This window comes from Alligator mississippiensis, unplaced genomic scaffold (genome assembly GCF_030867095.1).
Source record: "Alligator mississippiensis isolate rAllMis1 unplaced genomic scaffold, rAllMis1 scaffold_122, whole genome shotgun sequence".
NCBI classification, from domain to species: Eukaryota; Metazoa; Chordata; order Crocodylia; family Alligatoridae; genus Alligator; species Alligator mississippiensis.
Window position 1 is genome coordinate 1 of NW_026775321.1, and position 61,632 is coordinate 61,632.

General features: G+C 45.2%; 2 protein-coding genes and 1 long non-coding RNA gene across 5 annotated transcripts; 1 reads left to right on the forward strand and 2 right to left on the reverse strand.

Moving 5' to 3' along the window:
• Positions 1-1,424: 1,424 nt before the first annotated feature.
• On the reverse strand, positions 1,425-24,790 carry LOC132247117 (protein transport protein Sec23A-like). The gene is made up of 18 exons (XM_059720132.1): positions 24,693-24,790; positions 20,659-20,894; positions 19,379-19,436; positions 18,569-18,655; positions 17,591-17,827; positions 16,963-17,048; positions 16,455-16,599; positions 15,556-15,714; positions 14,407-14,522; positions 12,650-12,773; positions 11,519-11,599; positions 10,960-11,049; positions 10,350-10,456; positions 10,003-10,156; positions 6,804-6,881; positions 6,320-6,481; positions 5,432-5,518; positions 1,425-1,634 (listed from the first exon to the last, which is right to left on the reverse strand). The coding sequence occupies exons 2-18, from the start codon at positions 20,877-20,879 to the stop codon at positions 1,440-1,442; spliced, it is 2,187 nt and encodes a 728-aa protein (XP_059576115.1). The 5' UTR covers positions 20,880-20,894; positions 24,693-24,790; the 3' UTR covers positions 1,425-1,439.
• A 674-nt stretch (positions 24,791-25,464) lies between these two features.
• LOC132243225 (putative hydrolase RBBP9) lies at positions 25,465-30,954 on the forward strand. The gene is made up of 5 exons (XM_006259545.4): positions 25,465-25,738; positions 27,094-27,136; positions 27,906-28,011; positions 28,699-28,784; positions 29,066-30,954. Exons 1-5 carry the CDS (start codon positions 25,628-25,630, stop codon positions 29,290-29,292), a joined length of 573 nt encoding a protein of 190 aa, XP_006259607.1. The 5' UTR covers positions 25,465-25,627; the 3' UTR covers positions 29,293-30,954.
• Positions 30,955-36,599: 5,645 nt separating this feature from the next.
• On the reverse strand, positions 36,600-60,972 carry LOC132247116 (uncharacterized). 3 transcript variants are annotated; one of them, XR_009458462.1, is made up of 6 exons: positions 60,875-60,972; positions 54,577-59,211; positions 49,393-53,190; positions 46,964-47,399; positions 41,780-45,577; positions 36,600-36,686 (listed from the first exon to the last, which is right to left on the reverse strand). It is a non-coding gene; the product is annotated as an uncharacterized LOC132247116 (long non-coding RNA). The 3 variants fall into 3 exon arrangements; XR_009458463.1 differs by having other exon boundaries at positions 46,964-47,402; XR_009458461.1 differs by having other exon boundaries at positions 46,964-53,190.
• Positions 60,973-61,632: the final 660 nt, after the last annotated feature.

A 61,632-nucleotide genomic window follows, 5' to 3' on the forward strand; every position in this document is an offset into this window, starting at 1 on the left:
TCCATTTCAAAACAAAAACCAAAAAGGTTTCTTTGAGGGTGAGCATCCCTCTGCTGCACCAAGCGATGGTGGCTGAGATCTTCAGTACCACAGTGTTTTCACTTTGATGTTCCCACTAGGCTAGTGGTTTTCAACCTTTTCAGAGTCATGGCACCTCTCCACCACTTGTTTGAATGTGGCGACACCACTGGCTGAGAACTTCAATTTATTTCAGTGCTTTTCAACCAGGTGCTGCTGCTCCAGATAAAACTTCCCTGCATACCTGCTGCAAATCCAAACTGGGAAGGGCTGTTACATACACATGCTCCTCCTGCATTAGGGCTTTCTAATCAGCTTAAAACAGCAGCAGCTGCCTCATGGTGTAGCTCTTTCTGGTCTGGTGCCCCCTATGCATCTCATGAAAACAGGTTTACAGGACAACCGTCCTACTCACTTCTGTTTCTGCAAGAAGGAGCGTAGGAGGGGCTGGACTGGGAAGAGTTACAGCCAAGCCAGCTCCTGCCTGCAAAAGGCTAATAAAAGAGTCCTAATGGAGCAGGAGTGTGCGGGGGATAGTTTTACCTGGCTGCCACTGAGATGGCAGCCCCTGCATCAAAGCACTCCAAGTGAGAAGCACTGCACTAGGTGCCGAGAAGAATGCTCTGGAGACTCACAACCAGGAATATCCGCACCAGGACATTCAACACCATATCACTGATTTGGACCCTGGATAGTGACTACTATTTTCCTATTCCAGCAACAAATGAGTCAGTTGCAGATATTATACAATGAATACCTAACTAAAATGGGACTAACTAGGACCTGTCTAGTAACTTGAAAGAGAGCAATTATTTGTCACCTCTCAGAGGAGAAAAGACAAAGTCAAAAAGAAGAGCTACAGTGACACAGTCTTGACTGGTTCAGGAACCACATGAACAGTCAATGTTTATCAAAGAGTGACAGCTTCCTATACACACTCCAACTCATTGGTTAATATCTAAGCAGTCCAACGGGAAAATACGACTGGTGAGTCACATAGTGTTTCCTAACATATATACAATGCTTGCAGCAGAAGAAACATTTTCTGCAAAGAGCTGCAGGTAAGAAACTGAAGGGCCATTTGGACTCGGGCTGAGTGAAAAACAATGTCTTGATACATAATCAAATCATTTACCCACAAACCGCATGCACCTTTTTCCCCAAAAATAAGTTCTCCAAAATTGAGGTGCATGTCTTAAGCACAGAAGCCAATTTTCTTTTCCAGACTAGTATGAAGACGCTGTGTTGAAAACTGACTGTCAGCTTCTTTCTTAGTGAGCAAGCAGGAAAAGCACTGCCCAGTGTTAAGCTTTTCACAGCCACTCGCAGCTTAGTGGCTGAGGGAAAAGCTGGTAGCCATTTTGCAATGCAACCTTTCTATTAAAAAAGCAGCTCTAGGCCATGACTGGAATTTCCTTTATTCAAGCATACCAATCACTCACTGACAATTTCTGCCTTACCTGACTGCCTCCATGCTCTGTGTTAATATAACGTGGCATTGGGAACCGAGTCTGCAAGATTTCCTGGGCATCATCCAGAGGGGCTTGCAGCAAATGCTTGAAGTTTTCATATTCGGGCATGTCTTGGTAGCCAGCTTTCTGCCACTGTGCAATAGTCTATGCAGAAAAAAGAAGAGAAGGAATGTTCCATATTTCCTTGCACTTTATAACTGATGTGTTTTCATGTTAATACAGCAAAATGTTAGAAGTCACATTTCTACTGTTCTATCAATTACTAACTTGGGGCCAGATCCTACTCTACCTGTTAAGTGCTCAAGTAAAGTCCTATTCCACCCTGTGCAAAGCTCTAAAATCCACTAATGCATCTGTTTCTCTAACACATCATCACCTTTGCCTTTAAACAAAGTCACAAAAAACAGCAAGGAGGGGGAGGCATTACGTTTTTCAAGGACTCAGACAGGGTAAAATAGGATTGAACTGAGGTGCCTAAATCCAGTTAGGTACCTACTAGCTAAAGTAGGATCTGGCTCTTAGCATTTGCCTGATCCTCAGTTTAGATAAAGAATTTGCTGAAAAGAACAGACATTGAAAAGAGAGGTAACATGTTTCTGCAGTGGAAGTATATTTTAAACTGATGGTTTTCAATACATACAGAGATACAGAGAACACTTTTAAAACTGCCTAATTCTGAGTCCAACTAGGACTTAAAATACTATAGTGATAACTTCCTTTTAGTGTTCCACAATATATATATAGTTGAAAATTGCTCCATTCAATTTACAGATTGAATGCTTATCCCTTCCTTAATCCAATTTCACCAATAGATCTGACTGGCTTAAACTGCAACAATACAATGCAAGGCAATGCTTGCTTTAGGCCACAATGGAAAGCTCTCTCCTCCCACATAACTCCGTTGTATAACCTGTATTCATCTTAATGAGATCTGCATATATATATCTTCAGGAGAAAAAAACCAACCCTGTTAACAGCTGTTCTGTTTCACCCTAGAGGTTGCATGTCAGTAGTGGGTATGTAAATCTGGTGCATTAGACTGAAGTATTTTGATAGCCTTCAGGAAGTTAGCCACTATATACTCTGAGTGCAAGATCTGTTACATTCTGTTAGCCAAGAAATCCTTACAAAAAGAACACTCAAGGAATTAAACCCCAAATGCACACTGGATTAAAATGACAGTATAGTTATACACCTTATATATAAACCTTATAAGTATTTAAGCATACATCCAAAATGGATTCATTTAAAATGTCCTCGCTGCTGGAAAAAAATCATATAAACTGTCTGCTGATAGTGGATGATAGAGAGTGAAACGTGCCTGTCTGGTTTTACAGTCTAATTTGAGGGAGAGCTTTTCCAGTCACATTCAGGGTGTAGAACAACAGAATGATGCAAGCAAAGAACATAGTGGGAAGGTGAAAAGAGAAACAGGAGGCTTTCAGGAAAAGGAAAAAGGAATGAAAAAATGGACATTAAATTCTCTAGGAGAGTGCTATACCCATGGGCCATGGAAGAGAGGAAGGACAGGTGAACCAGCTTGTCTTTTTACATATACTGGAAGGGCTGGAACAAATCTAACAGACCTTTCCTTGAATAGCAGAGGTTGGGGCATGGAATATGTGCCAGTCTTCCTTCCCCGTCTGCCCAAAAAAAGGCAAACCAAGATGAAAGGGAGCCCAGTGAGGTGGAAGACAGCATAAAAAGGAGGAACTCTGTGCCACAGAGGTGCCAGGAATTCAGAGATGCAGCAAAATTTTTGGATGGTGATCTGAATGTGGAGGCCTACTAATGTCCTCCCAGCACCTGAATACTTAGAGGCCAAATCCTGTTCCGTCTATTAGGTGCTTAAGTGGACTTAGCTGCCACAATGCAATCCAATTCTATCCTTTTCAAGAACCAAAAAATACATTAGCTTGTCTACTGTAACATACCTTAAGATAACAAAATGCACCAACCCAAGTACCTTTTGTATTCACAGGTTTTCAGGGACCAAAGCACGGTGGGAATAGGATCACACATATGCCTACTAAGTGGAATAGAAACTGGCCTTTAACTTCTCTGCAGAACAAGAAGTGTCATCAGCGACTTGGACGAGGGGGTGGAAAGTACGCTGTCCAAGTTTGCTGATGACACTAAGATGTGGGGCGCGGTGGACACACTTGAAGGGAGAGAGAGGCTACAACTAGATTTAGACAGACTACAAAAGTGGGCAGATGAGAACAGGATGGGGTTCAATGTAGACAAATGCAGGGTGCTGCACCTTGGGAGAAGGAATCCACAGCATACATACAGGCTAGGGAGTTCCCCTCTTGAAAGCACAGAGGCAAAACGGGATCTTGGAGTCATTATTGACTCCAAGATGAACATGAGCCGCCAATGCCAGACTGCAGCCAGCAAGGCCAGCCATACCTTGTCATGCATCCAAAGGTGCATCTCAAGCCGGTCCAAAGAGGTGATACTCCCCCTCGATGCGACTTTGGTCAGGCCGCAATTGGAGTACTGCGTCCAGTACTGGGCGCCGCACTTCAAAAGGGACGTGGCCAGCCTGAAGAGGGTTCAGAGGAGGACCACCCGCTTGGTGAGAAGGCAGCAGGACAGACCCTATGAGGAGAGACTGAGGGACCTGAACCTGTTCAGCCTCAGCAAGAGGAGGCTGAGGGGGGACCTGGTGGCTGCCTACAAACTCATCAGGGGAGATCAACAGCAAATAGGTAGAGCCCTTTTCTCCCCAGCACCACCTGGGGTGATGAGGAACAATGGTAATAAGCTGATGGAGAATAGGTTTAGGTTAGAGATCAGAAGGCAATATTTTACAGTTAGGGTGGCCAAAATCTGGAACCAGCTTCCTAGGGAAGAGGTCCTCACCCCTACCTTGGGCAAATTCAAGAGGAGGTTGGACGATCACCTGTCTGGGGTCTTGTGAACCCAGCATTCATTCCTGCCTGTGGCAGGGGGTCAGGCTAGATGATCTGTTCAGGTCCCTCCTGACCCTAGCTACTATGAAACTATAAGAAGCAAGTAAGAGGGTATTCACTGTGAATACCCAGTATTCATATTTAAGTGAAAAAAATTGGCAAAATTTACCCCTAATCCTTGAAGGATGCTTGGAAGATATGCATTTTAGCACTCATTTCCAAATGCTGGCAGCAAGTCCAATTATGTTTCACTTGCATCAGTCAAGTTAGACATTAAATAAAGGCTACTGCTGCCTGTCACCTTCTTGTGTAGATTTGCATTTGCAGACTTTTTCACACACTGAATAGGGTCCTGTCCAGCATTCCCACTTTCAGCAAAAGCAATTTCAATACCTGATGCTGCACAAGGACTACTGCTTGATGACTGATGCTTTCCATGTGCCCTCACTACTCTGCTATTAATTTTATTCCACACCCTGGAAGAACTGAAGTATGACAATAATCTGTATAGAACACTACGCTAATCCAGTGGTTTTCAAATGCTCTAAAGTCGTGGAACCCTTTCATATCACTTCTGCTGCTGCAGAACTGTACCCCCATCCTAAAAACTGATGTGGAGCCAGACAATCCCCCAACGATGGCATACCATCTCCTGGCCTGCTTTCCCATTACCTCTAGTCTCTCTGGAATAGCCTGCCATCGGAGGTGGTTCAAGCACCTACGTTGAACACCTTCAAGAGTAAATTGGATGCTTATCTTGCTGGGATCCTATGACCCCAGCTGACTTCCTGCCCTTCAGGCAGGGGGCTGGACTCGATGATCTTCCGAGGTCCCTTCCAGCCCTAATGTCTATGAAATCTATGAAATCTCTCTGGATCCCCTGATGACCGATCATGCAAGCCCAGGGTTCCACAGAACAGTTTGAAAACCAATGCACTGATTCAAACTAAGCAAGAAGCTGTTTGTACAACACACAGGAATGGTCTGAGTAAGAGAGCAAGACAAAGAGTGTTTGCACTTTACCTCACCAAGGTAGATAACAATCTGGAAGAAAGTATCCATCAACAGAATTCTGTCAGCGAGAATGCTGCTGCTGTCCAAGAGCACAGGCTGGGAAAGATAAAAAACATTTAAAAAAAAATCAGTCACCATGAAGCCCTCAGGGTGAAACTAACTTTCAACATTTGGTGAAATAGATTGCTGTTCAATGATGATGCAGAAGAGAGCTGGCCAGCCTAGAGAACAAGCATCAGAGAATGAAATGCAAACTAGATAATCTTCCAAAAAATAAAATACAATGGCACCTGGTTTGCAACCCACTTAGTTTGCAGCAGGTTGTTGAATTAAGTATGAGGCACACAGCTGTTTGCTGCAACTTTTACACTTCTCCGATCAGATGGAGATTATCAGCAGTTTTATGCAGTTGACTGGAGTAGTGCCCTTTGAAATAAAAACCACAGCAAACATCTGGAGTACAACAGAAGTCCCATGCAGCTATTTGTTATGGCTAGATATATGCTCATCTAAGTCCACAAGCTCTCAGATTTGCCAGGGGAGTTAGAAACCTAACCTTGAAAAGTATCTGGATTCTACCATATGTAAAAAAGTTATTCCCCAGAGGCAGGAAATGTTAAATGATGGGCAGTGTCTCATCTAAAGACTATTGAGTTTATGACTATTACTTGATAACTTAAGCTTTTCATTTTAATTTCCCTTAAGTATGTACCTTTAAAAAATTAAAGGGAATTTAAAATTAAATTAGTATTTATGAATGTATGTTTACTATTTATAAATCTAATTTTTTTCTACATTACCCAAATAAGAAGCTGGAACATTTTTTATAAAAGTGTTGCTTCAATGACTGGCAAGACAATGATATGGCTTGTTCCACACCTTGTTACAATGGCTTACCTCAGGTGGTCCATAGAAAGAATAGGAATAAAGAATGGGCTGGATCATGATGAGAGACTGGGTCAAATCTTGTCGGGCAAAGTGATGGCGGTAATAGGAAGATTCATCTGGGCTGTTATTAAATACTTGAAGGAATGGAGATCGCCGCAAATGGAACATAAACTATGTGTAAAAGATGAACACAAAGAGGAACTTCAATGGATTTTTCCAACCCCTCTAATCACAACTACTGTCTGCCTGTACACCAAGTTATTGCCAAGGTCTTTCTTCTGGTTCGTGCTTCCAAGGTTTCCATGTATCAGTCATTTACATATTTTACTTGTAAGCACCAAGGAAATGACATACACCATAACAAGTTTAAAAAGCCTCCGTTCCTCACCTCGCTAATCTCAGATAACCACAAATGATGCATTTTATTGACATTTCTACCCTGATTTGTCTCTTTCATGGGAAGAGACAAGTCTGCAAGAAGTGAAGCTCATACCTGGGGATACAGGGAAAATGAATCCGATAATCTGAAAGAATTTGGATCATCCTTGTTGTATTGTCCAAACTTCTGACACTGTTGGTAGGAACACACACAGTCAACCTCTTTTTTATTATTAGCATTAATTCTTCTTATATACAAATTTTACCAAAGGAAACAAAATAGGAAATAAATAAAGAGAGGTAATACACCTGACAGTATTAAAACACCTGTTTAGTGACTTTGTTGCGGGAAGTGAATTCAGTTACCACTAATTTAAACTTCAACGTGTAAACAAGCATCAACAGCTTTGCACAAAGCCAAGTACAAACTAACCAAAGAAAAAAAAACATGCTTTCAAGAACATATAATGCTTTTTAATATAACATGTATGCTTCACTAAGGCCAAGGTACCTTGTACACTATGAAACACTGACTCTGTGTTCTGAAATAATGCTCCTTAGTTTTGATACAGTAGCAGACTGGAAAACTTAACTGCCCACGAGAAACACTGACAGTTTAAACTAGCAGTTCCCAAGCTGTGGGTCACAACCCCAAATGGGATCACAACTTTGGCAGATGCAGTCATGATAAACAGAGATCTGGGTCCCAGTGTGAAAGGGAGCACCACACTGCCACGGCACCAAGATGAGGCACAGCGGTGGCCCAGAGTTACACCCCCACTGCTGCCAGACAGGCAAGGGATGCCTGACCTTGGCAGCCATGGTGGCACAGCGCACCCTCCTGTGCTGGGTCCTGCCTCCTGGGCCAGAGAGCCCCTGGCGGGAGGGCAGCAGCGTGGGGAGCCCAGAGCCAGCCACAGGCAGCCCACACATCCTCCCCTCTCCCCAGCCCAACCACAGGCTCTGCTCTGGCTGTGCTGCCTGTGGGGTGGGGATGGGGAGGAAGTCAGGGTCTGCGCTCTGCTCCAGCTGCCACCTCCTGCCGGTGGCAGCCAGGCCTCATGCCCTGCCAGGGGGGCGGGCGCACTGGTTTAAATATGCATGTATGCCATATTTAAAACAGCATCCTGTCCTTGTTTTGGTGTTCAAGTTACTATTTATCTGATGTGGAGCAGAATTTAACAAACATCAGAAAGCTGCACCCCAGAAGCCATTGGGGTAAAAGCAGAGATTGAAGTGGCTGGGATATCTGGTGCCTATAGAAAAATGACAGGCAGTTTCGGGGGAGTATGAGAATTGCATGTTAGATGCTTCTGCAAAAATGATCCGTAGCAAAATAGTAGAAGTTGATGTTTAAAGTGTCATTAGATTTCTAATTTAGACAACCGAGATGAAAAGAAGCCACTCCCATGTCAGAGTTATAACTTCAAGCTGTTTGCAGACTCAGGGGCAACAGCACTGAAGCAGTTTGTACAGATTCATGACTTTTAGAGATTTCTTTTCAACTATAAAGACAAGAAACAAATTGTTTATACATGAAAATGTATGTTCTTGAGGAAGGGGTTGATTTATAGAAGTAGGGTCAGAAGGGAACTTGTAGATCCTCAAGTCCAACCCACTGCCCTAGGCAGGAGAGAAAACCGGGCTCAAATGACCCCAGCCAGGTAGACGTCAAGCCTCCTCTTACAGACCCCCAGGGTAGGAGCCATCACCACTTCCCTTGGAAGATGGTTCCAGATCCTAGCTGCCCTGACTGTGAAGCAGTGCCTTCGGATGTCTAGTCTAAACCTACTCTCTAGCAATTTGTGACCGTTATTCCTTGTTACCCTGCGGGGCGTTAGGGGGAACAGGGTCTCTCCCAAACCCTGCTGGTCCCCCCTGGTGAGTTTATAGGCAGCCACCAGGTCCCCCCTCAGCCTTCTCTTGCAAAGGCTGAACAGGTTAAGGTCCCGTAGCCTCTCTTTGTAGGATCTGCCCTGCTGTCCCCAGATCATATGGGTGGCCCTCCTCTGGACCCTCTCAATGCTGTCCACATCCCTCCTGAAGTGCGGCGCCCAGAACTGAACACAGTACACCAGCTGCGGCCTAACCGGTGTCGCATAGAGGGGGAGGATCACCTCCTTGGCTCTGCTTGAGATGCATCTGTGGATGCACAACAAGGTACGGTTAGCCCTACTGACCGTGACCTCACATTGTCAGCCCATGTTCATCTTGGAATCATAATAACTCCAAGATCTCTTTCTGCCACTGTGCTCTCGAGTAGGAAGTTTCCTAGCTTATAAGTGTGCTGCTGGTTCCTACTGCCCAAGTGCAGCACCCTGCACTTGTCAGTACTGAAACCCATCCTATTTTTGTTAGCCCACCCCTGTAACCTGTTCAGGTCCTGCTGTAATCTGTCCTTCCCTACTAGCGTGCCCACCTCACCCCAAATCTTGGTATCATCAGCAAATTTAAACAGGCTGCTTTTTACCCCGTCATCCAAGTCACTAATAAAAAAATTGAACAGTGCAGGCCCAAGGACTGAGCCCTGGGGGACTCCACTGCCCACTTCCCTCCAGGTGGGAAAAGACCCGTCCACCACTACCCTCTGTGTACAACCCTTCAGCCAATTTGCAATCCATCTAACTGTAGGTATCAATGCCACAGTCACCTCGTTTTTTTATGAGAACGGGGTGGGAGACAGTGTCAAAGGCCTTGCTGAAGTCCAGAAAGACTACGTCCACCACAACACCTGCGTCCAATGCTTTTGTGACCTGATCATAGAAGGCAATCAGGTTGGTCTGACATGACCTTCCCCTAATGAAACCGTGCTGGTTGCCCTTGAGCATCATCCCTGCTGCTGGCCCAGCACAGATGTGCTCCTTGATGATCTTCTCAAAGAGTTTCCCCAGGATTGAAGTAAGTCTAATGGGTCTATAGTTGCCTGGGTCCTCCCTCTTCCCTTTTTTGAAGATGGCGACCACATTGGCTTTCTTCCAGTCATCTGCCAGCTGGCCAGAGCACCACGAGTGCTCATAAAGCTGTGCCAAGGGCCCCGCAATAACCCCTGCCAATTCCCTCAATACCTTGGGGTGGAGAGCATCTGGACCTGCTGATCTGAACACGTCCAGCCCCTCCAGAAGCTCTCTAACCAGTCCTCCCTGACCTTAGGCCTGGCAGCGTTTCTCCCAAGTCTGGGTTGGTCAGAGTGGACTCTGTGGAGCCCTGATCACAGTTTGCATAAAGTATATTAAACTCAACAGCCATGTTAAATTTCTAGCCCCCAATTTTTATGACATCCAAAAACTTAGTCAACTATAGCCCATCACACCTACCAGTCTGATCAGCTGTCTGTCCAGCCACCTCAATACATCTGGTCCCTCTTCTGTTTCTGCTCTGTAGACTCCCAGTCGTGCCATTAGTACAGCAGCAGCTTCCTGGTCAAATGCAGCTTCTATATGCTGGAGCTGATTCTGTGCATCTGCCCAACTAAAGCATAATGGAAGTCAGTGCTATGTGCCTTAATCTTTATTGAAAACAAAAGCAAGCCCTGCTATATATGTAAAGCTCCCTGTATCCAAAGCACATAGATTATGGTGCTGGAAAAATTCAGAAACACAAACTGTGGTAAAGTGTATACCATCCAAAACCAGTGAAGTATGGATTGAGATAGGGAGCTTACTTTCTGGCTATCGTGGTAACTCGGATGCGCTTCTGCGTGCTGGAGTGTTGATACTGAGTGACAAACTGCACAGCACCTCTGCCACCCTGAGGTATTGGCGCATTGTGCTGCAAAACAGAAAAACTCCGAGTTACTACCGTAAGCAGTTTAGAGTGCCCAGAATTAGAAAAAACACAAAAGCAAAAACGCAGTGCATGTCAAGCTTGAATCCAAGTACAACTGGGAGAAAAACTGCCCAGGACAATTAGTTCAAGACTGCTAGGTTAGTTAGACACTTCACCAGACTCTGCATCAGCTGGCCAATAAAAGGATGGAAGTAGTTTATCCTCTCTATATTACTGGAAAAACAGCATTTTGAAGAAGACAGGTCTGAGCAATATGATAGGGAAGGAACAGAAGACAGAGTGGAGTATAGTTATCATGCAAAATAAAAATATTAAACTTCTGAAAGAAACATTATAATCTGTGTGAATATATTTTTTACCCAGAAAGTTTATTACTTGATAGCCTCACTCAGAAGAATCATAATCTCTCTTCCTGGATCTATTAAGCTGCTATAAGTAACATTATGCATTTGTGTATAAAGGAATGAGCAAAAAACTAGACTGACCTGATTCACCACTTCAAAATAAATAGCAAGGGTTGTGTTGGGATCCAGGCTACAAATTTTCCACTGGCAAGTTCCTCCAATACCAAGTTCCTGAAGAGAATTAAAAAAAAAGTAGCTATTTTTTATCTCTAGGACTGGATAAGTTAAGTGCATTTTGAGTTGTGGCTGAAAGGTAAGTCGAGTCACATGACTCTTGGATCCAGTACCTTCTAGATACAAGCTAAGGGGCCAGAACAAACTTTAAAAAATAAGTAAACTTTATTAACCAGCAGATAAAGCCAGAATTGTCTGCCCTTTCCAATGCTCCTTCTGTATCATTTAGCCATCAGTGGGATACAGTATGGCAGCCCAGCTGGAAAGCCCCCAAATCACTCAGAGATGAAATGCATTTCCTCCACAGTGTGTCCAATTTCCTTAATCTCACTGAATCCCACCACACTCCCCCACCAGTCTCTCCTACTCAACAGCACCTCGCACTGCTGTCAGACCAGAGCTAGCCAAAATCCCAGCTCTGTTCATCAGCTTCTTTAACCAAAAAGAATACTGGTGTCAGACTTACATTTTCAGAGACACACGGCCCTTTAGCATTTAGAGAGATGCATGGTCCAATAGCCCCTCCAATCTTCAGCTCCCTTGAAGTCTAAAATCAAATCAAAACTTTGAAAATGAAACCAAACACTGAATGTGAAGCATCAGAAGAAAAAAAAAAAAAAAAAGAAAACAGCTACTCAAGTTTAATCAGAAAAAGACTGAAAAGCAGGTTTCCTAACTGCAGTGCAGAAAGCTGACGGATTGTGGGTTTTTCTTCTCTAGTTGGTTAAGTCACTTTGAAAGACAGGCATCCAAGACTTTCTCATATCTGCTATTGCTGCAATTGCTACAGGGACATTGTGTAACTGCAAATGGGAAACCATATGTAATGCATATGGTTTTTATTGAGATCCATACAGTGATAACAGTTTGGAAACCTGTCATTTACATAATCTGTACCATGAAACCCACAATTCCCAATGGCAAATATAAAATACACCTTGCCAAATGTGAGCAGAAAGGGTAGTTGTTCATTTCTGCAAAGTTTAAACATTTAGGAAAAAACATTCTAACCTACCCCTTATCATTCTAAATTACAAGAATCTGACCGATTTCTTCTTGCTGCTGCTACTAAAAATCTATGAGCAATAGCATGGGAAGGCATCAAAGCTACTCCCGGTGAAAACATTTGAAAAACGAAAGCAGAGATGGAAGAAGAGCAGTGGAGGCCAGGCCTTTTGTTACTCAATACACTTAAAGATAGGATCCAAGAAGGAATACTCCTTTCTTCCTTCTAGCAGCCAGTAGGGCCCAGTGTACCTCAAGTCCATGGGCTCAGCACCACATGCAGCAATCTGCCTGTATGGAACAGTTTGTGGGACTGAGACCTTGGGTCAGATCCTTAGCTGTCAAGCATCTCAAAATTCCTCCCAGGAGCCCTTTCAACTCAAATACCCATGCACTGCCATACACACTCTCCCTGTCTCTTCAGTGGCATCTGCCATCAAGAAAGGGCCACAGGAAACTTATTAAAAAAACCTCACTAAAATACTAAAATACTGTGCTGCAAATGTTGAGCTCGAAAGCATCTCATTTCCCCCAGCTATTTAACAAATTAATTCTCAGTGAACATTCTGCTGTGTCTGACCAAATGTCTCACCTTCACGTCTAGAGAGGCACCAAATGCCATTCGAAATTCCCCATTGAAATCTTTGCTGAAAACTCGCTGGAATGTCTGCTTGAAGAGAGAAGTGTTGAAGGAGTCTCCCATCACCATGTGACCCCTGGGAAGGGAAAGTGACAAATAAGGGAATTAAAACAGCAACTAACTAGATCACTTCTCCCCCCCTCCCCAATCCCCCAGCTCCTCCCTCATCACACAAAAAATACCCTGAAGAAAACAGCTGTAAAAAACTTGCATAGCCTTTCAAAGCAAGAACTAACAGTAAGATGATGCAATTCTACGCATACCAGGGACAAGTTTATATATGTGGAAGCTTGGTGTTAACATAAAATGACAAGCACATTTAGTATTGCAGAAAGGACTGGACTGGCAGCTCTGGAGTCCTTGTTTTATCCACACAAAAAAAGCAGCATAAGACAGCATGGCAATAAGGTCAGTCTGTGTGCTTCACTGGGACAGACCATTTCTAGGGCAGGAAGGGTAGCTCCATCTATCAGTTGCTTTCTGATGCAGATAGTAAATCAACCTCTCATTAACTCTTTAGATGCAATAATGGTGACCAGGGCCACCTCAGGGGGGAACTGGGGCAACTGCCCCAGGCCCCACGCTTTGGGGGCCCCGCAGAGCTGGGCAGAGCAGCTGCAGCAACTCTGCGCTGCCAGCTCCTCATCCAGCCGCTCACTACACCTGCCCCCCTCACCGCCGACACCGATGGCCGTGGCAGCTTTTTTGGGTCCGAGGTGGAGCGGAGACGGGGCCCCGCATGAGCTGATTTGCCCTGGGTCCCACACCCTGCTCAGGTCAGCTCTCATGGTGACTACACTTACCCCCAAACATCATCTTTCCTTCTCTTGCTCCTGCTGAATCCTCCTCATCTATTCCATCCACCTCCTCAGAAAAAAGCCTGCACAAGTGGGGGGCCCTCACAGCACAGATCAAAAGTCAAACCACCCCATACTCTATTACGCTGAAAGAGGAAAAGGAATTCTAGATGTGAAGGTTCTCTACTGAAAGCACTCTGGATCCAGACAGATCAGCCAACATATTCAATAGATCTCAACTGGAAGACTAGAGACAGACACCACCCCTAAGACTCCCCATGCAGTCTCTCTAGAGAAGGTGGCTTCTCCATATAGGCTGCCAGTGAGGGAGTTAATTAACACCAAAAGGAAACTCTTTTCCCTGACTCTTGACTTAGAGAAACCAAGCATCCACAGAGACCCAAATCAATCTAGGCCCTAGCAATGGAAGGTTCCAGCTGTCATAATCAATCTCATCTGTTCTCTTATTATTCTATGTTGTAGACTACTGTACAGAGTTAACAGATACTTAAAGGCTTTGCTCAAACACACTGCTCAAGGTGCAACTCTGTGGCTACCACTGTCCTACTCTTCTTTCAGGAAACATATGTGCAAAACCTGAGCAAAACGTAAGGTGTCTGCAAAAGATACCATCATACAGCATTTAGCTGCCAGTTACAGCATTAAAACAGCCTTCTCAAAATAGGTCATTTGATTTGCTACTGACAACATCCCAATTCATCCTATACAAGCTGCTCTGGGCCATGATTTTAAGATACTGAAGTGAAGGGGAAGCTTTGTCACTGAATTCAGTGGAGGCAACATCAGACCACTGATGTTTAGAAGCCAGAAACATCTGTTCTCCATCAGACCTTTGATATCACATCCCAAGAGGTGTGGGTCCATTACATTGTTTCTTCACTGCAAACTTACCCAGTGAGGTTTGTACAACACTTCATCTCCAGAAGGCCAGTTTGATCAAGAGCGCAAGCGTAAATATCAATGCAGTGACCATTGGCTGCAGTGCGATTAGCCAGAGTCTCATAATGCTGTAGAGGAAGACAGCTTACTATTTAAAAACACTCCGACAGAATTTCCTTGTCCTATAGCTAGGTCTGATACAGGAATTTACCCATTTTAGTGACAAAAAGCTTTTTCTGTTTTAATAATGGTATGCCATGCCCTAAAAATACCAAATACCAGAACCATTACAGGCAAAGAGCATTCCATCAGAGCCTACTTTTAACTTCAAGGATGTTTACTAGCGTATGCTTGTTACAAGTCCCCCTCCATGCCAGAACTCAGAGAATATGAATTGTTAAGGCTCTTCTGCTCACACTCATCTCTTAGTTCTGGCAGTCCCTGGTGGGTTAGTCAAGAAGTCATCTGTCACTCCACTATTTCTCAAGTGCAAGGCGTATTTACTATAGGAATACTCAGTGTAAAACATATCACTTATCTACTGTCAAGAAAACCATGGAGGCATTCAAAGAGTGTTTCTCAGGGGGAGACACATAATTTCTCTTGAATTCTGGACAAAAGACAAGTTCAGATACTCTTTGAAGCTGAAAGACAAGCCTTCCACCCTTCTACTCTCTGAGAAAGGGTTGCTAAAATACTTTCTGATCCCTAGAGAGAGACAGGACTGTACTGACCAGAAACAGACTAAGGCTGATTTAAACTTCTATTTGAGTTAGCAAAGCAAGAGCTCAGCTGTACATTTTTACTTCAGCAGCTGGCTGATGGAAACCTCATCTGTACATTTCAGGGAGGCTCAAGTACATGTCTGGGAGTTCAGGAGCCACTGCGATAAAGAACTAGAATATACTTATTGATGACTGTCACTCAGGAAGCGGTGAGCAGCATAAAGGTAAAGCTCACTAAACAGAGACCTGGAAATAGTATTGGTTCCCTAGAGACAGAGCCCTGAGCTGGCAAACCCATGATGATGTTACCACATACATCCTAAAGCTCAAAAGATGTCTTGCCATTAAACTGATTATGTTCAGCCTGCTGGAAGGTCCAAGATATTGCTTGTTCAGCAAGAACGAAATCTTCCCTTTGGAAGAGAGCACTACCTACCTTTGTGGCCTTTTTCATGAACCGTGCATTATCCTTCTCTATGTCATGCCAGGAACGAATGGGGGTTTTCAGTTCATCTCCTACTACCATGCCAGGTCCTTGTGTGGGTGGACCACCTGTAAACAACATTATTCTGGCCCCTGTGTTTGGAAATGTGCCCTAAAATAAAATGAAAGCTTTCTTAACAGATGTTCAGATTAAATGAGAGCAATATTTCCACTATACTCAAAACCTGTGTCTATCCTCCTCTATAGCACCTACCACACTGATCCTGATGGAGCCTCCAGGCACTTCCTTAATAAATAAATATTGACTTTTTTAAACTAAAACAATGGGGGTTGCTGCACCCTGATCAATTTGAAAACACAGGGTAGGTCCAATTCATATTTTTACAGCATGAACCCAACCACATCTGTTCCCATCTTCCTTGCTATGCCTCAGACTATTCAATGAAACTGGTGTATAATAGCACCCAGCTCTGATACACATGGAAGTCAGAAGTTAACATTTGTAAAAAGCTTCTGAACTCCTTGAATGTCTGGGGCACACAACAATCAAACCATTCCAAATTGTCACTGATGGGAAACTGGTTGGCCATTGTGTGAAATGCTCTGGCTTCAAAACCAGGGAGTGAGCACCCAGTTCAGCATGCCTGGGTGAGTAAGTGGGGGTGCAGGAGGCTGCTTGCACAGATGTTTAGGGATCAGTGGTGGGTCAGCAGAAGCTGGGGGGGAAGGGGCACCCTAAGGTCCTGGATGCTACTGCAGCCAGAGCAAGGAGCAGTGGCCCAGGAGCCACACGTTAACCCCTTATGAGCTCTACGTGGCATCTGGCTCAGATTCCAAGATGCATCGGCCATCCCTGCTTATCTCTCAAATGGACAGTGAAACTGGGATTACCTCCAATAAACCAACAGCAATCGATAGAGCTACTCCAGTCGATCGCAAGGGTCTCTTTCCCTGAGTCACTGGCCATGGGTCCCTTTGCAACTCCCCGAGCAGATCTGTCAGGTTCATGTCAATCTTGTGTATAGGCTGCAGAAACCTGAAAGAGTTGAAAAGGGTTTTTATGAGGTTATACAGCTTGGAGAAGAAGCATCTGCTTTGCTTACAAAAACTGTATCAATGCATTTAACTTGCATCAGATACTAAGGACTATGTCCATCTTGCTTTTCAAAAGATAATACAGAAGAAGGCACTCCAAAAATCCTATAGACTGTCCACTGCTCTAATAAACCTTATAGACACATCTCAACAATCAAAGTTACAGTTTTGAATAAGTCACTACAATTAAATAGTGCAATCCAAGCCATTTTACAAGGGTTCCTTTTGGGAAATAGATGATACTGAATATCAGGCACCTGCCCTCTTCTATCCTTCTTGTATATAGTGCTTTGTAGAGACTTACCTGCTTGAAATAACTGGCTGTTCCTGAGGTTGAAGAGGTCTTCCCTGCTGAACAGGGACAGCTGGCCTTGTAAGACCCAACATATCCTACAGAACACAAGGCACAGAGCGGCAAAGAACTTATTACTGAAACATCAAACCTATTTACCACTTATCCATCTACCACAGGTACATAGTTGGCTCCCATCTGTGCAGTATCTGCATGATTTGCAGCTATTAAGGCGTTTTTCCTCACACAGCTCTATGAGGTAGAGTATTGCTATTATGTCCATTTGACTGACAGCTCAAAAAAGCTAAGTGTGCTGCTCAAGATCACACAGGAAGTGTGGGGGTATGGTAGAAACTTAAACACAAATCACTGCAAGGTTAATAACCTATTGTAACATGTGTGTTACAGTGGTACCTAGAGAGTAATTGGTACCAGTTCTCCCAAACACTGAGGTAGACAGTCACTTCAACAGCTTCAGGAGAGGTGAAGGGAGAGGGAAAAAATAGCACACATGCAGAGCCCTTACCACTGAACCATCTCTCCTCTGCTCTCTACTAGCTCAGGGTTGGACATGAAGTGTAAAAACACTTAACTGGAGCTACCCACTGTATTAAGAGCAGAAAAGGAGCATAGAACATACCTGTATCTGCTTAGCTGTCAGATCTTTGGTCCCCCTGAACACATAGCTTTTGGAAATCCCTTCGCAGCTCAACTCATGAACCTGGACCATTCTGCCGAAAGTGATCAGCCCCACCAGAGCATCTGGGTGCAATAGGCTCAAGGACATCTGCAGGGATTCCTTCAGTGCCTGCAAGTCCTCCTCTTCCAAACACGTGTCAACTACATAAAGGAAGATGAGCGGTGTCTGAGGACCCCGCTGATGCAGAAAGAAATAGGTTTAGTGGGTCTGTATGTACTCAAGTGACACATTCTGCACCCCTCCTTTAGCTGGGAGCTATCACAAAACAAAAGGATTTCAGACTTTTGTAAATATGGTAAAAATATTTCTATAACAATAAGGAAATCCTTAAGTCTTGCAAAAGAAAAATGCACAGGGTTAGGACTCTGCAAAATAAAATGCCAGCTTTCTGAGCTATCACAGAATTCCTCTAGAGCCTCAGTACTCTGCTGCAGGGTCAGCTAAAGACAGGCTACTTTTAACATAATTGGAAGTACCAAGAACAAGACACAAAGCAAGCAAAGCAAGCCCTATTAGGCTTTATCTCTCTTGTGACTTAATCTGAAGTCATCGGAGACACCTACTGAAGTCAGTAGGTTGGCAGGTAACCACAAGTTTCACAACACAGCTTCTCTCTTAATTAAAATCAAATACCAAGGAGGGGACCATTAAGGCAATATAATTTCCCCTCTCCAGGCTTCACCTTAAAATGAATACACAAATTACAAGAACCTAATTTAAGCTAACCAGATAGAAATACATTGTGTAACCAAGAGATCAGACAACTAAGAGGGATATTAAATTCTCCTTAATTAACCAAATGCACTGTATTCATGGAAACAATTCAGTCACATCATCGTAATTAAAACACATCTTTCAGCATACATGTACATTTTAAATGTTCCCTGAGAACTTCAGACCTGACCATTCTCAATTTACCTGAACAATGTAGTCGATGGTGGAAAACTGAGGCATAAGTTCTGCTGGCTGATTCACCTCAGATATGCCTGCATATGCAGGAGGAAACTGAAAAAAACAACAGAGCATTAGGGTAAGGAATTTAACTGCCAATTATATGTACAATTACAAAGGCATCTTCTGCATTACGATGGTTATGACGTGTGAGATAAAAATAGGGGAAAGTGTTTAATTCAAATACCTACAGTTGAATCACTTATTTGCTGGTACTGTGACAAACATTTTTAGCTGAATAAAGGCATTTATGGCACAGCTGTTTCACTATGAATGGATGGCAATGGTAGGCAGCAGCGGGTAGAAAGCTATGAAGTACAATTCGATTCGGATGAAAGTTTTATGCGCCACCTACTTATCAGATGAGACTAGATAGTCATATGATGTAATGTTTCTGATGGCAAGATGTCCACTTCCAGCACAGAAATTTCCTATTCAGGAAGAACAGAAGACAATGTGCCCTGTCCTCACATCATACATATGGACCATGCCAAACACATGGCACAAAACCAGCTTCATATCTGCCGCATACAGCTTGCACGCTGGCTAAACTGACCTAAAGATGTGCCTAGACTTGAATATTTTATCCACCATGCTCATTAGCACAGTGCTGATTGAAACACACTAAGGAAGAGGCCAAGGAGGAGAATCTGGTTACGAAAAACGTTCGCTTATTTTCACATCCGTCACTAAGTGAAGCTTTCAGTTAAATACACTGAGGTAAGAAGGGAGCTGGTAATAAGATAAATGAAAGAACAAGGCATTTTTCCAACCTACCTGGTTTCTCTGAAAACAGAAGTTACAAGCCCAGAGCTTGGCTCGATAATCCACTTGACTAGAAGAAAGGAAAGAGAGAACAGTCAGTACAAAGGTATAAATTTCATAGCCAACCACTTCTCATGGCTTAGAGGTAAAATGTAAGTAACATGAGGAAGGGCACTTGATGTCCAAAAACTTGTCCAACAGGTCTCCTCAACTATATAGTTGGACTAGTAAAAGATATCACAAAAAAAATCCGTGGCGCGCACACATTTCCTGGACCATCACAGCTATAACAACATTCCAACTTGTGTGTAAATGAAAAAAATTTAAATCCACAATATATACCCTTTAATGTTAATAGTGGGGTTAGAGGGCATCAGACTCATAATGCATGTCTGTCCTTCAAACGTACTGTGCCAGACATCAGCTTACTCGAATTGCAGCTACTGCTGAATGAACCAAAAGCAACAGGGCCCACTAGCAAGGCACTGCAGGTGAGCTAATCGGCACTGTGAAAACGCAGAGCCAATTAAGCTGTCTACTGCATCATTTGAAAATGGCTACACTGCTTCTAATTCAGGAGGTAACACGTACATACACACAAAGGAAAGCAATATTTCTGAGCACACTGAATGTTCTCATTACTTGTATTTGCAGCAGTACCTGAGAAGCCCCAGTCAAGGATAGGTGCTGTACAAGATGAAAAGACGTCTCCCTATCCCCTTCCCAATACGCCATAAGATATATGACCGGACTGGGAGTTTAAGACGAGAAAGTGCTTCCCTCTCTAAAATAATAGCAAATTTACAAACAAAACCTTTCTGCTTACATCAAATCTTGCAAGAAGATTGTGTATTGGTTTGGTTTCTAGCCTCTCTAGCAAGATCGCAATCTAATGAGCACACCATTATGGCATGTGGAAACTAATTAATATTTTTGTTTAATTAAGTTATATCAGGTAGGGTTAATTTCTCAGTGATGATAATAGGACTGTTTGCACATCGATTCTAGTTTTCCTTTAACAGTTCCCCTCTATCTCAGCCCTGGGTAATCATTTGTTTCTGCATCCCACCTTTTCTTCTTTCTCACTTTGGCCACTCTGAGCGACGGTGGCCAAATTTACTTATCACAAATTGCACAGCCATTTTAAGTCTCTGAACACTCTATTTAGAGAGTCTCTTGGGACAGACATTGACCTGAGAGGAGACAGAAAGTGGCGGAGCTCAAGAAAAAAACCAGATTCTCATAAACTCTATTTTCATCCATTATTAACATGTATAGATAAGAATGCCTACCAAAGTGGGTTCAGTACTGCTTTGCAAGTTGGCCTGCTACAAAGCACTGGTTCATACTGTACAGGCGGCAGGTCTGGACGTTCCTTCAATGGGGTCAGCAGACACGCCAAGGGCACAACCATTCTTGTGGCCTCCAAACGGCTGGAGGGCCACACGTTCCAGCTGAAACGCACCCCATCTCGCTCTTCATTTTGCTGAATAAATTCCAGATATGTCGCCATGGAATCAGACAGATTCTGAAAGGAAGGACAATAGTAGTGACACATATTCATCCAAGAACTGCTTATTAGGCTGACAGCACCACAAAAAGAGAGTAATATTTGGCAGATAAATATAAGGTGACAAGATCCCTTCTCTGAAGAATCTATATTCCTGCTAACATTTATGGACAACAATAGGTCTACTCACATGGGTAAAGTTATACATATGCAGAAGACACTACAGGATGTGGAAATGGGTGACATAACTAGTGAACCCCGCAATAAAATAAACCAGGACAACGACAGCCACCTCCATGAAGCACTTACCAGTACTGGGTTCACGGTAGCAAAGAAATATTTAAAGGCCACTTGAGTTCAGAGTTCCCCAAGAACACAAGAAGACCTTAACCCCCAAACAAAACTACTGTACTATCTTTTTCCTACAAAGACTTATTCATACGTCACATTCTAGTTCTCCAACATCACTGTTTTCCTCAGTCTCTAGACCAGTAACTCCCAAACTGATAAGGGTATAAGGTGATGTGTAAGAAATACTGAGGGTTAACAGAGGTCTGTCCGTCCAAAGAGCATGGGAACCACTCCTCCCATCCCATAATTCCAACTTGAGTGGACTAAAAGAGTATGTAAACTGCAAGCTCCTAGGCTCCTTCATATGGAATACTTTATCCCCAGCCCTTCCTATGCATAACAGAAGGGGGCTTGTCACCTGAACTCTTCATTTCAGCTACTATGGTGGCATGCAGCAGGGAAAGTAGTTTCCCAGGTAAACATGATCCAAACTATTTAGGGCTTCCAGGATAGAAATGTGACCTTAAACAGCACCTGGATCCAAGCCAGTAGCTTGTGCCAGATTTGAATCTCCCTCAGCTACAGGCAGCCATGCTCGGTACTGGCTGAAGTTTTTGAAGGGCTTCAAAAAGCAACCCAATGTGAAGTTTATTTTTGCAGTGATCTATCCCCTGGCAAGACAGATATGTAGAAGACTGTATCAATGTCTGTATCCAAAAGGAACAGGACACACCCTCCCTGGCAGGTACAGATAAGAAACCTGTCTGACTATCACTACAGTCAGGGGATACAGTGGCAGAGCAGTTAAAGTCTCTCTGCAGCCCCAGAAGCATGACTGAGCCTTGTTTGGGACACATGGCAAAGGTCACCCCAAATGACCAGCTGTAAATGGGAAGCACCCAGGAGAAAGGAAAGGTCAGACCCATGCAAAATCAAGTACATAGGTCCCCCACTAACATGTAAAGAGTCAGCAGTGTCAAGGGCTGCAAATAGATCCAAAACAATCACCATCAAGACCCAATCTCCTCCTGATGACCAGAAATTAATCATCTGTGCCCCTCTCTAGTTCCCACACATGCAACCAAGAGCTCAAAGGGACTGAAGAATCCAAATATTGCTGTAGAGCTGCCCTATTCATTATCATTATCACAACTGGGAGATTTAGGAAACTGAAATACGTGAGGCATTACCAGGGCAAAGGGATGGGTTTTTGAGCAGATGTCCAATAAGTAATTCTTAAAACCACAGGTGTCAAACTCATCCAGTCCCATGGGCCAGATGAGTGGCATGAGGCCGGTCTGCAGGCTGGGCTAGACTGGACCCACAGACTAGCCTACACTCCAGATCCCATGTGTGTCTTGGAGTGGCTGGAGTAGGGGCAGTGTGCAGACCAGTCCTTCTATGGCTGATGGTATATGGCCACAGAGCCACCACCACCAGGGCCTGGGTTGCATGTGGTGGCTACTCTGCTGCTCCAGGACACAAGGTAGAGCAAGCACTTTGTGCAATGTGCCAGACCACCCAGTGCAGCCTGCATACCACCTGTGAATCACTCTGAGACCTGTAGGCCATACCAAGGACCAGAAGATACAGCTGCTTGGGCTGGATCCAGTCTGTGGGCCATATCTTTGACACCCCTGCTTTAAACAAAAAACATCATTTTGCTCTCCAGACAGAAAACATGCATAACTAATAGCACGCAAGGTCCCTAACACACTTACCTGGTTTTCTCCTGTTAGAAAAGATGCAGATCTACCATATTTCATGGTGTACAAAGTCGCCACAGTGTATAAGTTGACTCCATTTTTCTGATCCAAAACGTTAGGAGTTTCATATATCTGGTGTATAAGTTGACCTAACTTTTTGGATCAGAAACATGGGGTCGATTTATACAAGCCCCTGTGCACCCACACTGCAGGCCAGGCACCTGGAGGATAGATACATGCTGCAATGCTGCTCACAGGGGATGGAGCCACGCTCGGCTGGCATGGCCCCATCCCCACGAGCAGCGCTGCCTAGGCCATGCCAGCCAAGTGCTAAACCCAGTACCGCTTGCAGGGGCCGGGGCCAGACTTAGTGCCTAGCCGAGCAACGTCTCCATTGTGATGTCAAGGCCCACATGCCACACTCAGCCTGGGCCTGGGCCCCATGGCCTCCAGCAACAGGGATGCTGTCGTAAGTGAAGAGGGTCGGGTCAGGTCAGGTCAGGGCTGGGCTGGGCCAGGGTTCAGCCAGGGTTGAGGCTCAAAAGTATTGATACAGTGTATAAGTCAAGGTAGAAATTTAAAGGTAAATATTTTGGCTCCAAACCTCACTTTGTACACAGTGAAATACAGAGACTCAGGAAGAGTAGCTTCTACTTCCTCCCACACCCTCAAAGCTTTAAGAAGTTTCATGACCTGAAACCCAAGTAGAGGAAACTGCACATGTGTGTCTCTTCCTCCCCATGGAGCCAATTCTGCTTCTGTTGAGGGAATGAGTTGAGCCCACAGCACTTCAAACCTGACCACAATTTTTTTTTAATGATGAGAAACAGCTGATAATACTGTTCCCTGCTACAAAGAAAGATTAAACAGACCCAACATCTTCCTCTGGCTCCTGACACAGCTCCACATCCTCTCCCCGCTGCCTTTCTCTCCCGGCTCCGCTCCACACAGCCTCACATCAATGCCACACCACTGCCTGCATCTCTGGCGGAGAGGACCAAGCTGCCAGCATCCCAGCCCAGCTCCTAGTGGCACCCAGCTCATCACCTTGGCATTGGGGTTAGACTGGCAGAGCTGGCACAGCGAAGTGCATATACCTGACTCACATGAGATATACTCAGAGACTTCCAATAGGGATCCCCAGCGTCAGACCAAGGCCTAATCATTTCCAAATTCAACTGGACAAAGCCCAATAGTCAAGTTCCAAAATTTGACTGAGCAGAGAGAGCTCCACCGCCAAGTCTGCGCGGCTCTACCATCAGGCCAATATCCTCCCTCCCAAACCCAGCGGTCCGGGGCTTTGGATGCCCCACAAATCAAGGCAGGCCCAACTTCTCCAAGGCAGTACAATGGCTGTTATTCTCCCTCTGCCAGAAAATGAGTGAGCACCAAGAGCTGGCGTTCCCGAGGGATGCCAGGAGCCCAAACCGGGGCAGCCAGTATCCATGGAGGTTGGCACCCATGGAGCGGGCGGCCCCAGTGCCTGCGCCTTGGCAGCGCAATGCCTGACCCACAGCGCAGCCCTTACCTGTGGGGCTGGAGGGCAGCAGGGGGGATGACACTGGGCGCCCGCTGGGACGATACAGGTGCAGCAGCTGGGGGGCACCTCGCGGACCTCAGCTGAGCCCGGCACGCGGGGCCCCATGCCACCCACCCAACAGGCTTGTGACGTTTATGACGTCAGCAAGGACAGGCTCCTTGGCAATGGGGGGGTCCCGCTCTCTCCCATGGGGACGTGAGCCCACCCCCACGATGGGATCCTCCCCCAGCAGCGATACGGGGAGAGCAGACCCTCAGTACAGCACCCCGAGATTCCTACCTGCCGAGCCGAGCCGAGCAGACCCAAGCCACTCCACCGCCGCCAGTGAGCCCTGTCCCAGCAGCCTCCGCGCCCAGAAAGGACAGCTCAGCGCCGGCAGCCCGCCCTCAAGCAAGATGGCCGCGCCCTCACGCGACATGGCGGCGTCCAGAGGCCTGGGCGCCAGCCTCGCCCTTGTGCAACATGGCGGCGCTAGAGCCAGCGTGGCGGCATCGCCCTCATCTAATATGGCGCCACTTCGGCATTTACGCCTCGATGATGCCATCGCCAGCTTGGATAAGGGTGCCGCCGCAGCGCCAAGGAGTTTCGCCCCTACCAAAGATGGCGGATGCCTCTATAAGGAGCGTTCATGACGTCACAAGGACGGGCTCCTCCCACTTAGCGCGAGGGTTGAGGGCGTCACTCCTGACTCGCCCTTGACCTTCTTGTGGGGAAGAGACGGAGGGAGACTCCCTCCATCCCGGCGTGTATATTCACAAATTGTTAGGGGCTGGAAGGGACCTTGAAGATCATCGAGTCCAGCCCCCCGACTCTAGGCAGGAAAATAATGTTATCTGTTGGAAAGAATAAAAACAATTGTATTGCGGTAATGCCGAGAAGCCCCCGTCACGTACCCGGACTCTATTATGCTAGGCTCCGCACACGCACACGTAACAGAAAAATGGAAAGAAGAAATCAAATTAGCAGTTATCTTTGATCATTGCAATGTGATTTTATTTGCTGTGTAGAATATCTAGACTCACAAAGCTGACCTTCATTTCAGAAAGAAGCTGGTCAACAACACCCATGCACCCACTCTGCTGCAACCCTGTTTCAATTTTTTTTTTAAACAACAAAACTACAACTCCCAGGATGCCTCTTTTCCGCCTTAGCTCCCAGCTGCCCCCTTCCAGGTTTGGAACAGCGTTTCTCCGGCTGACCTGTGCTGTAAAGCCATGTCCCAGACGCAGCTTTCTCCCAACAAAGCTGTTATAGTCCCTGGGAATGGGGCAGGCAATGTGGAGATATCTAACTGGTATGGATGGGTACAGAAACAGCTAGAGAAGGTGAGTGTGGCTAAAGGTTTGATCCATCTTCGGTTCAGATTTCTTTCCTCTCAGCTCTTCAGAACACCCCCTTACCGAGACCTGGTTCCTCTTCCTAGTCTCTCATTTGTGTTCTGTCTCATACAGATATACATTTAGTATATGAAGCCCCAGGCGGAAATGTTTGGGGTGGAGAATACTTGCTGGTTGTAGAGCCACGTAAGGTTCTTGAACAATTCAAACGATTTGGAACTGATCTGGCTAATTTGACCTGGAACATGAAAAAGTGTCCTTAAAAATAAAATATATATATCTACATATCTAAACTGTTGCTATAAATCTACAGCTGGCAGATGGGCTGTAGAAAAGGGGGGAGGGATAACCCCTGCTTATAAAGCAAAGAGACAAAGTAGCTTTAGAGAGTGTATTGTTTTCCTTATTGTTTAGAGGAGACCATATTCTATACTTGTATTCTAACACTGAACTTCAGGGTTAGAAAGAAGTGACTTTTATTGTATAGCTTTTTTTTATTCTATAACACCCTTCTACCAGGCTCTGCCAGAGCTTCCTTTTCTCCCCCCAGGAAACAAACCTGACATAGCTGCATTAGTTGAGAGGAGGATACATGAAGGACTCAGTGTGCTGCTTTATTGATCCTGTAGGAATTCTCACTTGTCTGGATGGTTTAATGACAGCAAGACTCCCTGTAATTCCACTCAGGGATTTCTATTATACAGTGCAGCCCATCAGAGCCACAAGCCTTCGCTGGGAGGAGAAAACCAGTACTAGAAATAAAGAAATGACTTTAGTGCAGGGGCAGGCAATTATTTTGGGCAGAGGGCCACTTACTGAGTTTTGGCAAGCAATCAAGGGCCGCCCAGGGCAGATAAATATTTTCTAAAGTTTTTAGGGGCCCCACAGGACAGATAAAATGGCCTGGTGGGTTGCATCTGGCCCGTGGGCCACATTTTGCCCACCCCTGCTTTAGCGAGAGGCAAGCCCGTGAGTGTACAGATTGGTCACCAAGCAGTGGTATACCTTATAGCAAATACAAAAGAGGATCCCCATAGTTAAAACTGGGACTACGAGTAGAACTTGTAATAGCTCTCAAAAGAGAAGGAACTTTTAAAGTACAGCTAGTAACATGTCATTATTCTTAGGGTTTCCAATTAAAGTGCTATGTGAACACTAACTGCAATTTCTCCTTGCCTCTGTGACACTGTCATGCACCACAAGAGCTCAGAATTTCACTCTGAACCATGCAGATTGATAATATGGAAAACCCACTAGAGGAAAAGGGCAATGCAATAGTCATCTAAACTTTGCTTGCTGTGAAACTGCACTTCAGAGTGCAGTCATTATTCTTCTTCCGACAGATGCCTGGTTTCCAGTGTTTACTTCGAAATATGCCCGATCCAAGTAAGTCTTTTCTTTGCTTGTGTTCCATTCTCTTGCCATATTCTGCCTCTTCAGTATTTCTAGAAAATAAATACAAGCCTGCTTTATCTCAGCAGATGGCTTAATGCTTGAGGGGTCACTGCTCCATGTGAGGAACAGTCTTTCCCCAAGGCCGCATGGAGAGCCACAGCACACAACCTGGCTGCTCAAAATCTTTATTGGAAAGAGAGCTGTGGATGCTGATGTCAATGCTATGTTAGGCCAATTATTGTCCAGGGACATACAGGCTTGCCTAGGCCTTACATGCTTCAGATATCCCTCATCCCAGAATGAGATGAAACATACAGAGAGGTCTGGGTGGAAGGGATCATGCTGGCTGATATTCCAGATTTCTGCTAGGAATTCAAGAAAAACTCAAAAAAAGATCCTAGTCTTGGGCCAGTTTTTAGTGGACTGATGTCCACAGCATCCAAACCACCATAACAGGCGGCAGCCTTATCCAAGAGAGACCAATCCCTAGAGACATCACTGACAGCCAAGCACTAGCAGATATTTGTGGGGGGGATTTGCACTGCTACAGTGTACACTTCAGCCATTCTGGGGATAAACAGAGGCCTTTAGCCTCCTAAACTGTTAACTTGCCCCCTTTCTAAATGTGCTGAGAACTGGAGAGAGAATTGTTTGAAGACATAATGTGCACACATGCACATACCTCCTAGTCACTATGAACCTCATTCTTTGCCAGACAAGGAGATGCAAAGCAGTTAACTCTCTTCTCTCTGAAAACCAGTTACTGCTCGAGAGAGCATTTGGCTGCCATTCATGGAATCGGAGCTCCATTGTGACAAGCAGACTATCATTATTGGACATAGTTCTGGTGCAGCTGCTGCTATGAGGTATGAGGGAAATGGGGCATGTCACTGCATGTGGCTTCATAGTTTGCAGTCTAATAGAGTGAGTCCTATGTGAACTCCAAGAGCCCAGTTCTGCCTCCTTCGAGTCAATGGCACAACTCACTCACTGATGTCAGTGGGAGTAAACTCCATTTAATGGGATTAGTACTGTGTGTGAGATAAGTAGAATACGGCCCTGTATAAATAGATGGATAGGGATCTTCTATTTGCTGTTAAATGTGGCTGCTCCGAGCTGCATATACAATAACTGTGGCAGGGAGAAATAAGTCACTAAAACACCTGCATATGAATGTAATATAATAGTCTATGTGCAGTACTTCATGACCCACCTTAAAATGCTTTGGGGAGTTGCCTGGGACTGCAGCCCTCTCCATAGTTTTTACATGAACATCAATGCATCTTTGTGCAAAGGAAAGTGTAAGGCCCTTGAATCAGATCCAGTTACTCGCTGTTTTGGTTTTGGCTGTTGCCTGTTTCTCTTCCTCTAAATGAAAAACTGAATCGGAAAAAAATATATTAAAGTGGTTGTTTAAAAGAAAATGAAAAACCTACAGCACAAACCATGTTTGGGAGCACTAGGTTTGTAATGAAGAAGGAGGTATGTTCTGTGTATTAAATAGAAGTATAAAGTATATACGGGCTAGGTCACCAGGTTCCCATTTTTCACAGGTACTCAGAAACTCACCAGGTGTATGCCATTATTTTAGTGTCGGCTTATACTTCTGACTTGGGGGACAACAATGAGAGAGCAAGTGGTAAGTTGACCTAGGCCTGACATCCTCTTACACCAGTTAAGTATAATGGCCTACATTGATTAAAAAGGGACACTTGTCCTTTCACATTCTCCTGTTGCCAAGCCTGGAACTGTATGTTTGGCACTGAGAGGATAATAACATCTTCCCAAGGTGTATTGTGCACCTGTACAGCCACGCAGGCCAAAAAGACATCTTTTTGTACTGGAAATTCACGCAAAATTAAATGCTGAATAGCAGGATGAAACGTTCAGTTCCATGACTGTAGTTTTTGTGCCCTTTAGGATACTTTAACCGACCCTGGCAGTGGGAGAAGATTAAGTCTAACTGCCGTCGTATTGTGCAGTTTGGTTCCACAGACGATCCTTTCCTTCCCTGGAGTGAGCAGCAGGAAGTGGCTGATGGGCTTGCTGCAGAGCTACACAAATACACAGACAGGGGTCATTTTCAGAACACTCAATTCCAAGAGCTAGTCAGTGTGGTCAAGGGAATTTTGGATGGGTCTGCCTGAAACAGGGTCCCCTTATTCCATATCACCTTGCTTTCAGGGATGGAGACTGTACATATTTTTGTAGCAGACATGACCAAGAGCAAAGATTTGCAGCCCTCTGGGAGACAAATGTAACTGAAGGACCATGCGTGGTATAGCAAAGCTATAACCTCTCTGCCAGCACTCCTGGCTGCCATGCTATCTGGTAACTGAGAAAAGCTGTTCATTTAAGAATGGAAAGTTCAAAGAAATGTAATGCAAATAAAATAAGAGTACAGCTAACCCTATGATCAGACCAGACCTTGGTCCATACCTTGGCCTTGCTTCAAGGGAATCTTTCTTTTAATGCCAGTGGGTTTTGGGTCAGGAACTAATATACCATATCACGTCTTGTGGTCCCCAGTTCAGTTTTGCCAGGTGGCTCATGGAGTATGTACCTTCTTTTGTAGAGTCTGTTTGTTTTTACATTGATTCGATTGCACATTTCAACTCCCATGATGATTGTTTACCATCTGTAAAAAAAATCAAAGCTTTTAAATCTCAAGATCCTGTGACTTTTGTTACACAAAGTACGGGTAATTCATTATAAGAGATGGTATGTGTGTCTATTCCAGCACCCATGGTTCAAAACATGAACCTAGTTTGAGAACACAAGACAAGACCATTAGGACTTGTATTCTGACAGACCAAAGAGCCTCACCCAGTAACACCATATAACATTGTGCTTTAGAAGGATAATATTCTGTATTATTCCTGTCAGCATAACTCCTTAGTTTTATTATTTCAAATAAGTAGTAACTAGTTGGTCTGAAAGTTAGCAATGAAATTAAGCAGATGTAATGCCAATGGAGTTACATCAAGTTGCAAAATCTTATCACTTCATACCAGACACTGCTAATATTCATAATTAAAGCAGTCACTTAGACTTGTGAGCCAATCAAGTAAAAAGGGCATCAGACAAAAATCTCAGTACTGCTTTGTACTTAAATAGCTTCCTTTTTAATATGTTATGCAAAGCTGTTATAATATCATCATAAAATATCATAGTCTATATATTTCTTTTGCTTTGAAGAAGTAAATTTCTCACTCAGCATTTTGGAAAGATCAGAAAAGAGTTTTAATGATGTTCTAATTTTCAAGTCACATCTAATACACTGTAACTAAATGTCTTAGATGCACTTTTGCTTAACAGATATATTTGTATTAGGTTTCTTAGGTAAGCTGTAAACACAAAAGCCACTTTGTCAAAGAAGACCATAAAACGCAAGGAGAAAGAAAACAGGACAGTTGCAAGCAACATTCCAAGATGGTGAAAGGAGATAAGAACTCTTCCTTTCCAAAAATGGTAACGTTCACAAAAATATAAAGCCCATTTACTCTACCATCTCCAAGGTTCTAGAAAAAATTGATTCAGTCCAGTTCCCAAAGTCTCAGGTGAAAAAAATGTTTGTTTGAGTGAGCCGTGTATAAAAAGGTGGGGTATAAATTAGAAGAAAAATTGGACAAAATAGTAAATCACAAGAAGTCACTGCTTATCTGTGTCCCATCCTCCTCCTTGCCTCTTCTGAGTCTCTCCAGGTGGTTTTGGTAAGAATCTACATTGCACTGGGTCAGGTAGACAGACATACTGGGATAAGGGTATACTTGTGATTTCAATTGTAAACAGTAAAAGGTTAATCCATAGACCTGTCTCTTGCCTCTTTTATCAGTAGCCAACCTATAAACACACACGTAATCCAAATAAAAGTAGAAACAGGGAGCTCTGTAAGGCTGGTTAACAGGTAAGAAGGATCTACTGATAAGGGTGGGGTACATTTAGGAGGCTTAGAGAGCTTCCCAGGAGAGGTGTACAGGTAATGTAGTCAGTGAGGAAAAAGTGTGGCAGTAGAAGGTAACAAAGGACAGCCTAGGCCAGGGAGTCCTGCAAACACTTCTCAACATTGGAATGGGTATTTGGGCTTTGTGTTCTGTGGCAGATAGTTTGTATTTGAAAACAAACCTGCCCACAAGAGCCTGAAAAGGACCGTGTGGTTGACTGTCATTCCCCACATGTCAAATACATCTACATTGTATTGTGATATCAGTGTTCCTCTCAGCCTGTCCTCAGCCTCTCCGGTTTATTTGTATTCTGTAACACGAACAATTTCAGACTGAAGGACAACAGACTGGCAGGTGGGGCCGTCACCCAGTTACCATATGCCAGAGTTTCGTGACTCAAGAGCCGTAACCAGACATCAGAGATACCTCAGGCAGTCCTCAAGAGTACTGTGAACATAACGTGGTCAGTCTTCTATCAGTGCCTTCTTAGTATTCAGGTTCCTAACAGCTGCACCATGCACTTCTCCGTATGAAATTCCAGCCTCTTGTTTTGAGGCTCCTTCCAATTTGCCAAGGCCCGATGAAACTCTAGTCCTGGCCGCCACAGTTCTGCTATCTGCTCCCAACTCAATATTGTTCATATGCTTTATTTGCATCCTTCCTGAGCCCTCCTCCTTAGCATAAATAAATAAAACATGTAGCTGTGGGTAGCAGGAAAGACCCTGGAGGGAACCCAACTAAAGTACCCTCCCAGTGTAACAGAGAATTGTTCATGAAGACTTGAGGAGGATTTTTCAGCCACTTGTGCCCCTTCCTGCTGCTGCAGATAACATCTGTACTCAACCTCATTAGCTGTCTTATGACATTGTCATGTGGAAATGTGTCAAGCAGCTGGAAGAAGTCAAGTCATATCTGCTCCTTGTCCCTTAATCAAGAGGCTGGTTCTCCTATCAAAGAAAAAGATTACATGGGTTTGACACAATCTTGTCTGAGCAAAACTGTTGGCTGCTTTTACTAGTTTCTTCTTTACTAGACTCTTACACATGGATGGCTTAATGATTTGGTCTGCTCTTTCTGGGAAACTAGTTAGGGAATCCTGTCTGTACTTCCCAGCCTTTTTTAAAGACAGGTACCATGTTTACCCTTCTCCAAGACTCTAGGATATTCCCCGTTCTTCATGTGTTCTCAAATGTAGTTACCAGTGGTTTCATGGTAACTTTAGCTAGATCCTTAATGACACCAAGATAACTTTCATAAAGCCATTCCAACCTTCTCTGAGTCACATGGCAATCACTCACCTTCCCTGTTAATTGATAGTCCTCTGCTTTCCTTTGTCTTCCTCTTCTGTGTCAATTTTGTACACCTCACCACTTCCCTCTCCTCTAAACAAATGCCCCCAACTACTGAGAAGGAGGAGAACAAACTGAGTTCCCCACCTCCAGTGAGTAATGCCTTCAAAGTGCTGTCAACCCCAGACCAGATGGGGCTGGAGAAGAGAAGGGGCATCTGCATCTGGGGTTTGGGTAGAGGGTGGTTCAGAGCTCTGGGACAAGCAGGCAGACATCAGATCAGAGTCAGGATTAGAGATGGTGATAGATGAATAGTTCATCTAGATGAAGAGTTCGAGGAGATCACTAAACAGGCAGACTGAAAAAAAAAAGAGAAGTAAAAAGAAAAGTAGCTGGGCTAGAGTTTGGGAAGGAGAGATGGATGGCTTTGAAATAGTGATATCCCTACACGTGGATAGGGACCAAATTGAAGTGATGAAATGGATGGGCCTGTCCAATAGGTTAAGGAGAATGAACCCCACTTACTTCCCACTAATCTCAGTGGGTGTTTGTACACATGCTCCAGGGGCAGGGTAGGCGGGCACTTTAATTAGAACAGCTCCAAGAGCTACTCTAATTAGAATGCCCACAGGTTTTGTGTATCAGCATCCGCATGATGCAAAATGGCGGCAGAGTGGCTTTAAATAAAGGTCATCAAAGAAGCTTTAGGCACTCCCACCATCATTTTGAGGTGCAGGGATGCTGATACACGAGACATGGAGGCTGCTGGAGACACGCTAAATAGCACTCTCCAGCAGACTCAATCAAGTCTACTCCAACACACTGTAATTACAGCGCAAGAGAGCAGCCTCCCCGCACGTGTACAGACACCCAGTGTGGTGAGACATTCCCCGCCTCCTTTGATCTCCCCTCCCTTCCTCTACAATCCCAGGCTGTCTCTGAATCTACCCTCTCCCTGTCCTTTCTAGCCAGGAGTTCAGGACCCACCCCACCCACACCCCAGAAGGCTTTCTGGCACCAGCCTTGGTGCAGGCACTTGCTCTGGACTTTACAGACTCCACAACCTCTGGGCCATCAAGGAGCAGCTGCAACATGATCCAGCATGGGACACAAGCCACTGGGGTGTCTACATGCTTTGTGCCAGGGCTTTGTGACTCAATAGCCAAACATGGCTCCTAGCAGCGTTGTGGTATGACATCAGAGCCCTACTCAACCAATCCTCCTTCTCTCTTTCCCATTGATTTGGATTTTGATACCTCATTGCATGGGCAACTGGTGCCTTCCGAGTCTGGGAGGGCACCAGATCACCGATGGAGGGGTCCCCCAGCAGCCAATCACTGAGCCAGTGGCGAAACTGGAAGTGCACTTCCAGTGGCGCTTCTGGTTTTGCAGCTGGTGCTTCCAAGGGGTGCATGTGCACCCGTGTGCACTCCCTACGTGTTACCAATGCATCATTGGCTGAGAATCAGCCAATATGAGAACCAGTCTCATAAAGGGCGGTTCTGGCAGGGGGTAGACACATGCTTTCCTAGTGAGAGGTGCTTAGCCCCTATAGCCCCTTTGCAAGGAATGGATCCTCAGCACCCTTGAGATGGAAATGCTGGGAGGCTGACAATGGAGCAGAGCTGCAGGGGAAGAAGTAACTAGAGTCCCAGTGCTAAAGGGAACAGCAGGAAGAGAAGATAACATTTGCTGGAGAGGGGGAGATAGTAAGAGAAGAGACTAAGGTTGTGGGAGGACTGGGCCAGTGCCTGGAGCAAAGATCAGGGTGGACAGAAGAAGCAGTTGTGAAAGGGTGAGGGAAGAAGGCAATTTCTTTAGTGACCAGAGGTCCTGGGTATCCTCAGAGCCCAGGACTAAGCTGAATATGTGGGTAGCTGGCCAGGAGGCCTCCTGGGGATGGAAAGCAAGCAGGGACTCCCCCGCTCAGGGTGTGTTACAAATGGAGAACCTGATCCTGTGTCCAGAGAAGCCTAGAGAGAACCTGTGAACACACTGCCTGGGCTGTTCATCTCATAGGCTGGGAAATGCTGGGACAAGCCTGAAAATCCTGAGGTGTCAAACTAGCAAAGGGGAGGGTTGCACTATCCTTCTAGTCTAGGGCAAGGGCCACATGATTCTGATCAGGGGGCTGAAATTATGACCTTGTTCGACAGTGCCAGGAGTTGGGACTTTAGAGGAGTATCTAAAAGTCACAGCCTGGCCTTTTGTAGTGCAGACCTAGGACTGGACAGTGGGCAGCAGTACAGGGGCAGCTGGGGGAGAGCCTGGGCCTGGCCTTTTCTCTCAGGACACATTGCAGTGATATGGGGCTGTTGCCCTTAAGCAGGAGATAACATCCTGTGCTAGGGGCCTGATCCCTGACACTGGGCTGATCCCAACACCTTCTTGCTGAGGCTGATGCCTGTGGAGCCAGGGAAGGGGGGAGACCTTCATTGGGAGCAGATTTGTCGCAACCTGATTCCCAGGGTGAGCACCTGGCACCAAATGTTTCTTGGCCATGTTGGCCCAGGGGTCAGCATCTGGAGCAGGGAAATTTGAGTCCAACCATTTGTGCAATCCCAGTGCAATCCACTGCACACAGACCAAGGAGCTGTGTGCACATCCCCAGCATTCCCCTTCACACCATCTTTGTGAATGCACACATGCTTGCACATACACAACACTTCCTATAACTTCTCTGGGCAGTTGATTTGCCAGGTCTGAGATGCTGTTCCAGACTGCCAGGTGGTGGCTGTGGCTCGAGGTACAGTTTGCCCCTGCTGGCTCCCTGGGGCCTATGTGCAACAGCACCCCCACTTCAGCCACCTCCCCGTCCCCATCTCCCACAGTGCTGGGAAGCACTGATGAGAATCCTTCCCTTCCCCCACTGTGCCAGGCCCTCTAGAGCTCACAACATGTGGCCACCACTAATGAGTTGGGCTGAGCCCCTAAGGCCTGTGCTGTGCCTCTTTGGGAGGGTGCTTCTGGGTCCATGTACCACCACTTCCTCCTCTACCCAGACACAATGGCTCATGGACAGCTCAAGCAGCAGGGCTCAGTGGGCAGGAGCCACAGGTCCCTAGGGAGGACTGGAGCTACAGAGAACAGGGTCCCAGAGAGAGACCCCAGCCTATGGAGCACAGGGCACTGCAGGGCTGTTTTGTTGGCACTGACGCCATGACTGAGGAGAAGGAGGACAGCCCATGTGCCTCCAGCTGACTCAAAAGAGACCTCAGAGAAGTCTGCTTTCTGCCAGCTGCCTGTCTGGGATCAACGAGAGCCCTGGTGCGAACGTGATGGAGCACTGTGGGTAAACAGATGTGAAGATGGAAGCTCTGTGCCCTTCAAGCTGTGACTGTGATCCTTATGGTGCCTTTCTGGGACAATGCTCCTTTTACGGAATCAAGCCCCTATAGGACACTGACACTCTGACCACAATAGAAACACAAAAACAACCATTTATTAAGCAACGTAAATGCCGAAAAGCAGCAGGGCTTTCTTTTTCCTTCGTGTTGCTATGGGATATCACAGTAGATGAGGTGAAGCAGCATCCAGGATCACCGAACACAGCCCCCTGCATCTTTAATGGCAGTCATTCTCAACTCAGAAAATCTACAAATATTCCGTTTGAAACCCTCAAGCATGAATAGAAGGCACAAGGCTCAAACAGAAAGAACAGCCTATAACATGCTACAGGTAAGGTCATCCAGCCCACAGAAAGCCCTGCAGATTGGATGACCCACCTCCACAGCCATAGGACTGTATGGAACAGGAGTGTCAAACATATATTAACAATAGCCCAAATGGTCTTATCACTTTCCTATAAACGTCCCAGAAGAGCTAAATGTTTTATGTACAGATTGAAATGAAAGCATAAGTTCTCTCACATCAAACGTCTCTCAAACACGATGTTATTAATATAAATTCCCAGAAGTGACATAGAGTAGATGTTACAACAGGAACACCCCAAAAACACCCAAAGGTTTGGTGGTTCTTCTGGAAAAAGAAAAGTTAAAACAGGGTTTTCCACAGGGCTGCATAAAAAGAAATAAAAACTATAACTAGAAGGTCCACATTCAAAGTAAAAATCTAAAAAGGAATCTACATGGAAAGGCTTGCATTTCCCTATGGAAAGAACCCCTTAAAATACAGTTCATATACTACTGAATCAAAGGTAGTAACATACAGGCAAAGAACTGAATAGAAAGGAACACTATATGTACATCATAACTTACATGTGTTCCAGCTCTCTCTGAGTGTCCTCCAAAGAAATACCCAGCAACACACAGATCCCCCGTCCAATGGAACTTATTTGTTCTCCACCCACTGGGGAAGAAAAAATGAAAAAGGTAAAAATGAACACACACTCCAGTTTTCTGTCACAGGCAAGGATCAGTTCTGTAACATACCAGTACAACCATCATAGCAAACACTTTCTCAAAGTTTCTTTAGTTATGTCATTAAACTTGATTTTTTAAGAGGTCAGGTCACTGTCTCCAGGATGTCCACTGAGATACACCAACTCGTTTTGAGAAAGAGGACTGAAGGTCTGCAAGTGAAAAGTTACTTTCCTGGTCATTTTAGCAGCTTTCAATGCTGTGAAGTTGGAAGCAGTGTACCTGCTGTTCCAGCCTTCCAAATACTGTCTAGTAGAAGTGTCATCACAGGTGTAAAAAACAGTATTAGGTGGTCCTTGTTTGTGAGACAACCAGCAGCCCCATTAAAATGATTTACTAAGTGAAAGGAAAACTGGGCAGCTCAATATGCCTACTCCAATGTTTCAAAATCTTTCAATATAGAACTATAGCACTGTAATTTTCATTGAAATCAATAAGATTCATACACTTGGCTCATAAAACCCTTTCAAAATTTTATCCAAGTATCTGAAATCGGTACACTTACCTCATTGCTTCACTGAAGAATTCCCCCAAATAACATTTGTTTTTAAAAAAATCAATTTATAGGAGTTTCAGCTGTGCAAAAAAGCAATTTGCAGTTGATGATTTGGCTGTTCAGATCCTCATAGCCTTTGTAGTCTCCACAGAACACAACCCCACATAAACTGGCCAGTTCTGACCCATCGCAATAACACAACCATCATTTTCTTATAGTATAAAATAATAGCCAGTCCCTGTATGCCCATTTTCGTATGCTAAGGAGATCTGAAAACATTTCTGTTGATACATCATGGACAAACCTTGGAATACGGGATTTATTCTATACCTGAAAAAGCACCAAGACACACACCTTTTGTGTTAAAAATAAGGTCGTCCCAGGACAAAGAATAAAATAGGCAGCATCCCACAAAACAGAAAATAAATGGCTGTGGAAGATACCCCTGAACAATATCCTGGCTATCTTTGAGCATGCATTGGACCAAAGGGTCTAGGAAAGCATGACTGACTGCACAGCACACTTGGAAGTCAACAGATTTGGACAATTTCACATAAGAGTTGAGCAGGAGCTAAGTGCAGAGTTAGCGGCTGCTCTCAGAAACTACCTTGTCCTGATATATATTTTGAGGCAATAGCAAGGGGTCTCCAGCTTGGCCATTGCCATTTTAGCCAACACAGCAGCCTTTGCCTCAGATTGGCAGGTCCCATACCATTCAGGACCACAGAAAATGTTCAGTTTTTTACTTCTATTACATCCAGAAACCAATTCCCAGTAAGTACTGGGGTCACATCAGGATGCTTTACTTAAGAAGCTGCTGTATTATGCAGCAACTTCAGCGGTCTGACCATGTATTAAGCATGTTGTCACTTTCTAATAAGATCAGTGCAAAGAGTCACAGCAGTAGGGACTGCTTTTAGATGAAACAGTTCCAACCTCCCGGCCAGAGACAGAAGACCAATCCCTTCTATGTAACAACTGAGTTTACATAATATGTTCAATAATTAATCCAAAATGCATCCGGAGTTCTGTTGCTGTTGTGAACTGATTTATTAAGCAATATTTGCTTGTATTGTAGTCAATGTTAGTAAATATGCAGAAAACAGAAAGGCAGTAGATAATAACTACTAAGAACAAATTGGAGGCAATTAATTTGCGGAGGAGGATTCACCAAGCGGACGAAAGATGGGCAGAAATCCAGCACTCCAGAGTATGCAAACAAAAGGTGATGATCAGGTCACAAACAGAACAGGTCAACTGCAAAAGTGAAGCTGGAGGAAAAGCATCAGTTCTTCACAGGAGCCCTTTAAGAAGTTTCATATATACCAATAAAGTTGTTTTAAACTTAACCAGTAGGCTCACAGGCAGGCAGCCTGGCTCACTGAAGTGCAGAGTCTGAATATACCAGCTCTTTGCACCAATATAGGTACCAAAGGTTTACTAAGGAGGTTATCCTCATCACCCCCATTTTACAAGTGGAGAAAATGACAGAGGAAGGTCAAATGACTAGCTCAGTGTCACCCAGCAGGCCAGTGTCAGAGTTGGGAATGGAGTCCAAGTGTCCCAAGCCCCGGGCCAGGGCTCTATCCCACATCCCCAGAGAGAAGGCTCTACACTTCTCCTGGGAGAAGTCCTAGTGCCTGCCTCTACAGCTGCTCCAACATTCCCAACAGATTGTCTTTCCTTCCCTTTCTGCTACAATGCAAAGATCCTGGTCTTTTCTCATGTGACAGCGATGATTCTCAACAAGGGTGCCTTGCGATCCTTTCAGGGGTGTTGTGGGGTGCCACACAATGTTAGCACTGTTAGGTGTATGAACATGATTCAAAAGATAAAGCCAGATCTTCCACGTGGGAACCCTTAGTGTTAAAAGCATTCTGACCTGTTGTGCTCTGAGTTCTTTGCAACAGAAGAATTACCCTATTATTCTTCTGTAGTCAAAAATCAAGTGAAAACTGGCATATTTTGAGCAGTGGCTCAAATCTATCAAAAGATGCCCTGAGTCTATCAAGGGTGATTGTGCTATAGCAACTTGGGATAGCTCTGAGCAGCAACAAAGGCATTACGGCAAGCTGGCTGTAGACTGTGGGAACAGAGCTTAATGCTTGGAAGGTTTTCTTTGCAGCCAGTGGAGGTATAAGCATTTTTCTTATTATTTTTTTAAGGAAGGTGTATAATGCAAACTCCACTTGCATGCGTAGCAGGTAAACATACAATATGCTTAACAATCCAGCCCCAATTTGTGACCTATTCCTTATATAAGTGGTTCTCAACCTTTTAGACTGGAAGCAACCCTTGGAAAATGCCAGGTCTTAGTTTTCACTGTTTTTGACTACAGAAAAATAATGGATCAATTCTTTTGTTACAAATGACTCAGAAAGACCACAACGGTCAGCAAGTTTGTGATATTATGGATTCCTATTCAAAATCTCTGGATTTACCTTGTGAATCCAGCTTGCACACCTAACGGGACTAACATTCCCTGACACCCCACAGCACCCTTGAAAGGATCTCAAGACAGCCTGGTTGAGTCACAGGGCACATCTACATGTGCACTTTAATGTGCAGTAGCCTATTTTACCATGCATTCAAGTGTCATGTAAAAAAATACAAATATGCTAATGCACAGTAAAATAGGCTACTGCACATTAAGTGTCACTTAAAAACCATGCGCTTGCAGTACTGCTTATTATGGCAGCCTGCTTCACATTTTGTTAGTACTTCACATTAGAGGGCATTTATACACATACCTTGTCATCCTGCGACACACCAGAGATCCAGTGGGTTGGATGCACACTGTGCTGTTTCACATGCAGTTGTATAAGTGGCAAAATGCGCGTCAGCATGCAGAAAATGACAGCGGCACGCTTTTGAACTAAAACACCTTTGATGCGTTTTAGTTCAAAAGTGTGTTGCCATTTTCAATGTTTTAGTTCAAAAGCCGTCGCCATTTTCTCAGGGCTGACACATTTCACCGCTTATACAACTCCATGCGCTGGCACTGCAGCGCAAGCATGTGTACAAATGCCTGGAGGTACTAAATTTAATACACATTAAGAAAAGTGCATTAATACGCGTATAGACACACTCACTGGGTTATACCGTAACCAGCTCTGAGATCTGCAGATCGGCTCAGGTGCCTAAACCTTACACATGTAACATCTGTACCTCTTAACTACTTACACTTGCCATTCCTAGCACATCCCAGGGAAACAACTGGCATAAGAAGCCACCTGTCTGGGAGAGTTCAGATGGGGATGACCCTGTCTTGAGCAGGGATCACTATGTGACCTCCAGAGCTCCCTCCCAGCCCTATCTATGTCTCTGTGACTCCATGAAAATGGCAGAAGCCAGCCCCATCTGCAGTATCTATCCCCCCGCCTTGTTAAGCCTCTTCTGGCCACCAAGCAGTGGCTATTGGGGCTTTGCCAAGCCATAAGGAGCCTGGCTTAGTTTTGGGCAGCCAAGTCCCCGAGAAGCACAATGCTGACCCAGCCCGAGGCGTGGGGCCCTTCACAGAATCCTAGAAAAGTGGGACTGGAAGGGACCTCAGAGGTCATCTAGTCCAGCGTTTCTCAACCCCTCGGTTGCAACCCAAAAGTGGGTCACAAGGATACATAAAAGGGTTGTGAACAAACTTTAAAAATGGACCAACAAACTTTAAGGAAGAAAAACATGGGAAGCTGTGGCTTTTCCCTTGGAGGCTGGCAGAGCTCCAGTCTGCAAGGAGCTACTTGGGGGCCCCCCATTCCCCACACACACCTCTACCCCACAGACGGGGGGTGGTGGGGCTAGGGCCTGGGGACAGTGGGTCAGGAGGGAGGGGCACTGGGTCGGGACAGGCCAATGGGTCCTGGTCCAAAAAAGGTTGAGACCCACTGCTCTAGTCCAACTCCCTGCCTGAGACAGGACCATCCCTATCTCACTCATTCCATACAAACCCATCCTCTAACCTCTTAGCTAAACTACAGTCAGCCCTGACACAACACAAGACTTAACACCCTTATCTGCAAACCACCTTGCTCTTGTGGCCTTTGGTTAAGGGCAAGTGACTCGGGGGCATCCGAACCCCAAGCCCACAGGCTCGGGCCTGCACGTAGGATGCCCATTGATGGATTTGGGAGTATCTGAAGCCCCCGGCTGAAAAGTGTGGGGTGGAGGAGGATACTGGCCGGCTGCAGTACCACCTATGGTGTTTGAACAACCGAGCGTTGCTCAGTCGAGAGGATCCGGAACCGATCTGGCTAATTTGATCTGGGATACAAAGAGTTTTCTAAAAATAAAATAAAATAATAATAGTCTGCAAACAATAAAGCAGGGGGACCAGAGCCAACATCCTGCCGCAACAGAAGCTGTTGATGCCTGCTGGAGGGCTCCCCAGGAGCGGGCCAGGCCCGGGCCACGCAGGAAAGCAGCCCCCTCCCACACCAACCTGACCACGGGGTACAAGCCAGGCGGGGCGGAGGGGCGAGCCCAGGGCAGGAGCAGGCCGGGCAGCCCGGGGAGGCAGGTGCGGCGGCACTGACCTGTCACGCTGGCCTGGCCGACCCGCTGGATGATCGCCTTCATGGTGCTGCGCCGCGGAGCCAGGCCCGGCGGCTGCGGGAGGCGGCGGCGGCTTCCCGGGGGCGGGCGCCCTCTGCGGGCAGCGGCGGGGCCGGGCCGGGCCGCGGCAGCGGAGGAGGGCGGCGGCGCCGGGCGCTCCGGCCAGGGGTCCAGTCCCGCTGCAGACCGGGGCGCACCTCTGGGGGGAGCGGCTGCCCCTAGAGGCGGGATCAGCTGCCCTGCAGAGACCGGGCTGCCCCTATAGGGGGATCAGTCCCTCTGCAGAGACTGGAGCTGCGCCGCTCCGGCTGCCCCCAAGAGGGGTGGTGAGACCTAACCCCTCTGCCATGTGAGCACACGGGGCTGGACCCACTAGGGATGGTTCTAGCAGTTTCTTCTCCTTGGTGGGGTCCAAGCCCTGGTGCTGCGCGCACACATCCCCAGCTCCGGCAGGGCCGCCTCCTGCAGCCTGTCTGTAGTGAGCCTCTTCTTTGACGCCACTCCCCTGGTGCCCACTGTCAAAGCAGGTGCTCCCCTAGCTCTTGCCAGCATGAGGAGACTGGTTGCTAACCATCCTCCTGAGCCTACATGATTAATGCACAGGTAGGTAAACCACAGCTATATAGAGCATGGTTGTATGGAGAGGAGCATATACATTAATGAGAGTTTTGGTTTGGCAACACCTCCCTTCCCACAAGTCCTAGTTCACAAAGAAGCAGCAGATCAAAATGCAATATCTGGTTACAAGATACTGTCTTGTCATTCTCCACCCTTCCTTGGGACTGCTTTTCCTCCAGTCCCCCCGAGCTGGGTATCCTTGCCAGTCAGGCTGCCTGAGGTTCTGGGGCTGCTTGTCTCACAGTAGCAGATCTATTCAGACTAACTCAGAAATTTAGGGGGAAGTTTTCCTATTTGGTTTCTTTCGTTAGTGCACAGGACTTCTTTTCTTTTTTCTTAACAATGAGTACTACACTGTTTACCATCTGATTTGGCAAAGCATAGAGCACTGTGATTTCTGGCTCTGAATTTGCCTGGAAGTTGGTCAGCTGACCTGTGACTTGGAGCCTAATTTGCAAGTGGCATTATTTAAAAAAAAAAAGAGGATAATTATTGCCCCTATTTGTGAGACTGGTTTATAATAGGCAGACCTCATTGGGAAACATCATTCAGGTAACAGATACTTTAAAATCTGACTAGATTCAAGAAAGTCTCTGAGGGAATACATGAACAAGGTAAATAACATTTGAAAATAAGAAAATACACAGGTAAAATCAGTACTTTTAACTGCTTTTTCTTTAGCATGCAACTTGTGACACAGTTCATCTTGTTATCTGTGCTTAGGAAGTATACATAATTTTGCCTTCAGTTTGTATCATATAGGATGTGTACTAAACAGAAACAAAACACTTGGCTCAAGCTACAAAGTATGATCATTCTTTAAAGTGAAACCAAGATGTTCAAATCTAAAAACTGGTAGGAGAATTTGTTTCATGAGCATAAAGAAAATCTTAAGAGTCTCAGGCCTAAGAGCGGTAGGCCACACTTGGACAATTGGCAGAAAGATTGGTAGTGCCCCAGTACTGGTTAGTGTATATGAAGTACAAACCAACAGGTGAAACCCCACCTTTATCTTTGTGATTTCTCTTTTTCATTAACACTCTGGCTCCAGTATTAAACTGGGCTTTATGTATAACACTATACTACTACCCCTGAATAGTCCACAAAACATAATTCTTCAACCAGTACTGCAGAGTTGGCCATTTTTGCCATAGAGTTCTGAAAATAGTAATTTTGTTGTCACTTTCCTTTGGGCTGTAGGCTTACCTACCTATTCTAACAACCCACATCAGCCTCGATTAAACCTGATTTTTCATCCCCCATGAGAGATCTGCCTACCCTAAAAACAAAGGCTCATTCTTCAGCTGACCTCAGACTACCATGAGAAAAGACTTACCTATTTTTTTGCCCAGGCACAGACCCTGGTGGCAGATGGGTCACTTGAAAGATAGGTTTCTAAGTACAACTCTAAGTAGAGAATGAGATGGTGGGAGTACAAAATCCTGGAAAGTGAAATGTATCAGACTAGCAAGAAGATGTTCTTAGAGTACAGGGGCAAGGCCTGACAAACAGCATGGAACTAATGGATTGTGTGTCTTCAGAAGGCAGGAAGTAACTTTTCCACAGAGCATTCACATCTAACATTCACAGAGGGATAAAAAGTTTGAGGGAAATCCTTCATAAAGTTTTGCCAACACATCACGTTTAATCACATCTATCTGAAAAATATTTTTAGGCGTGTGTTTTTGACAGCACTTTGTATGTCGCCAATTTCCTTATTTGCTTTTGATAGCAATTATGTACTAAAGAGTTACAAAAATGTGGAGAGGATAAAGTATCAAAGCACAAAATCTGGCAGTGGAATCTAGGGTCAAATGTTGTGTCTGAAACCACTTGTCATTTTTTTCCCCCTCTAAATGACTGCATTTCAAGTTGATTCTGTCCATCCTAAAACAGCAGAAAGGTGAATAAAGCCTTGACTTGCTTGATCTGGTCAGTTCTGTGAAAAGAGATGAGCCATTTCATTAGCAAACCAAATAGAAGGACCAGTGTCCTCTATGTGGTTATTTCGTACCAAGGTTTACTCGTTTCTTGAAATACAAACCTCCATTTGAAAAGCTGAGCTCCAGAAATGCTTTTTATTACATATAGGCTATGTTTTTTTAATAAGTTTTCCCTCTCAAGTCTTCATTTACTCTTCATCATTCACCTTTTCACAAAGCAGCAAGGAGTAAATGCATTGTTTTTGTTTACTCTGAAATATAATACATTCATGGAGTTCTCTTACCTGCAGTTACATGAAAGAAGCTGATGGTGATTGTGAATAAGCCTTATGTGCTATGGAAATCTTCAACTACTTGCTAGTCTTTGTAACGCCTTTTGAAGGCCTTTCTTTCCCTAAACATGTTGCTATTCTTTTTTTGTTTGTTTTATGCCACATATGAAATACAGATCAAGTCATGGCTTTTTCAGGAAAAGTACTATTTTACTAAAAAGTACTATTTTATTTTAAGCAATACCTATTTGCAATAAAAAGCAGTAATTCTGGGTCAGCATCAGAGCTAACATGAGTTTAGGCTTTGAATTATAGGACTAGCTGGGTAAGCACAAAACATCTCAAGACCTCATGTTTTTAATATTCTCTGGTTTATGCCCCTACAGTATTTAAGACAGGTTAATGGCTTGTTTCCTGAAAAAAAAGCAATCAAGAATATTTGCCTAATTATGGCAATCGTACTACTTTTTTCCCCATTCTCCAATTTCCATATCAGGTGCTATAATTCTGTAAGGCAACTACCTCCAAACTGCTACTCCTGCTACACCCAGGCCTAATCATAATAGTGAAAAGGTTTCTCTACTAGATGCAATGTGACATGTAAATTCATTAAAATCAAAACTAGTTTAGAAACTTCCTATGTAATCACATTAATATTTACAGAGACATTCTCAGACAATGGTTTAAGTGGAGTTGAAGAGATGTGCCATATTTAAATTATCCATTGTTATTTGAGATGTGAAGCTCTTGACTTTAACAGCAAATGGGGGCAAAATCTGTTCTTCAGCTAGAATCCATTACTTCTCTGGGTCAGAGTCATCAGTAACGTTAAAGGATGCTTTCAAATACGGAAAACGTTCAGGTCCTTGTTTATAGTCCACTGTTCTTACTACGTGAAAGCCCAGCTAGTTTTTATAATGATGTACTTCTTGCTTGGTGTCCGGACCTGGTGGAGTTAAAAAAAAAAAAAAACAACCCCCCCCAAAAACAAGTCAATCCTTTATAGTGAGAAAGTTCCACCCATACATTTTCCATTACATCATTGCTCATATTATCAGAATATCCAAGTAGCTACATTTCTATTCAGTTTTTGTGGTTATCTACAAGGGTGTTTCAGAAATGTAATGGTATGTTTAAAATAAAACCCATTTTGTGCGCATTGAGGAATACTAATGGTGGCTACTGTCAAACACACCCAGCGTTTACAACTATGTAAAGAAACAATGAAGACTTGGACTAGTTAATGATCATTACACACAAAACAGTTTTATTTCAAAATTGCTACTCATTTCTAAAACCCTCATACATCCCAACATTGGGAAATGGATGAATCGTAACACATTTACACTGCAGCATAACCCAGGGACCTGAGCAAATTTGCGTACAGGTTTCCCTAGTCAAGGAAGTAAAGCAGCATTCATTTTCACAAGGCCACTCTCTTGTCCCCAGCACTCTCACCTCCAAAGCCCTAAACTAGCAGCATACACAATTCTCCTTATTGCCTTGTCAGAGCTACCATTCTCCGTTGAGTTTTGCTTGGGCTAGCTACTGAGGTGGCTGTTTATACAGACCTAGACCAGTGGTGCCCAACCTTTTCACCCTGCAGATCAGATGGGTAGCACCAAGTCCTTTCACAGACTGGAAGCAGTCAGTGGGACCCGAGCTGGCTGCAGGGAGTGTACAACCCATCTGTCTATGTGGGAGAGGGACAGGGCACAGCAACCCCAATCTGGACACGTGTTAGAGATGGGGAGGATTGGGCCAGGAACAGGGCCTGGCCCTAATCCTGCATGGCCCAGGCAAAGCTGGATCCAGCCACGTAGCCCTTCCATTGCTCCTCACTGCCAAATTTGCTGACCCATGGAGGATACCAAGGCTCTGCAGGCCACACTGGGCCAGTGGGCTAGAGGTTGAGCAGCCCTGACCTAGGCCAATGGTGGCTTAGGATGATGATAAGGCGACAACCAGCCCCAACTCCTGATCTTGCCTTTACTGCAGCTGAGGGACTCTGCCTGCTATCCAAATGGTAAAGCTGCGAGGCAGAAAAGCTTTTAAAAAGGAAAATACAACCGAGGAACACCTGCCTTATGGCCCTTCCCCATTCCCATTCCCATTCCCCACCCCGCGCCTAGCACACGTGTCTCCAGAAGCCCGCGAGAGGTATGAGCACAGAACGCCCCACCCCCATTACGCAAACGCTGCGGAAGGCGGGGTTCTTTCTTCCTATTGCGTATGCGTGGGAAAGGAACACCCCCCCCCACCCCCCCATACATAAGAAACTTCTCTCCGCTGCGCATGCGTGACAGGAAGAATGGAGGGGGGGGGTCCATACCGTTAGGCTTCCTCTGGGGCAAGTTGTCGACGCGGTAGTAGTAGAGGGCGTAGCCCAACAGACTCCATGAGCTCAGCGCGTACATAATGGCAAAGCGTTTTCTCCACAGCTCAGCTTTAGCCTTGTTCATCTTGCCTTCGGCCCCCAGCGCCCACTCACCAACAACGGCAGAGCCTACTGGCCGAGCAGTGCAGCCAATTCGAGGCGAGGAAACGCGGAAAGACTTCCGGGGTAGGAAGGGAGGGGGCCCCGCTGTCCCGTGCATGCGCGTTGTGGGCGATACGCAGCCAGGAGGCCTGGCCCTGTCCCGCCGCGGTTAGGCTCTGTGCGGGCTAGGGTTAGGGTTATTTGAAAGCTTCGGGTCACGCGCCCTTTCTCAGAGGCACCGGGTGTTGGCTGCAGCCAAAGCTGGGGACTTCAGGGTGGCCCAGTGCTCCTGCTGGGACCGAAGCCAGAGGTTCCTGGTGAGAGGGGCTTGCCTGTCCACTCGGGGTCAGATCGCTCTCCATATTTGGGGTCAGGTGGAGATTTTACCCTATGGGCAAGGCTGTGGGGTTTTTGCCTTCCTCTGTAGTAAGTGCTTATGGCCATCTAACTGGGATCTCCTGAGTGTATATTGATAGCATTTCATAGAAGCAGGGCACTGGCTGCTGTGGTTCCACTGCTTTACCCCAGGCAGGGTAGGGTGTCAGGTCTGTCTTGTATCAGGATTGACGGTTGTCTTTATATAGAGAGTTTTGGTTACGGATTGCATAGGATGGTTTGGGTATTGATGATCTTGCCTGAGGCAGGGGGCTGGACTTAGATGGCCTATGGAGGGCCCTTCCAGCCCTACTTCTCTGACCTTTAACACCACCTTAGCCAAAGACTTGGCCTGCACAGCCTCTGTTTCATCATCTGTTATAACAGGGGTGATACCTATGGATGCAGGGTAGGGAGGAGTTTCCATTCCATGTCTGAAGGTTGAAAGTCCTCGACAGAAGTAAGCAGAAATATAGGTACTGTAGGCAAACAAACAGCCCAGCTCTTTTATAAGTTGTTCTTGTTTGTTCGTTTTTTATGATTAACCCCTGGTGATTGTGCCCAGACCAGCCCTACAGTAATCACTGATTTAGGTCGAGTGCCCTCAACCTAAATGGCATTTCTCTGCCTGTGGTAGATCTCCATTCTTGGCCTCTCATGAGGATGCTGATGCCAACACATAGAAACTGATCAAGGGACAGCCATGTTACTCTGTGGACATATACAGTCCTGCAATTTCTGAAGAATCACAACCCAGATTCAAATCCAAAAGGCCTGGTGTGCAAGACCTTTATGCCCTGAAATAACCTGGTATGGGTAAACAGCAAGCAACTTGGGGAGCTTCTCCAGAAAGCAGCAATAAAATGAAACAAAGGAACAGAGTCTACATTAAAAGACAAATTAAAAAGTATGTCTAGACCAGGCAACAGCACCAGGAAGGACTATATGAAAAAGATACTTAGGTATTGTTCACAGCAGCATACAAGCTTCTTTACAGATGGGAAGGAATAGGCCACATTGTAAAGCACTCTGCATAAAGATAAATATGCAGGTTCATGTGGAAAGAAAAACACCCACCCCTACCCTTTATTTAAAATGTAAATAAAGTTGTCTAGGTATACTGTAGGTCAGTGGTTCTCAACCAAGGGTTTGCAGCCCCCCTGGGGGCCACAAGCAGGCTTCTGGGGAGCTTACCCAGCCTGGCATGGGGAGGAGCCACTTTGGCTCCCCTGGGACTAAGGCAAGCCCTGAGGAGGAGGCAGGAGTAGGCCCACCCCACACCCTCCATCTCACCATCCCTATCTCACTCATTCCATACAAACCCATCCTCTAACCTCTTAGCTAAACTACAGTCAGCCCTGACACAACACAAGACTTAACACCCTTATCTGCAAACCACCTTGCTCTTGTGGCCTTTGGTTAAGGGCAAGTGACTCGGGGGCATCCGAACCCCAAGCCCACAGGCTCGGGCCTGCACGTAGGATGCCCATTGATGGATTTGGGAGTATCTGAAGCCCCCGGCTGAAAAGTGTGGGGTGGAGGAGGATACTGGCCGGCTGCAGTACCACCTATGGTGTTTGAACAACCGAGCGTTGCTCAGTCGAGAGGATCCGGAACCGATCTGGCTAATTTGATCTGGGATACAAAGAGTTTTCTAAAAATAAAATAAAATAATAATAGTCTGCAAACAATAAAGCAGGGGGACCAGAGCCAACATCCTGCCGCAACAGAAGCTGTTGATGCCTGCTGGAGGGCTCCCCAGGAGCGGGCCAGGCCCGGGCCACGCAGGAAAGCAGCCCCCTCCCACACCAACCTGACCACGGGGTACAAGCCAGGCGGGGCGGAGGGGCGAGCCCAGGGCAGGAGCAGGCCGGGCAGCCCGGGGAGGCAGGTGCGGCGGCACTGACCTGTCACGCTGGCCTGGCCGACCCGCTGGATGATCGCCTTCATGGTGCTGCGCCGCGGAGCCAGGCCCGGCGGCTGCGGGAGGCGGCGGCGGCTTCCCGGGGGCGGGCGCCCTCTGCGGGCAGCGGCGGGGCCGGGCCGGGCCGCGGCAGCGGAGGAGGGCGGCGGCGCCGGGCGCTCCGGCCAGGGGTCCAGTCCCGCTGCAGACCGGGGCGCACCTCTGGGGGGAGCGGCTGCCCCTAGAGGCGGGATCAGCTGCCCTGCAGAGACCGGGCTGCCCCTATAGGGGGATCAGTCCCTCTGCAGAGACTGGAGCTGCGCCGCTCCGGCTGCCCCCAAGAGGGGTGGTGAGACCTAACCCCTCTGCCATGTGAGCACACGGGGCTGGACCCACTAGGGATGGTTCTAGCAGTTTCTTCTCCTTGGTGGGGTCCAAGCCCTGGTGCTGCGCGCACACATCCCCAGCTCCGGCAGGGCCGCCTCCTGCAGCCTGTCTGTAGTGAGCCTCTTCTTTGACGCCACTCCCCTGGTGCCCACTGTCAAAGCAGGTGCTCCCCTAGCTCTTGCCAGCATGAGGAGACTGGTTGCTAACCATCCTCCTGAGCCTACATGATTAATGCACAGGTAGGTAAACCACAGCTATATAGAGCATGGTTGTATGGAGAGGAGCATATACATTAATGAGAGTTTTGGTTTGGCAACACCTCCCTTCCCACAAGTCCTAGTTCACAAAGAAGCAGCAGATCAAAATGCAATATCTGGTTACAAGATACTGTCTTGTCATTCTCCACCCTTCCTTGGGACTGCTTTTCCTCCAGTCCCCCCGAGCTGGGTATCCTTGCCAGTCAGGCTGCCTGAGGTTCTGGGGCTGCTTGTCTCACAGTAGCAGATCTATTCAGACTAACTCAGAAATTTAGGGGGAAGTTTTCCTATTTGGTTTCTTTCGTTAGTGCACAGGACTTCTTTTCTTTTTTCTTAACAATGAGTACTACACTGTTTACCATCTGATTTGGCAAAGCATAGAGCACTGTGATTTCTGGCTCTGAATTTGCCTGGAAGTTGGTCAGCTGACCTGTGACTTGGAGCCTAATTTGCAAGTGGCATTATTTAAAAAAAAAAAGAGGATAATTATTGCCCCTATTTGTGAGACTGGTTTATAATAGGCAGACCTCATTGGGAAACATCATTCAGGTAACAGATACTTTAAAATCTGACTAGATTCAAGAAAGTCTCTGAGGGAATACATGAACAAGGTAAATAACATTTGAAAATAAGAAAATACACAGGTAAAATCAGTACTTTTAACTGCTTTTTCTTTAGCATGCAACTTGTGACACAGTTCATCTTGTTATCTGTGCTTAGGAAGTATACATAATTTTGCCTTCAGTTTGTATCATATAGGATGTGTACTAAACAGAAACAAAACACTTGGCTCAAGCTACAAAGTATGATCATTCTTTAAAGTGAAACCAAGATGTTCAAATCTAAAAACTGGTAGGAGAATTTGTTTCATGAGCATAAAGAAAATCTTAAGAGTCTCAGGCCTAAGAGCGGTAGGCCACACTTGGACAATTGGCAGAAAGATTGGTAGTGCCCCAGTACTGGTTAGTGTATATGAAGTACAAACCAACAGGTGAAACCCCACCTTTATCTTTGTGATTTCTCTTTTTCATTAACACTCTGGCTCCAGTATTAAACTGGGCTTTATGTATAACACTATACTACTACCCCTGAATAGTCCACAAAACATAATTCTTCAACCAGTACTGCAGAGTTGGCCATTTTTGCCATAGAGTTCTGAAAATAGTAATTTTGTTGTCACTTTCCTTTGGGCTGTAGGCTTACCTACCTATTCTAACAACCCACATCAGCCTCGATTAAACCTGATTTTTCATCCCCCATGAGAGATCTGCCTACCCTAAAAACAAAGGCTCATTCTTCAGCTGACCTCAGACTACCATGAGAAAAGACTTACCTATTTTTTTGCCCAGGCACAGACCCTGGTGGCAGATGGGTCACTTGAAAGATAGGTTTCTAAGTACAACTCTAAGTAGAGAATGAGATGGTGGGAGTACAAAATCCTGGAAAGTGAAATGTATCAGACTAGCAAGAAGATGTTCTTAGAGTACAGGGGCAAGGCCTGACAAACAGCATGGAACTAATGGATTGTGTGTCTTCAGAAGGCAGGAAGTAACTTTTCCACAGAGCATTCACATCTAACATTCACAGAGGGATAAAAAGTTTGAGGGAAATCCTTCATAAAGTTTTGCCAACACATCACGTTTAATCACATCTATCTGAAAAATATTTTTAGGCGTGTGTTTTTGACAGCACTTTGTATGTCGCCAATTTCCTTATTTGCTTTTGATAGCAATTATGTACTAAAGAGTTACAAAAATGTGGAGAGGATAAAGTATCAAAGCACAAAATCTGGCAGTGGAATCTAGGGTCAAATGTTGTGTCTGAAACCACTTGTCATTTTTTTCCCCCTCTAAATGACTGCATTTCAAGTTGATTCTGTCCATCCTAAAACAGCAGAAAGGTGAATAAAGCCTTGACTTGCTTGATCTGGTCAGTTCTGTGAAAAGAGATGAGCCATTTCATTAGCAAACCAAATAGAAGGACCAGTGTCCTCTATGTGGTTATTTCGTACCAAGGTTTACTCGTTTCTTGAAATACAAACCTCCATTTGAAAAGCTGAGCTCCAGAAATGCTTTTTATTACATATAGGCTATGTTTTTTTAATAAGTTTTCCCTCTCAAGTCTTCATTTACTCTTCATCATTCACCTTTTCACAAAGCAGCAAGGAGTAAATGCATTGTTTTTGTTTACTCTGAAATATAATACATTCATGGAGTTCTCTTACCTGCAGTTACATGAAAGAAGCTGATGGTGATTGTGAATAAGCCTTATGTGCTATGGAAATCTTCAACTACTTGCTAGTCTTTGTAACGCCTTTTGAAGGCCTTTCTTTCCCTAAACATGTTGCTATTCTTTTTTTGTTTGTTTTATGCCACATATGAAATACAGATCAAGTCATGGCTTTTTCAGGAAAAGTACTATTTTACTAAAAAGTACTATTTTATTTTAAGCAATACCTATTTGCAATAAAAAGCAGTAATTCTGGGTCAGCATCAGAGCTAACATGAGTTTAGGCTTTGAATTATAGGACTAGCTGGGTAAGCACAAAACATCTCAAGACCTCATGTTTTTAATATTCTCTGGTTTATGCCCCTACAGTATTTAAGACAGGTTAATGGCTTGTTTCCTGAAAAAAAAGCAATCAAGAATATTTGCCTAATTATGGCAATCGTACTACTTTTTTCCCCATTCTCCAATTTCCATATCAGGTGCTATAATTCTGTAAGGCAACTACCTCCAAACTGCTACTCCTGCTACACCCAGGCCTAATCATAATAGTGAAAAGGTTTCTCTACTAGATGCAATGTGACATGTAAATTCATTAAAATCAAAACTAGTTTAGAAACTTCCTATGTAATCACATTAATATTTACAGAGACATTCTCAGACAATGGTTTAAGTGGAGTTGAAGAGATGTGCCATATTTAAATTATCCATTGTTATTTGAGATGTGAAGCTCTTGACTTTAACAGCAAATGGGGGCAAAATCTGTTCTTCAGCTAGAATCCATTACTTCTCTGGGTCAGAGTCATCAGTAACGTTAAAGGATGCTTTCAAATACGGAAAACGTTCAGGTCCTTGTTTATAGTCCACTGTTCTTACTACGTGAAAGCCCAGCTAGTTTTTATAATGATGTACTTCTTGCTTGGTGTCCGGACCTGGTGGAGTTAAAAAAAAAAAAAAACAACCCCCCCCAAAAACAAGTCAATCCTTTATAGTGAGAAAGTTCCACCCATACATTTTCCATTACATCATTGCTCATATTATCAGAATATCCAAGTAGCTACATTTCTATTCAGTTTTTGTGGTTATCTACAAGGGTGTTTCAGAAATGTAATGGTATGTTTAAAATAAAACCCATTTTGTGCGCATTGAGGAATACTAATGGTGGCTACTGTCAAACACACCCAGCGTTTACAACTATGTAAAGAAACAATGAAGACTTGGACTAGTTAATGATCATTACACACAAAACAGTTTTATTTCAAAATTGCTACTCATTTCTAAAACCCTCATACATCCCAACATTGGGAAATGGATGAATCGTAACACATTTACACTGCAGCATAACCCAGGGACCTGAGCAAATTTGCGTACAGGTTTCCCTAGTCAAGGAAGTAAAGCAGCATTCATTTTCACAAGGCCACTCTCTTGTCCCCAGCACTCTCACCTCCAAAGCCCTAAACTAGCAGCATACACAATTCTCCTTATTGCCTTGTCAGAGCTACCATTCTCCGTTGAGTTTTGCTTGGGCTAGCTACTGAGGTGGCTGTTTATACAGACCTAGACCAGTGGTGCCCAACCTTTTCACCCTGCAGATCAGATGGGTAGCACCAAGTCCTTTCACAGACTGGAAGCAGTCAGTGGGACCCGAGCTGGCTGCAGGGAGTGTACAACCCATCTGTCTATGTGGGAGAGGGACAGGGCACAGCAACCCCAATCTGGACACGTGTTAGAGATGGGGAGGATTGGGCCAGGAACAGGGCCTGGCCCTAATCCTGCATGGCCCAGGCAAAGCTGGATCCAGCCACGTAGCCCTTCCATTGCTCCTCACTGCCAAATTTGCTGACCCATGGAGGATACCAAGGCTCTGCAGGCCACACTGGGCCAGTGGGCTAGAGGTTGAGCAGCCCTGACCTAGGCCAATGGTGGCTTAGGATGATGATAAGGCGACAACCAGCCCCAACTCCTGATCTTGCCTTTACTGCAGCTGAGGGACTCTGCCTGCTATCCAAATGGTAAAGCTGCGAGGCAGAAAAGCTTTTAAAAAGGAAAATACAACCGAGGAACACCTGCCTTATGGCCCTTCCCCATTCCCATTCCCATTCCCCACCCCGCGCCTAGCACACGTGTCTCCAGAAGCCCGCGAGAGGTATGAGCACAGAACGCCCCACCCCCATTACGCAAACGCTGCGGAAGGCGGGGTTCTTTCTTCCTATTGCGTATGCGTGGGAAAGGAACACCCCCCCCCACCCCCCCATACATAAGAAACTTCTCTCCGCTGCGCATGCGTGACAGGAAGAATGGAGGGGGGGGGTCCATACCGTTAGGCTTCCTCTGGGGCAAGTTGTCGACGCGGTAGTAGTAGAGGGCGTAGCCCAACAGACTCCATGAGCTCAGCGCGTACATAATGGCAAAGCGTTTTCTCCACAGCTCAGCTTTAGCCTTGTTCATCTTGCCTTCGGCCCCCAGCGCCCACTCACCAACAACGGCAGAGCCTACTGGCCGAGCAGTGCAGCCAATTCGAGGCGAGGAAACGCGGAAAGACTTCCGGGGTAGGAAGGGAGGGGGCCCCGCTGTCCCGTGCATGCGCGTTGTGGGCGATACGCAGCCAGGAGGCCTGGCCCTGTCCCGCCGCGGTTAGGCTCTGTGCGGGCTAGGGTTAGGGTTATTTGAAAGCTTCGGGTCACGCGCCCTTTCTCAGAGGCACCGGGTGTTGGCTGCAGCCAAAGCTGGGGACTTCAGGGTGGCCCAGTGCTCCTGCTGGGACCGAAGCCAGAGGTTCCTGGTGAGAGGGGCTTGCCTGTCCACTCGGGGTCAGATCGCTCTCCATATTTGGGGTCAGGTGGAGATTTTACCCTATGGGCAAGGCTGTGGGGTTTTTGCCTTCCTCTGTAGTAAGTGCTTATGGCCATCTAACTGGGATCTCCTGAGTGTATATTGATAGCATTTCATAGAAGCAGGGCACTGGCTGCTGTGGTTCCACTGCTTTACCCCAGGCAGGGTAGGGTGTCAGGTCTGTCTTGTATCAGGATTGACGGTTGTCTTTATATAGAGAGTTTTGGTTACGGATTGCATAGGATGGTTTGGGTATTGATGATCTTGCCTGAGGCAGGGGGCTGGACTTAGATGGCCTATGGAGGGCCCTTCCAGCCCTACTTCTCTGACCTTTAACACCACCTTAGCCAAAGACTTGGCCTGCACAGCCTCTGTTTCATCATCTGTTATAACAGGGGTGATACCTATGGATGCAGGGTAGGGAGGAGTTTCCATTCCATGTCTGAAGGTTGAAAGTCCTCGACAGAAGTAAGCAGAAATATAGGTACTGTAGGCAAACAAACAGCCCAGCTCTTTTATAAGTTGTTCTTGTTTGTTCGTTTTTTATGATTAACCCCTGGTGATTGTGCCCAGACCAGCCCTACAGTAATCACTGATTTAGGTCGAGTGCCCTCAACCTAAATGGCATTTCTCTGCCTGTGGTAGATCTCCATTCTTGGCCTCTCATGAGGATGCTGATGCCAACACATAGAAACTGATCAAGGGACAGCCATGTTACTCTGTGGACATATACAGTCCTGCAATTTCTGAAGAATCACAACCCAGATTCAAATCCAAAAGGCCTGGTGTGCAAGACCTTTATGCCCTGAAATAACCTGGTATGGGTAAACAGCAAGCAACTTGGGGAGCTTCTCCAGAAAGCAGCAATAAAATGAAACAAAGGAACAGAGTCTACATTAAAAGACAAATTAAAAAGTATGTCTAGACCAGGCAACAGCACCAGGAAGGACTATATGAAAAAGATACTTAGGTATTGTTCACAGCAGCATACAAGCTTCTTTACAGATGGGAAGGAATAGGCCACATTGTAAAGCACTCTGCATAAAGATAAATATGCAGGTTCATGTGGAAAGAAAAACACCCACCCCTACCCTTTATTTAAAATGTAAATAAAGTTGTCTAGGTATACTGTAGGTCAGTGGTTCTCAACCAAGGGTTTGCAGCCCCCCTGGGGGCCACAAGCAGGCTTCTGGGGAGCTTACCCAGCCTGGCATGGGGAGGAGCCACTTTGGCTCCCCTGGGACTAAGGCAAGCCCTGAGGAGGAGGCAGGAGTAGGCCCACCCCACACCCTCCATCTTGTGGGTGACACTGCAGGTAAGCAAAGCTCTATGCTGCTACTGCTCGGGTGAGTGGGGTCCCAGGATATTTCACTGCCAAGCCCTGCCTGCTGCACCCAGGGCCATGCAGGCAGGGCTGGGGAGCCAGGCCATTTCTCTCCTGTGCAGGGAGCAATGGCAGCTCCACAGAGGGGCCTTGGGGAAAAAAAGGTTGAGAACTCCTACTATAGATAACAGGGTAGTAGTGATGGCAACTGGGTTAGTGCTATAGCTGAGAGCTTATTTTGGCCTGCAGACTCACGGCAGTAGCAGTTGAGAAAAATGAATAGAGCCCAGTTCAACTGCAAAGGTTCATGGTGACTCTGCAAGAATGGGGGAAAATGATGTTTTTACGCAGAAGATTAACCATGTAATCTTAAAAAAAAGCCTGGGCGTACATGCTGCTCTTATAGTCATTCTTCAGACTGCATTGCAAGAGGGTGACTCGAGTTAAAATGAGATGTTATATATCAGAAGCTAGTTGTACAGAGTATTTTTATATTTACCACAACTAAGGTTTAAAATTTGGTTATAGGAACATTCTTGCCTCACTTCAACTATTTTGAGGAGTAGAGCTCCAAAACCACAGACAGCATTGATACAGTTATAAGTCTAAGGACTTTTTATTGTATCATGAACAAGAATTTTTGCTCTCTAACAGAAGGCTTACATGCAGTAAAGCAGATCAACCCATGTGTGTGGTAGACTAGGAAGGGGACAGGCAGCAAAGTGGCAGACAGGGCAGGGAACAGAACAACAGAGCAGCAGATCAGGCATAAAGTAAGGCAGCCAGTCAGGCAGGAGAAAGGGATTCGAGCGACTCTCAGGAAGGATGTGGAACTAATTTATGATACACTTGGCAAAAACGTTGGTCTCCGCTACAATACAGTGTGTGAGCCTAACTGTAAGAGAAGATGTGTACACAAATCTATTTAGATGAAAATCGGGGCTGAAATTAAAAGCAATTTAGACAGCCCCTATGCTTTGAATCAACATGACTTTGGTAGTTGAGAGTAGCAGGTGTGAGTCTTTTTGTATGATGAAGTAATGAGTCATCTTTAGATCTCAAGCAAAGAAGGAAGGTAGATCATGTGCAATTTTGATGTGGTGGAGAGTAAATTCTCCACACTAGGGCCAAATTTAACTTGAAACCTGTAATGGCTGCATCCCCAGGAACAGGAACGTGTAGTTTGCAGCACCTCAAAGCCTCCTGAGGCACTGCAAATCCATGTTTGCAGCAGAAGGGCGAAATCGAATACCAGGAAGTCCCAGTATCTAAAAACAAGGGGTGGGGAGCATGTGGCTGCAGCATACACCCTGCAAAACTAGAGCCTGGCCAGCCAGAGCCACACTCCAGCTACCAGCCAGGCTGTGCACCTGGATCACTGCTGTTGCAGCCCCAAGGGGACCCCAGGCAAGGCTGCTGGGGCCAATGCAGATGCTGGCTCCAGCTTCCCCTGCCCCACTTGGTGCAATTTGCAGCTCACCACAACACGCATACAGGGGCATGCCTGAGGAAAAGTAGCGATGGCGCAATATATGACACTTCTGTTTGTCCCCAGGGAAACACATGCACACGCTGGGTGTGTTCCCACAAGCATGCACATCCCTTCTCCCCCAAATGCATACCAAAATGGTAGGCATTTTTGCACCCACCTTCTGTTGGAAAGCATTCTGTGATTCTCAGTGCTTAGAGATCCAGAATCACTAATGAAATTGCTTGGGCAATAGGAACTGAAATTCTCTCTCTTTTCAATAACTTGAATGCACAACTCTAGTTTACTTTTGAAAATTTACTGGAAGAACTAGAAGACTGATTTAATTCCCTCTGAGAGTCAGGTTCGGTATGGCACTAAATATTAATGCTTGCCTTAACTAATTTTATCTTTCATCAATATAGTTTCCTTTATCCAAAAGAGTTGCTAAAAGAGAATAGTTTTAATACATTTTGTTACAATTAAGTGAAAAGCTGTATTAAGTTTTCTATAAGCTAAAACATCCTGGAGTTGAAGTTACAATGTATGAAAAATGTAGATCAGAAAGAACACAGACAAATGGAATACAAATAAATTAACATCTAAAAGGATTCAGTACAAAGCTCCCCTCCAGTATTTGTTTCATGAAATAGTTGAAAGCTGTGGCCTACGAAGAAGAAAAGGAATGTACTGTATTTGCTTACATACAACATGGCCCAAAATATAATATATACCCTGTTTTTGAAAGGCAGAATGAAGAAAAATGGATTTTTCCAGTTATATGACTGCATAGCCCAGGGGAAGAACCCAGTCTTCAGGTGACTTTTACCCTTTTTTTCCTCCTTGGGCTAATGGGATCAGCTAGTAGACTATAAAATTGCCCTAAGAAAGGTCAGTTTGACTTTTCTTAGCAAGACCATAAAGACCATTAAAAAAGGAGACAACTGTTAACACCTGTGGAGCAAAAAACAATGGACCATTAAATCAAATGAATTCTTCAGCTGCCTGAATAGTCATGATGCTGCACTGTGGAGCAGGATTTAAAGTAGGGTGCTTCTATCCCAGGCAGAAAAACAGCTTCCCTGCTTAATATATGCACCCCAATTATGGGGGGCTACATTTAGAGGAAATCATGTGTTATATGTGAGAAAATACAGGTAATACATTTTCCCACATCTATTGAATTATCAGTATGATCCCATTAATTCTTTCCTTTTTATGTCCTTGTTATGATCCAGGTCATGCTGCACTTGACACTGCCAATTTTTTCAGATGGTCCATGAATACCTGGAGACTAACATCATCCGTTAGGATTGGAGACCCCGATTCCTGCAATAATAGAAATAAATGTGTGATGAGAAAAAAACGAATAGGGGTAGAAGGGTCATTCTGAAAGAAAATTAGGTTTCTGTGCCCAATGCTAATCAACCATATGCATATTCTAGCCAGAGAGAGAGAGTGTGTGCGTGTGTAGCCACACAAATTCCAGTGAGAGAGAGAGAGAGAGAGAGAGAGAGAGTGTGTGTGTGTGTGTGTGTGTGTGTGTAGCCACACAACAATAGTACCAACAAAACTCCATTTATTCTGGTCTTGCAAGTAATTCTATACTATTGAAAGAGATTTTATTATTTATGAAACATAATTTGTATCCCTGCCCCAAAGATGCAACAAAAAAATAAAAAAGGAAGGACAGAATAAGACCCCCAAAAATCAAGCAACCATTCATAGATTGTAAGGCTGAAAGGGACCTCGGCAGATCATCAGGTCCAGCCCCTGCACCAAGGAGGAAAGACAATTGGGTTCAAGTGACCCCAGCAAGGTGACCATCCAGTCTCCCCTTGAAGATTTCCAGGGTAGGTCATTGCATCACCTCTGGAGGGAGCTTATTCCACAGTCTGGGCACCCTAATTGTGAAGTAGTTTTTTCCTGATGTTGAGCCTAAAACAGTCTTCCAGGAGTTTGTAACCATTACCCCTAGTTTTCCCCAAGGGTGCCCTGGTGAACAATTGTTCACTGAGCCCTTGACGTATGTCTTGATGTAGCAGTAAGCTGCTACCAAGTCCCCGCTCAGCCTTCTTTTTTTCAGGCTGAAGAGTCCCAGATCCCTCAGCCTTTCCTCATATGACTTGCTGTGCAAGTCTCTGATCATACAGGTGGCTCTTCTCTGGACTCTCTCAAGCTTTACCACATCCTTGTTAAAGTGTGGCACCCAGAACTGGACACAGTATGCCATATTCTCACTAAGTTATAATTGCACCTGGAGATTTTACTATTATTTTTAGTCTATAGTACCAAAATATGCCAGCTGCAATCTAGAAAAATAGTGGACGAAAGTTTTTGTAGCTGACTGCCTGGAACTTTCATGGTATATCCTAAGTCTTAAAAGCCTGTTTCTCAGAGCTGCTGAGGGCTTTCAGCTTGCATTCATGTCAATAGGAGCTGTGGGTGCTCTGCACTGCTAACAATCAGACTGCTTTTATTAACAAGCTTAAATAACGTAGGAGCTTCACTTCAGAAACCCAGTTTTGAAAATTTCCTGAGTATCCCAATTGCTTTTATTTAGTTGTTCCCTGCCAATATAATTTAGCTGTTCCATTCTAATTAATTGATGGTGACCATAAAGGAACAAAATGATGTACACACTGAGGTGCTAAAGAAAAGTCTAGCTCTTTGATGGCTGCACATTTTTCGCTTCAAAATACGACTACTGCAGCCACCAACCAGCAATGTTATTGTCAGCTCCACTGTGACAGGGAAATAACTTTTGTTTCTCCCACCACAAAGCATTACAGATTTTTAGGCTTCAAAAAATGAACATTTGTGAAAGCTGCTAGCCAGAGGGCAGAAGGATGGATGTAACACATCCCACGGGAATAAAGCAAGCTATTGCTCATCACCCTAACAACATGTAAACAGAAAGGAAACAGAATGGGAGAGGAGAATGTATATGTTTCGTTTCTTCCTCAAACACAAATAGGTCTCCATAACTTACCTGTCCCCAGGCATAGAGGTTATTGTGCGTCTGTGAGGGGTTCACTTTTGATAACAGGAACCGAGCCTATGAGAAAAACAAGATGTTACAAAAGTAATTTTAAAAATAAAGATCAGTTAGCTGCCTCAGGATCCAACATCATAGATAGTCTGATTAGTTCCTGCATTGCTCCACTTTTCTAAAGAGGATTTTCTAACTTAACTTGGTTATTAATGTTCCAATCCAATTCCTGTTTATGGGTATCACCAGAGCAGCCATACAATGCAATGATTTTCTTCTCCTGATCGCTGCAATAGCTAAATTTGACTGAATTTTTTTGGTTATCAACATTTGCTGCTATCTGACGTGGCTATTATTCAGCTGTTACAGAGAGAGAAGAGAATGAGAGGTGGATAAAGCTAAAATAAACTCTTTATTCCCAGACACCCACAGCATATGTATTACATGACTCAAAATGCAACAAGAGTAGGCAAGAGACTTCCTATTTTGAATGCTAGCACATCCTGTAGAATAATGAACAGACCTCTAAACTACTATGAACCACAAGGGACAAAGGAACCTGCTCTGCTAATATATTCAAGTTTTCAGTTCCTTTAAAAGAGGCAATCTTCTGCATTCTAGTGGCAGATATGCTTAGCACTGCTGTGGAAGGCAGGCCACAAGCCCATCCTTCTGGTAAGGAGTTCCATCTCCTGGGCTCATTCCCTCCCCTGCTGCATATCTGGGTCAGTTCAGCATGACAATGTGACAACATGACA

Bases quoted from the DNA above. Each gene is read 5' to 3' on its own strand.
- LOC132247117 (XM_059720132.1), bottom strand. From the start codon at position 20,879: ATGGCGACATATCTGGAATTTATTCAGCAAAATGAAGAGCGAGATGGG. The intron at 10,157-10,349 runs GTAAGCTCCCTA...ATTATGCTTTAG, and splicing joins GTTACCACGATAGCCAGAAA to TTGGGCAGATGCACAGAATC. The intron at 1,635-5,431 runs GTAAAGTGCAAA...TTTTCTGCATAG, and splicing joins TTGTTATCTACCTTGGTGAG to ACTATTGCACAGTGGCAGAA.
- LOC132243225 (XM_006259545.4), top strand. From the start codon at position 25,628: ATGTCCCAGACGCAGCTTTCTCCCAACAAAGCTGTTATAGTCCCTGGG. The intron at 25,739-27,093 runs GTGAGTGTGGCT...TTCTTCCGACAG, and splicing joins TACAGAAACAGCTAGAGAAG to ATGCCTGGTTTCCAGTGTTT. The intron at 27,137-27,905 runs GTAAGTCTTTTC...TCTGAAAACCAG, and splicing joins TCGAAATATGCCCGATCCAA to TTACTGCTCGAGAGAGCATT.